This window comes from Acomys russatus, chromosome 4 (assembly GCF_903995435.1).
Source record: "Acomys russatus chromosome 4, mAcoRus1.1, whole genome shotgun sequence".
In the NCBI taxonomy this organism is placed as follows: Eukaryota; Metazoa; Chordata; class Mammalia; order Rodentia; family Muridae; genus Acomys; species Acomys russatus.
The window spans coordinates 1,655,077-1,725,318 of record NC_067140.1 but is presented as its reverse complement, the minus strand read 5'-3'; the positions used below and the strand labels follow the sequence as shown (position 1 = coordinate 1,725,318).

Below are 70,242 nucleotides of genomic sequence, written 5' to 3'. Positions count from 1 at the left end.
CTGAGATAGTTGGCAGTTTGTGAGTTCAAGACCAGCCTGGTCTACATAACAAGTTCCAGGACAACCAGTGTCTTGAAGGCTAACCAGCACTGTCATTGGCTGCCATGGCTCACCTTCCTGATTTGGCAGTTTGTCCGCTTCCCTGGTGCGCCCTGGCTTGCCTTCCTCACCAGCACAGTTAAGATTCGGTGCAAGAGACACAGACCTCTCTACTAACTGCACACCGTCAAATTGTTTGAACGTTTCAAAGCTTTGAAAATCTAAGGCTTGGATTGCTTACCCAGAACTGGGTTCAAGGCCAGCCCCCTCTTTTGTGTCTGGAGTGGATACAGAGTAAATGGACAGTGGAAGGGGGATGCTGAGCATGTTCCGGAGTTTATCACTCCCTTACACTCCTCGTGCCTTTGTTATCTCTCTTCTGGCTTATTATCATCACTGCAGCCTCCGCCTTGCCAGAGGCTTCTCCATCCCTCGATCCTTCATTTATCTTCTTCTCCCGGAAGCAGTTACTGCCCTCCTGGAGCAGATCATGCATTCTATTTTCCTAGTGTAGACTTTTCTAATATCTCCCCCATCAGAACTGTCCAGGCCACTGTAAAAGCAATAGAAAAAAACAAAAAACAAAAAACAAAAAAGTAGACAACCAACTCATATTTGGCTGCCCATGGGCCAAGGACAAAGTGTTACTCCCAAAGACGAGAGGAGAAAGACTCCTGACCCAAATCATCACCACCAAATTAATTTAAGCACGCAATTAATTAGAGGAAGTGTTTTTTAAATTCATACATATGGGCTGCCTCTCCCTAAGACAGGGTTTAAGAGGTCTGTCTTGGATATGAGGAAGACAGGCTTTTATAGCTCAGGGGTAGAGAGTTTTCTAATGGAAGATTTGGCAGGCAAAACAGGTGGGGTCATGAGAGCAGCATATAAGCGCAAGACAGTTATAACAACAGTCATCACAAGTTGGTCAGAGGTGGTCATGTAGCCTTTAGAAAAAACAGAAAGTTACAAGACGGTTATGAACAGCTTTTTGAAGCAAAGACATGATTTCCATTCCTGGAACAGGCGCCATATTGAGTTAAGCCGTTTTGTAAAGGATTGGACACAGCCCAATCCTTGAGACACAGAGGTTTAACCATAAGCAGGAACGAACCTGGTTTGTCTTTACAATAAGATGGCTTTTAAGCCTAAGATGGAGACAGGCTGGCTCATCAAAAGATGCTGGGGAGGGCAATGGACAACTTGAGAGTTCCTGTCCTAAAGCAAGTTGCCTGGTTTGTCTGGTTGTTTTGAGGCAGTAACTCGGATGCCCCAGGCTGACCTCAAATTCCTGAGCCTCAAGCTTCCCCAGTGCTGGGTGTGTCCCACCATGTCCAGCAAAACAAGCATTTTAAAATAAGTTTTATGGCATTTGAAAAAAACTCAAGGAATGCCTGTTAATTAAATACCAACTAGAGAGAGGTTTGCCATGTTTAGAGTTCTCTCTGCTGAGTATCACCCAGCAGAGCTGAGATCTTAGCTGTTCTCAGCGGTGGTGCTGTGGTAATTCTGGGTTCCTTCCGGTTTGGCCTGGTGTAGTGATGCCCTTTGTCCTCTCTTGGTTGGATGTGGCCACAGCATTGTTGTTGCTAGTGAGCTGTGAGTTGTTGCCAAGCTCAGACCGCGCTACCACCTGTCCAACTCTCTCTAGAGCTTTCCTCCTTCTGTCTCAGCATCAGCAAAACAGAAAGGACCTTGTGGTCAGGTTTTCACAGTGTGACGATGTGGAGCAGTGACCTGAGCCGAGCTGCGGCGTTTATGGAATGGGACAGGACATAAAGGTCTGTGAAAAGTGAATTCACATTTATTTTATTTGCTTGTTTGTTTGTGTGCACACCTGTGCTATATTCAAGCATGGAATTCAGCTCTGTGACCTACTGTGTGGGTCCTGGGGATGCAACTCATGTCATCAGGTGTGGCGAGCACCCTGGGACTAAGGTGTTAGTGACTCTTACAGATAAACTAAACACATTTCACATTATGGCCTGGCCATGAGTCTTTGATGGAGAGATGGAATGTGACAGTTAAAAGCCGTGTGTGCTTGGATGTCAAGTTGATAAGAAGCCAACTTGTAATGGTTAGTTTTGACGGCCAGTTTAGCTGAATTAGGAAGAGATAGAACATTAATGAGGAATATCGGGGGGGGGGTGTATAAGTGTGTTTCCAGAGAGGCTTAACTGAGGAAGAAAGGCCCACCTTGAACGTGGATGGTGCCATTCCATGGGCTGGGGTCCCCAACCAAAAGTGAGGTGGCAAGTGGCAGGGTGGCAAATGTCTGTGTTCACCTCACACTGCTTGCAGACTACGGATGCAGTTTGAGGAGCTGCCTCACGCTCCTGCCCCTGTCTTCCTCCCCAGGGACTGTCTCTTCAAACAGTGAGCCGAAATAAGCCCTTTCTCCCTTAAGCCACTTCTTACCCAGGACTTTGTCACGGCAAAGGTGACTAACACTGGGATGGACAGGTGAGTTCACTGACTCACTTGCCCTAATGCTTTCACAGCACAGATGTCTGCCCTCACTATGTCACACCGCCTATGTACACATAATTTTATTTGATCCTTAGACCCCATCAATGCTATAAAGACATGTTAAGGAACGAATGAGATTAAAAGCTTGGGAGCCAGAGAAGTGGCTCAGAGGTTAAGAGCACAGTCTGTTCTTTCAAAAGTTCTGAGTTCAATTCCCAGCACCCACATGGTGGCTCACCACCATCTATAATGAGATCTGGTGCCCTCTTCTGGCATGCAGGTCTACATGCAGAGCGCTCAGGCATAACATAAATAAATGAATCTTTAAAAAAATAAATAAATAAATAAAATCTTGTATTGCCCCCTCATATGTAGTAGACCCAGCTTCGCTGGCTGCGTACACAGTCGTGTATACACACTTATCTATGTGTCCATTTCATCAGGTGTGACAAAGAACACAGAGATGCCATGAAGTACAGGAGGGATTTGAGTTTGCACTTCCCTGATGGCTAAAGAAGTTGGTCGTTGTCTTTTCATGTAATTATTGGTCATTTTTGCTCTTTCTGAGTTCTTTCTATATTCTGGGTACTGGTCCTCTGTCGGATGAGTAGCTTGTGGACATCACTGGCAATCATTGAGGAAAGTAAGATGCTGGAGAGGGAGAAAGGGAAAGAGCTCTTACATCCCACTTCGGGGTGGAGCCACCCAGAAATACGTATGGAATTTCCCTCAAACAATTAAAACCAGAACTGCCACAATGTAGCTCTCCTAGTCCCGGGCACACGCCGGAAGGAAGCTAAGGCAGCAGGTGTTATGGCTACCTGCATATCAGTGATTATCACAGCACACTCACAGCAGCCAAGCCACGAAGACAGCCTGAGTGTCCACCGGTGTGTGAAGGGATGAACACAATGCGGAATAGCAGGTACGGTGACTCGTACTGACAACTGCAACAGTCAGGAGGCTGAAGCAGGAGGATTGCCACAAGTTCAAGGCAACTTGGATTACATCGTAGCCCAGGGTAGCCTGGGCTGTAGAGTGATACCTGTGTCAGAAGCTTAACACAAGAAAGTGGGAAGGGAGCTGCAGAGATGGCTCAGAGGTTAAGAGCACAGTCTGTTCTTCCAAAGGTCCTGAGTTCAAATGCCAGCAGCCATATGGCACAACCATCTATACTGAGATCTGGTGCTCTCAGCTGGCCTGTAGGCACACATGCGGGCAGAACACTGTATACATAATAAACAAATAAATCTTTTTTTAAGTGGGAAGGAAGAAAATGTGGAATACATATACGATGAAATGCTATTCAATCATAAGGAATGAAATCATTTCATTTGAAGGAAAATGGGCAGAAGTGGAGATTATCTTGTTAAGTGAGATAAGCCAGGTTCAGAAAAACAAACATCATGCTTTCTCTCATATGTGGAATTTAGAGAAGAAAATAAAAATGGCACAACTATTGAACGGGAACTATTAGGGAAGCTAAAAGCGACTGGAGGAAACGTATGAGAAAGTGATGGGGATGAACATGATCAAAATATACTGGATGCCAGATGGAAATGTCATAATAAAACCTACTTTACACAATCAATATACCCCCAATAATATATATAGTCAATAAAGCACCTGAGAGCGTGTGCACAGGTTACACACAAACAGTGTGATACTATATGTGAGAGAACTGAGGGAACACGTATTTTGGCATTTCAAGGGATTTCAGAACCCAACCATATTTACATCATGTCTAGATTATCTATAACTCCTAATACAGTGTAAATCTCATATATGTAGTTCTCGAATGTACTGTTTAGAAACAACTAGAAAAGGCAGCCTGCACCGGTAATGATACATTTTCTCATGACATTTTTGCCATGCAGTGGGTGAACTCCACAGATGAGATCCTGGGGGGCGGAATTAGATGTACCCTCTTACCACATGCCTTCTGCTGGCTTTTGGTTACGAATACAAAGAAGCAAACACAGAAGTCAGCCGAAGCTGCTTTAATGACGCTCAGGGAAGTGCTGAGGTGGGGAGGTCCACCTTCGTTTTTGTGGTTGTGGCCCTTAGAGTGCTATTTGAAATTCTGTGAAAACTCTGGCACGTTCTTGGCCCTCACGCAGCACAGTCGGCCACTCCAGCACAAGATGTAGATCGTTTCGCTCTTGGAGCACTCGTTGCGGCAGACACCCAGGGACTTCCAGCACTTTTCCCTGCTACCTGTTCCAGAGGAGAAGCAAGGACACCTGCATCAGTCGTGAGGTCCCAGGCAGAGGCCAGAGGCCCAGGCAATAAAAGGGACCTTATACCATCTCACACCCTCTACGGACACTCCATACCGATCCCAGCCCTTCATAAATGCTCCCTCTTGGGAGCTGTAGTGAGCCACCAGGCTTAACTAGCACAGTGAGTTATAAGGTTAACAATATGAACCATCAGAATCTATAGACCTGGACTTAAAAATCTGTGTCCCAAGCTTGAGCTAGTGGCTTTCCTTCTTAAGAATCTGTTTGCTCTTTTCTTCAAGATGTAGCTGTCTCAGAGAGCTGTGGTGACAAATGGCGTAGACAGTGTAGCTCAGTCGGTGCTTGCCTAGCATGCCTAAAGCCCTAAGCTCCAGCCCTAGCATAGCATAGACTATGCATGGTAGCCCACATCTACCATGAGTTAGGGGCAGGTGAACCAAGAGTTCAAGAGCATCCTCAGCAACACATGGTGAGTTCGAGACCAGCTTCAGCTAAGTGAGACCTTGTCTCAAAAAAAAAAAAAAAAAAAAAAAAAGCAAAATTAAAATGCAAATAAAATTAATTTTAATTTTATACAAATTAGTTAATTTGTATAAAAACACTAATATTAAATAAATCCAGCTATGAAAAAAAAGAACCTCACCAGAGACTGAGCAGCCCAAGTTACTTTACGAGGGGTAAAAACTGAACTAAAAGGAACACATTAGGAAATAATGAAACCGAATGGCTTAAGAGAAATGCAAAGTAGGACTGGAGAGATGGCTCAGTGGTTAAGAGCATGACCTGTTCTTCCAAAGGACCCGGGTTCAATTCCCAGCAACCACATGGTGGCTCACAACCATCTATAATGTCATCTGATGCCCTCTTCTGGAGTGCAGGCATTCATGCAGGCAGAGTATTGTATAGACAATAATAAATAAATAAATCTTTTTTAAAAATCCTGGCCCAGTTACTATATCTCCAATACAATCCATCCACTCAGGAAACAGTACATTAGAGGACTGGAAAGACAGGAAGAGGAGGCAGAGGACACCAGCTGCTAAATAGTGTCTTCCAGACATGACTGGGATGCTATGCCCATGAAACCCTAACGAGACGGATACGTAAATAAGCCCTACATGACTACACCAGTAGATAGACATGGGTGCAGAGGGGAAATCTCACAGGGTTCCACCCACCAGATGAAGATCTACAGGCAACCAATGGATGCTGAGAGGGGGAGAAGCAGTTTTCTCCAGAAATTAGCTCCCTGAAGAGTTTCTCCAAGTGGTCAGGCCTAAACACACATACATATGAGCATCACTGTATTAATGAATTCAGTAGACTACATACATATATGCGTACAAATACACACACGCACACACATACACACACATGCTCACAAGAAGTCAGGTTATACTAAAACTTGTTGACAATAATGCTTCATGGCAGAATAAAGATTGGTGTCATGTACTTAAACTACTCATGTCTTCCAAGGACGAAGGACAATGGGACTGTTAACATCTGAAACTGGACAAATACTGGACAAATATTGCCTCCATGTGTAACAGGGAAAGAGCTTCAGACTAGCAAATTAGACACAGAATGAAATGTTAAATACACAGGGCTAAGGCTGGAGATGTGGCTCAGCGGTTGGGAGAACTGACTGTTCTTCCAGAGGACCCGGGTTCAATTCCCAGCACCCACATGGCAGCTCACAACTGTCTGTAACTCCAAAATCTGACACCCGTAGACATACAATGCCCATCAAAATAAAAATAAATAAAGTTTTTAAAATACACAGGGCTATAGAACTCTAACTAAATGACAGCTTGAAATCAAGCCACCAGGACTCAGTGACAGAGTGTCTTGTCCAGCATGAACCACAAAAATGTGAAAATAAAATGACTGCATAAAAGACTCGGTGGCCACACATCCTGATAAAAGTCTACATGGCACAATATAAAGATGGAAGTGTCCTGGGAATGTGTGCAGAAATTTTCAGTGGTTTGAGAACATGTTACTGTAGAGGCATTTGCGGTAAGAGACAGTGAAAGGATGAGAAGGGGTTAGGCCGTCATTCCTAGCAGGCCAGGTGTGGACTCAGTGGCAGAGCTCTTCCCTAACACCCGTGCGGCCCTGCGTTCCATCCCCACCACTGCAAAAAGAAAAAATAATAATAAAGCAATTCAGAGTAGGCTGTGACTTTAAATCAGAAGCACCATTACGAATTCGTGGGTGCTTTTTTTTTTTTTTTTTTTTTTAAGATTTTTCCCCAGCTCTGGTTACTGCAAAGCTTAGAACCACTGGCCAGCCAATAGGAATTAGAAATTGGAATTGTGGAGACCATTTATGGTCAAGAAACTACAAAACAAGCCTGAAGCATCCTATCACATAAGAGACTTGAGGAAGCTCTCAAAGACAAGACAGACTGTATCACAAACGTCAGCACCTCAGATCGAAGACTTCCAGGCCTGAAGACTAGGACCTCGTACTGCAGGAGGGATGATGGTAGCGATAGATTTAACGTGTGGCTCAGAACAGTCAGTCTAATCTCTGTGAGTTCAAGGCCAGCCTGGTCTATAAAGTGAGTTCCTGGACAGCCAGTGTTGTTACACAGAGAAACTCTGTCTCAAAAAAAAAAGCCAAACAACAACAACAACAAAAGAAAACAAACATTTAAAAAGCACAAAAACAGTCTAAAATAAATCATATTTAACTGAGTGACAGTGTACCCACTGTCTCCTGCATCCAGCTGTTATTGAGGGAAGAGGAAAGGGGAGGATGAAGGTAGAGGCCCTGGAGGCCTCACTCTTTCTCCAAGCTAGAGCTGTATAGCAAATCACAAGGTGCAATTGGCTGCCAGATTCTATGCAATCCCTGCACCCCTAACTCCCAACTCTCCTCCCAGCAGGATGGAAGTTTCTGGTCCTCTCTGACGAATTACAGAAAACAAAGACGCTGCCCTCACTGCACACCAAAATTTCAGTGTGCCCTATCTTGACCTTTCTACCAAATTTGGCACATAAAAATAGGAAATTAGGACATTGAAACACAAAGAAGTAAGTCGCCTTGCAGGTTTTAATCCAAGATCTGAGGCTCTTCCCGCTGCCTCATTCCCATCCGACCATGCACCCAGACCTGCTCTCCCACTCGGCCCCTGCTCTGAAGGGGTCTAGGTTACCTGGAACGACCTGGGACTGAAGTAGCAGCAGAGCCATAATCAACACTGCAGTCTTCATGGCTTTAGGAAATCCAGGTATTGACCTGTGTCTAGCAAAGTACAAGGACCAGTGAGAGCTCTGGATCCCTGCGCCTTGTAATCGGCTGGGACACGTGTCCTCAGAGGCCCACGGGGACAGTCTGACTGCCCCCCCACCTCCCCACCCCCACCCCACCATCTCTAGGCCTCTACACCCACAGCACTGACCATACGCTCCTAAGCTGGCACTCCCTTATCTGCTCAAGGACCAGCAAGACTGACTCCTACAATGGCCGGGCATATCACTGTAAGTATATGTCAGTCTTTGTCAAAAAGCCAACATGGAACTCTCTGCTCTGGAGGCAAAGGTACGTATGAGCCCCCACGCATGACTGAGAAACCATTCGCAGCTGATGCCTGCTGCAGGAGAGAGAGTCAGTTTTTTTTAAAGACTGTGGCCCCTAGTTTGTGCTCCACTGAATGACCCCGAATCCATGAGTCTACAGGCAGCACAAATTGGACTGTTTGAGTTATGTTTAAGAAGGTGGGGGTGGGGTGGGGGGGATGGCTCAGTGGTTAAAATCACTGGCTGCTTTTCCAGAGGAATCCACTTAGGTTCCCAGAATCTACATGATAGCTCATAACTGTCATCAATTCCAGTTCCAGAGGGTCCAATGCCTTCTTCAGGCCTCTGTGGTACATGTGGTGCACAGATGTACATGCAGACAGAACACGCACACCCACACAATAATTTTTTTTAATAAAGACAGACATGGAGTTGGGAGGAAGGTAGGGGGTGGAAGATGAAGCTGAGAAAAGTTAGGGGAGCCGGGCTGTGGTGGCGCACACCTTTAATCCTAGCACTTGGGAGGCAGAGGCAGGCAGATCGCTGTGAGTTCGAGGCCAGCCTGGTCTACAAAGAGAGTCCAAGACAGCCAAGGCTACACAGAGGAACCCTGTCTCAGAAAAAAAAAAAATAAGAAAGAAAGAAAATAAAAGTTAGGAGAAGGAATAGGAGGTAGATATGCCCAAAATACATTGTATGAATAGATAAAATGTTCAAAGAATTGATTAAAATATTATATGTAAAATGTTACTCCATTTAAAAACACTCAACATTTACCATGCTCCACAAAGTCCTACAGTGATAGTTCATCCAGTAACACGCTTGCCACACAAGCTTGAGGTCCCAAGTATGACCACCAGAATTATATAAAAGAGGCAGAAGCAGGGTGTGGTGGCCCGCACCTTTAATCCTAGCTCTCAGGAGGCAGAAGCAGGTGGATCCTTATGAGTTTGAGGGTCTACGTATGGAGTTCTAGGACAGCCAGGGCTACATAGAACATAGCTGCCTAAACAAAATAAATAAATAAAAGTGGGCCTGGTGATAACACATTTATAATCCCTGGACTGGGAAAATGGAGACTCAGGAGCACTGATGTGCACTGGCTGGCCAGCCTGGTTTAATCAGCTCGCCCCGGGCCAATGAGAGGCCCTGTCTCAAAACACAAGGTCATGGCTATTGAGAAATGACACCCCAGCTTGACCTCTGCCTCCACACATACAACCACATATATCCAAACACAAGCTGTCATGACTCTTACATAGCTTAGATGAGCTACTTTAAAAATAATTTTTTAAAACAAATGTTAGATGGGCGTGGTGGCACAGGCCTTTAATCCCCAAATTTGAGAGGCAGAGCCAGGTGGATCTACACAGCAAGTTCTAAGACAGCCAAGACTTTAAAAAGAGATCTTGTCTCAAACAAACTAAGAAAGGCTGTTTTATTTTTTTAATTATATGTGCACGTATTCTTTTGTGTCAGCATATGCAGGTGAACGCAGGCAGTTGCCCCTGGAGGCATTAGATACAGTGGAGCTGGAGTTACAGGCAGTTGGCGGGCACCATGTGGGTACTGGACACTGACCCAGGTCCTCCGGATGAGCAGTATACACTCTTAACTGATAAGCCATCACCCAAACCCAGATTCGCTCCTTTCTTCCGTTGCACTTTTCCAGTTTGGGAACTAAGGAAGAGAGGACATCGCCCCCACTTTCAGAAGTGTGTATCTGTCAGGATAGTCTCTGTCAAAGAAAAGTGCTCCTGCGGCCTAAAATGTTCACCTTTAGGAAGAATTTTGGCATTGAAGCCAAGAAACACAGAGTTGAAATTAGTCAGCCCACTGCCCCAGCTGTTCCGCTTGGTTGTGTGACTTAGAATGAACCATATTCTCTCTAGGATTCAGTCTTACCAGTGAGCAGATGGGAGCCCAGGGCCTAGAACAAACAGTCAACCCAACCCACACTGGCTCCCAGGCGGGTCACTGGAGATACACAGAAAATGAACGGCTACGCAAGTCTAAAGTTTTGTCACCAACGCAGACCAAACTAATTAGGCTTACCCCTAGAGCCCCAGGGCCGTGATCGTGAATCTGCCATCTCTTTACAATCTCCTTACTTTGGCTGCCGCATCCCAGTTGCCATGGAGATCCGGGTAAAGGTTTTTGAGAAAGGTACCCTAGCCTGGGTATCTATCTGGGCAAACCACAGACCGTTCTTTATTACCACAGCTCATGGCAGCCTCGGCTCACTCCTCGGAGCTGACTTCACAGAATTTTAATTCTGTCTACAAGGTGTGTGTGTGTGTGTGTGTGTGTGTGTGTGTGTGTGTCTGATCTTGGTTTTCAACTTGACACACTTGGGACAAGAGGACCCCAGTGAGGACCTGCCTCCGTCAGACAGCCTGTGGGTCTCAGCGTTGGTTCCCGCTCCCAGGTCCCGGCCTTGAACTCCTGCCTTGGCTTCCCTCAGTAATGGGCAGCAATCTGAAAGCCAAACAAAGCCTTCCCAAGTTGCTTTTGGTCGTGGTTTCTCATAGCGAGAGAAAAGCTAACTAGAACAAAGTGGTCTTGAGTTTGCTCTGCCCTAGACCCCAGAAGAGGTCCTTGGCTCTCGTGCTCCCACAGAGAAAAATTCAGATGGGATCCAGCAGGATGGAAAGTAGGCAGGGCTTTCATTAACTCAGCCAAGAAAACCACAATGCACTCTTTAGAACCAGAGCCAGCTGAGCCGGGCAGGCATGGGGCTTATGTCTCTCTTCTCTCTGCCCCCTCTCCCCTGTGCCTCCTCCAGGGCAGACACTTCCAGGAAATGGGTGTGCTCTTCTTGGCACACCCTATGTTACCCAGACTAGTCAGTCTGTCTGTTATAAGTAAACATGCATGATTTGATAACAGATACAAGTTTTTAAGTGGCCTCTAATATTGCAAAGCTCACCAGAGGAAAGGGTGGGTATGCACCTCCCCGGTGAGGCATGCCTGGAGCTGGGGTGAGTGAGCTAGACAGAGTCCACCACCATTGACTGTTCTTCACGTCTTGTTTGGGGCCTTGAGCTGGACCTGGCAGAGAGACCACCATGACCTGTCCTTACATTCTGTTGTGTTGACCACCACCACCTGTCTTTTTGGCCCAACTGAAGTAACAGGGGTGGCAGCAGGGTACTGTTAGTCTCTTCTGATACTAACTTCCTGCCTAACCAGCATCTTCCCATCCTGGGTCCCTGAAATAATCAGGAGTAACTTGTAAGGTTCTAGAACCTTCTTAGTCTTACTCCTTCCTGCTGGGCAGACTTGACTGGTGCACAGATATTTTTAAGTTCTTTTACAAGGTTGTTCTTTGTCTTTCAAAAGCCTAAGAATTACAGAATGTTCCATTCCAGCGAGCCCCAAGCAGCACAACGGCTTCCAATGACCTTGGATGTCAACTATCTCATGAGAAACGGCAAGGGGGCAGCGCAAGCTAAGCATCTTTGTACAGTCATCCTGAGATTGCAGCTTGGGAAGCAAGTGGCATTGGCTCTCCTGGAGAGCTGGGGCAGATAGCAAGTGGCTACATTCTCCTTCAGGGCCAAGGGAAGAAGGAGAAGAAAGACTCCAGTGGTGCAGGCTGGACAGGAAACTCACTGCTGAGTCCGGGAATGGCAGCTGAGCCCAGAGTGCCTCTTTATTCTGTGCCTGGATTCGTCCAGACAATGAGCTACCACGGCCTCCTGCACTATTCCTCAGGAATGGGGATGGATAACAAACAGCAAACAAGCTGGGGGAGGGGGGCGCATGCCTTTAATCCCAGCAGAGGCAGAGGCAGAAGCAGGTGGATCACTGTGAGTTCGGGCAAGCCTGGTCTACAAAGTGAGTCTAGGACAGCCAAGGCTACACAGTGAAACCTTGTCTCGAAAAACCAAAAACGAAAGAAAGAAAGAAAGAAAGAAAGAAAGAAAGAAAGAAAGAAAGAAAGAAAGGGAAAAAAAGAAACAGCAAACAGTCCTTCCTCCCTTCAGGGTGATCATCCTTTTCAGCCAGGAACAAGGGAAAAATATGAGAGAGGGAACACTGGGCTTTGGTGGGCCACCTTCCGACATTTTCAAATTTTAAGTTGCCTAGCGATCTTTATTTCACAATAAAACCAAGTTGTCCCTCATTTCACTTCCTATGGATTTTGAATCAGTTAAGCACACGGTTTTTGAAATTTTTCTTAAAGCCTGTCTGTTTTTATGTGTATGGATGTTTTGCTGGAATGTGTGTCTGGGCAACACGTGCACGGCAGTCTGTGTCCCGGGAAGGTTGAATGTCCAGGAAAGGGGTGTGCAGCACCCCGCAAGGGCTGAATGTCCAGGAAAGGGGTGTGCAGCACCCCGCAAGGGCTGAATGTCCAGGAAAGGGGTGTGCACTTCTTGGAAGCCCACATTACCCAGAAGTCCTTATGCTGTAGATATATTTACACAATGCAAGAATATAGACAAGGTTTAAGCGGCTCCTAAAATTGCAAAGTTCCCTAGGGGGAAAGGTAACTGTCCTTGGGTCATGCTCCCCTGGTGAAGTGATCCCTGGAGCTGGTTTCAGCTGAATCAGACAGAGTTCACCACCATCTACTGGGCCTGTTTGTGAGTAAGGGGGTTGACCTGGCCTAGCCAGGGAGACTGCCACCACCATTAGGACTTCATGTCCTCAGTTTTTTGGGGGGATGAAGCTATTAGTCAGTCCCCTGGCACCATCCCCCTGCTTAACACTGGGTTGTTCAGAGCTTGCAAGGGGCTAGCTTTATAATATCACACATTAGCAGTCGATGACTCATATGCCAATATTTATTCAAGATTTTTATGATGCTACAGAAATGCTCTCTTCTAGCCACGTATTTGTCTGGAGTTAGAGACGAAGGCCACTGGGATGGGGCAGGCAACACTTAACTTTTTATTTCTTTATAGGTAATCTTGGTGGTCACAGGCATGCAAGTGAATGCAGCAAGATATTGGCTTATAGAATTGCTTACCCAGAAGGAAGGAAGAACAAGAGCCTGGCTATTCCCACTGCTCGGTCATCATGAGCAGCCAAAGACGCTTATGTTATCTAGACTTCACATCCCTGTGACACAATACCGGAGAGACACGGCTTAGAGGGAGAAGATGCTTCTTTTGGTTCAACACCTCAGCAGTTTTCATCAGTTGTTTCTGAGCCATGGTGAGATGGAGTGTCATGGCAAGGGGCAATAGCAAAGCTGCTCACGTTGTAGCTGCCAGGAAGCAGAGCGAAAGAGAACACCAAATGAGCTGACTTTGCCCTTTGGGCCCTGGCCTATGGAGTGGTGCTACCTATACTCAGGGCGTGTCCACCCTCTGTAGTCCTCTCTGGGTGTACCCTCAACAGACACATTCAGAGGTGTGCTCCGCTAGTCACTGAGACACTCCTCAATCCAGTCAAGTTGATGGTGAGTGTGACCGTCACAGATGTAGCGTGGCCTTGTAATAATAAACTTGAAACGATGGTCTGTTTGTTCCCTGGGGCTGCCTGCCAGTCAACATACCACAATGGAGCACTTTGTTAAAACAGATTTCCTCTTTCCCCACTGCCCTGCAGGCTACAAGTTCAAAATCAAAATGGTGCTAATGCTGGGTCCTCCAGAGACATAGAGGGCATGTGTGCTCTGTGCTGCTCTCCTGGCTCCTTGCTGCTGCTGACCCTTGGCATTCCTCAGCTTACAAAGGCACAGTTTCAACCCTGCCTCCATCGTCACATAGCATTCTTGTATTTCTGTCTAAATTGCCTTCTCCTTGTAAGGACAGCAGGCAAGCACATTTGCATAATTTGGGTGTTGCCAAGCACCCTGCCAAAAGGATGCAGCAGCCTGCTGTTTATAATAAAAGTATTGCTCTCTAGTCTAAAACAAATGTCTCTGGGGTTGGGACTGGGGAGATAGCCTGGGGATTAGGAGCATGTGCTGATCTTTCAGAGGACTCAGGCTCAGCTCCCAGCACCCATGCCAGGCAAATCACAACCTTCAGGAAGTCCAGCTCCAGGGGATCCAAGCCCTCACCTGGCCTCCTCAGGCACTATACTCGTGTGCACAAAGCCATGCTCACACATATACACATAAGCTTAATGGGACAAATCAAATCTTTTTCTAAACTTCTGGGATCATTGATAAAATAATACTCCTGCTAATTTCATAGCAGAAAGTGGTACCACCTTGTCACTTAAATGTGTTTTCTTTGATTCTTGGTCAGGCAGAAAGTAGCCTTTCTCCCTGTCAGTGAATAGGCCATGGTGTCCGAGGTGTGCCTGGAGGTGTTCACGTGTCCGAGGTGTGCCTGGAGGTGTTCACACAGCAGCTTCTTCTGCCCCCTTACCAGGTCCTTCGTTCCTTGTAACTGAGAGGACCCACCATACTTATACCCAGCTGGGACTTTTTTTTTTTTAAAGGAACAATGGCACATGAATATGCAAGATGTGGCCCAGGAGGGGAGTGTGGCTTTCAAGGTGCCACCATGTAGCTGGGCACTGAGTATTGAAGGAAGCTCTGTGGTCTAAGGGTTGCAGAGACTGGCTGACTGACCCCAAGAGTCTGTGGGTGAAAATGCAACTGCCCTGCCCTGAGTGGGAGCTGAAATCCTTGGGTTGCTACATCCGCTCGCTTTCTGTGTCACGGCCACACCTACAGAACCCTATAAACCGGCGGGTTAATGGACCCCCATGGTTATCTGCTCCAAGTCCTTCGTGAAACACATTGAAACCCAGAAAAAAAGTACATCTTCTAGGGATGTGGCACTGGCCTGCTATGCATGAAGCCCTGGGTTTAACACCGCGGGGAAGGAGACGACGAAGACGAGAAAGGAGGAGGAAGGGGAGGAAAAGGATGAAAGACTCTTCCAATAGCTCATAAGAACGGGAGAGATGGAGTCTCTCTTCCTGCTGCCTGCAGATCCAGATGTAGACCTCTCAGCTCCTTCTCCAGCACCATGTCTGTCTGCGTGCCGCCATGCTTCCCGCCATGACGACATTAGACTAAACCTCTGAAACTTCAGCTTGACACAAGCTAGAGTCACCTCTGCAGAGGATCCTTACTTGAGAACATGCCTCCACCAGAATGCCTGTTGGCAACTCGGTAGGATACTTTCTTGAATGATGATTGGTATAGAAGAGCCCCGCCCACGGTGGGCAGGGGCTCCTTAAGTATAGAAAATGACAAACTGAGCAAGCCTGGAGAAGCAAGCCAGCAAGCAGCACTCCTCCCTCACCTCTGCTGCAGTTTCCTGCCTCCAGGTCCCTGCTCTGATTTCCCTCACTGATGGAGTGTGATCAGAGAGTTGTAAAACAAAATAAACTGAATGGGAGAGATGGCTCAGCAGCTAAGGATGCCTATAGCTGATGCCAAGGGACTGGGTTCAGTTGCCAGCACCCATATGGAGGGTAAAGGCATTACAGCCATCCACAGCCCCAAGGGACTTTTCAGGCCTCCAAGTACACCTGCACTCACATGTGCGCGCGCGCGCACACACACACACACACACACATTCACTTAAAAATAAAACATTTTTTTTTTAATTAAATTAGTAGGAGAGCCGAGAATATGACTCAGTTGCCTGAGTAACTGCTTAGAACACTCAAGGCCCTGAGTTCAGCCACCAGTGAGCCCTTTATAAAACCAGCCATGACAGCACACGCTGACAGAAGCAGGAAGATCAGAAGTTCAAGGTCACCTTCAGCTACATAGAGAGATCATAGCCAGCCTCGGCTACATGAGGCATGTCTCCAAAAAAAAAGGTGTGAGGGGAGCTGAGAGAGCGTGATGGGGAGAGACATAATATTCATCAGATGTTCCAAGGGTTCGTTTTAAAATACTTTCCAAAATGAAGACTAGGTTTGTAGAAGGGGTATCGCTAGTCACTGAGCACGTTCAATACCAAACTTCTACCCGTACCCAGACATCCTTAAGGAGGAATGCCAGGCGGGCTTGGAGGAATGCCAGGGCGGGGCATGGTGGCACACGCCTTTAATCCCAGCACTCGGGAGGCAGAGGCAGGTGGATCACTGTGAGTTCGAGGCCAGCCTGGTCTACAAAGTGAGTCCAGGACAGCCCAGGCTACACAGAGAAACCCTGTCTCGAAAAAAAAAAAAAAAAAAAAAAGAGGAATGCCTGGGCCACCTGTCCCACACACTCTAACATTCCCCTTTGTGAGATTTTGTAGCGTGTCCTGGCAGGTCCTGCCTAGGATGACATCCTCCTACTTCTCAGGTCCTTCCCTTTTTACATTTTAATGATCTTTGGGGACTGCAGCCATTGTGCTCTGTCATTGTCACTGGTAAGAGGTGGTAAGGACAAGGTGCAGGTTTCCGCTGTTTCTCGCAGTTCCCTGTTTAGTAACAGTTCTCCTTCCCCACTTCCAGCCTGCTGACCAAAGTAACCCCAGAGGCCAAGCCCACCACTAACTGCTTCTCTGTGACCGCCACCAACAGTTATCGGTAGCCGGGGCGGGGCTGGCGGGGTGAGGGGGAGGGATAGGGGTGAGGGGCGGAGCTGAGAATGTCTGTACCTCTTCCCTTCGCAGTCCTGGGGTGGCCTCAGTTCTTGGCCCATCACCCACGGAAATGAGCTAATGCTTTTTCAGCTCCTCGAACAATTAAGTTGAGGCTAGTTTTTACCAATGATTTCGTTATTCCGTGATGCTGAGAGTGGCTGTTCTCTTCACAGGGCCACCATGGTAGAGCTGTAGGACTGGCCACTGGGTCCCTTCCCAGACCGTCTCTTACTCTCTTCCTTGTAAAACTGAATCACTGAACACCCAGGACCCCGTGCTCTCGTTTACCTTTGTGTAAATCCTGGGCAGCCCACTGTCCCAATATTCTCTGTCCCCACAGTTGGTTTGGTCACTATCTTATCTTGTAAGCTTTGGTTTCCTTGACCTCTATCTACACCAGGAGGGTCCAGTCAGGAAGTAGAATTCACGGAAATAATAGAGACCGAGGACAGTTAATGGAGGGAATTGCTTACTTTGGCTGCAAAGTTGAGAAACAAGGACCCTGAAGAATGTACTACCAACTGCAGAAGCAGCCACCTCGCTCCCGCCAAGGAAGCTGAAGAAACGGGAGCGATCAGACCAGGGCTCCGGAACCTCTGTTCTTGTATCCCTGAGGAAAGGCCGAGACAACCCTCTGCTAGCTTAGTATAGGTCAGGTGCTCTGAGAATTCTCGCATGCCGTTTTCCTCCCAGTTTATTGTTCCCCTAATATTGTATTAACTCTTGAACTGACCTTGCCCTGACTGGAACCCCGTTTCCTCTTCTCTGCCAGTCTTTGTTGTTTTATTCAGCCTACCCACTGACTTGTGCTCGGTGGCATTTATGTATATGGCGCCCCCTTGTGGTCCCTTGGATAACACGGCGCAGAGCTGGTGGGAAAGGGTTGTACTGTGTGGCCTTGGACCTTGGCTGTCCTCACCCTCTTGATCCAAAAGACAAAGGGATGCTGTGGAGTCGGTGGGTGTGGCTCCACACTGTAGACCGAGGTTTCAGGCTGTTCCCGTGGGCTGCTCCTGGAGATCCGAGGGACTTCCACCAGAGAGACCCGGCCTCCGCAGCTCGCCACTAACTTTGCTGCCGCTTTGGAGTTGAAAGCTTTGCCTTGGGTCTTCTCCCACCATGAAGCTCCTGCTGCTGACTTTGGCCGCGCTGCTGCTCTTGTCCCAGCTCACTCCAGGTAATGCAGCTCTCCTCAGGGGGCAAGGAGCCACCATTCCCAACGCCATGATAGAGGCGTCTTGCCAGGTGCTGGACCTTAGGTACCAGCAGCAACATTTGGAGTGTCTCATTAATCACCCACGCCATGCTGAGCTCTAGCAAGCCGTGGGAAGGGCCAGTGGGGGGGGGGGAGGTAGGAGAAGGCAACAGCAGATCTCTTACCAAATAGTCCCCAAAAAGTTCTAGGCTTAGTAAAAGCCACACCCACCTTAATGGGAGAGAGAAGGTTGTGTTTACAGCTCCTCTCTCGGTACCATACTTTGTGCTAGAGCTAGAACTATGAAGGCAAATGGCATGGCCCTTGGACACAATTAAAAAACGTAATACCCAGAGCTGTGACAAAGGGAACTGGGTACACATGCGTAGGGCCCGGCTAGCCTGAGGTCAGCAGAGTCCTGAGAAGTAACTTGAAATTAGGCATGGGAGGGGAAGAGGTGGACGGGGGAAGGTGTCCCAGGAAGTTTAAGCATCAATAAACACCCCCATTCCAGAGAAGGCATGCCACCTACAGGGACCCAGTCCAGACTGCAGGGGTGGGTGATAGGAGCCACAGGTGAGGCTGTCTTGTGGGCCTGGGATGGCAGGTAAGGGCCACGAGACAGCTTAGTCAGAGGAGGTCAGCCTACCCTTCCCAGCAACCCCATACCAGCTACCTGCCCCCTCCGACTCACCTACTGGAACGTCTAGCCACCCCAATACTGTCGAACTTTACAGAGTCAGCACATGCTATTTTCCTAAACAAGCTAGCCTCAGTTCCCTCCTGTGACCCCAAAACACCCTTCATCTAAGGGAGAAAGAAAGGCCAAGAGCCCAGGTTGGCAAGTGGCTCACCCCTGTCTGACTCTGACTCCTGGACAACCCTCACCACTGTGTGGAGGATCAGTTTATCATTTCTCCAGTGGCCGTGACGACATCATGTGTGCAGTAACAGCAGGCTGAGGGAACAACAGAGAGAGACCTAACATTCTGGGCTGCGGCTCGGTTGATGCATGCTTCCCTAGCACAAAGAAAGCCTTGGCTTTGACACCCAGCACCACATAAATTGGGTGTGGTGGCACAGGATTGGAATGCCAGGATAGGGGAGGTGGAGGCTGAAAGATCTGAAAGTCAACAGCCAGCTAGCAAGTCTGAGGTCAGCCTGGGATAAGCGAGGCCCTGCCTGAAAGAGGGCCCAAGCAGTTAGTTTCTTTCTTTCTTTTTTAAAGATTTATTTATTTAAAATTATGTATACAGTGCTCTGCCTGCATGTACACCTGCAGCCAGAAGAGGGCATCAGATCACATTATAAATGGTTGTGAGCCACCATGTGGTTGCTGGGAATTGAACTCATGACCTCTGGAAGAGCAGCCTGTGCTCTTAACCGCTGAGCCATCTCTCCAGCCCCTGGAGCAGTTAGTTTCTTATAGTCTGTGATTCACCCGAACAGGTGTCGACCTTGCTTTCTCCTGGAGGACCCAAAGGAGTTAAAACAGTAAATGAGTCACTGCGTGTCCAATGTTAAGCACAGTGATGCCCAGGAAATGGGTCGCTGTGGCCTGGGGGAGCTTAAGATGGTGTCGGTAGGAGCCCTTGGTGGCTTTCCGAACAGTCCTTCCAGGGCTGCTCACACCCTCCCTCGCTACTTTGGCAGTGGGCGTGCCGTTTACAATTCTCTCCGCCCCTCACTTTCCCCAAGCTCTACTACACCAGGGGAGGAGGGGGGAGGGGCTTCTCGGACTGCCGCCATGCCACAGAAGAGCTGGTTTGGCTACAGGGAGAGAGGTTTGGCTACTTCCTGCTGCTGTTCCCCTTCGCCCTGAGGGTTTGATGAGGTGCAAAAGCTAAGCTTTCCCCTAAGTCCCAGCTGACAGCTGCTTGACGTGATGAGGGCTGAGGGGCTTCAGAACCGTCTTGGGTGGTCCTCACAGAACCTCCCTCCTGCGTGCGACATTAGCTCTGCTCATCTCCACTCTCCGAATGTCTGGGTAGCCAGCAGGCCTCTGCGTGTCTCCAGGATGTTGATGACATCAGTCTGGCAGGGCTAGTGGGGTTTCTCAGGCAGTGCCTGATGACGATGATGATGATGATGATGATGATGACGAGGACGACAATGACAACGGTGATAGAAGTGAATGTAAACTCCTCAGCTCCCAGGAAGTTATTACAAGAGCTTCTCCTGCACTTCTATTACTCATAGTGGCAAGAGGGTTGAGTGGAAGCCATCAGTCCTGGTCATCCTCAGCCTTCACCTCCTTCAGCCTACAGTGAAGTGGTTCTGTCTAAACCCACCAGGCTTTAGCTAGTCCCTGACTTGACTTGGTAAGTTCTGATTCTTGACATGATGATCTTGCTATGACTAGAAACAGCTGTTATCTCTTTTAAACTCGATGACAACAGTCATCCGAACTGTTGCTCACCAGTGCCCGAAAGGCTGGAAGTTCTACTCAGTTCCAGTTTTTGACAGTCAAAAGGTCTCATGATGAAAAGGGCATGAAACGTACATCCCTTAAAAATGCTGAAAATGACTCGGTGGTAAAGGCGCTGGCTGCCGAGCCTCACAACCTGAGCTTGAGCACCAAGACCCTCACGGTAGGAACAGACTGGCTCCTGCAAGTTGGCCTTGGTGTGCACAAGCAATAAATAAGTCCATAGAGGTAATTATAAAATGCTCAAGGGCTGGGGGGCTGCTTCACCTCCTGTGCAAGCAAGAGGACCTGAATTTGGCTCCTCGGCCCCCACATAAAAGGCCAGACGCAGCTGCGTGTAACCCCAGTGTTGGAGGTGGTAACAGATCCAGGAACTCACTAGCCAGCGAAGGGAGCCAAAACAGTGAATAGTCAACTCGGTGAGAGGCCCTGTCTTAATACAAGAAGGCGTGGAGTGATAGAAAACACCAAATGTTCCCTAGCCTCTGCATCCGTGCAACAGACAGACAGACAGATAGACAGACAGACATACACAGAGAGAGAGACAGAGACAGAGACAGAGATGGAGAGAGACAGACAGACAGAGAGAGACAGATGGAGACAGAGAGTGGTTTATTCATGAACCACTCATTGCCAAGGTTACATGCTTAGACACTTTTTGTTTGTGATGTACTTTTGAGACAGGATCTTACTGTGTAGCCCTGACTGACAAACATCCTGTTTTTAAACTGTGCCTTTTAATATTTCTCTGATCTTCATCCATCTGTCTTTAAAAGTTGTCTTGAAATAACTGGTCACTGACCTGGATCCTCCCACAGTGAGGATTTTGCCAATTGCATACTCAGGGTAGAATTCACAGTATTCCTCTGATGTGTAGCCCTGGATGGCCAGAAACTCACTTATGTAGACCAGGCTTCCCTCAAACTCACAGAGACCCTCCTGCCTCTGCCTCCTGAGTACCACCAGTGGCTACTGTTATTAAACTCAAATTGTTGCCTCCTTGGTGAGGGGAGTCTATTTGATTCCTAAACTTTATTTTAAGTAACCCAGTAGCTGTGGTAGTCTCCTTGTGTGCTGCCCAGCCATCTTTATAAAGACTATCAGCCCAGTCCGGCAGTCTTGCTACATTAAGCAAGACACCCTGCTGTAAAGGATACTGCACACCCAAGGGACTGTGGGCTTGGCTACAGTTCACCCAACGAAGAAACAGACAGTTCTAGACACAATAGGGTTTTTTGTTTTGCTTTGCTTTTTATTTTGGTTTTGGTTTTTTGAGACAGGGTTTGAGACAGCCTTGGCTGTCTTGGACTCCCTTTGTAGACCAGGCTGGCCTCGAACTCACAACGATCCACCTGCCTCTGCCTCCCGAGTGCTGGGATTAAAGGCGTGTGCCACCACACCCGTCTCAGACACAATAGTTCTAAACCAGTAAATTGAGATCCCTTTGAGTATTGTATATCAGATTACAAATAATTACAATTAGTAACATTAGCAAAAGTACAGTTATGAAGTAGCAACAAAAAAATTTTATGCTTGGGGGGGTGGTCACCACAACATGAGGAACTGTATTAAGGGGTTGAAGCATTAGGGAGGTTGAGAGCCACTAAATCTCGAGGAAGAAGGGCTGGGTGGGGCTTAGGTATAGCATAGATAATGCTTGGGAGACTCCCAAGCAAGGCTGGGCCACAAGTCAGCGTGTAAAAGGCTCAGACTGAGAAGGTTCAAGGCTGAACTTCTGAGTAAAGCACAGCACACAGAGGAGGGAGGAAGCCGGGTGTGGTGGCACAAACCTAGAGACCCCAACCCTTGGGAGGAGCAGGAGTTCAAGGCCATCCTCAGCTACAGAATGACCCCTCCCCCTAAGAGCCAGGGTGGGGGAAGGGGGGGCAAGAGTGAGAATTCTGTATAAAACATCTCATCTGCCCTTCGCACCTGCTGGAAATCAAAGCTGCTTTTGTTTGGGGAAACCTGATTCCTTGTGGGAAGAATTGGGACCATTCACCCTTGGGGATAGATTTCAGATACAAAGTGTCCATCACGATTCTGGTTTGAGAAAACCAGGTTTCCCAGCGTTTTGTCCCTTCGTTCATGAACAGATCGCTCAGAGGCGTTCACTCCGCTGTGACAGGAAGTGGTAGACCACTCTTTTCCTCCATCAATCTTGAGTTGGCTCCAGGCTTGACAAGAGACATCTGTATCTTCTCGGTCTGCGTTCTGGTCCTAACAGGCCAGTTCGCAGAGACTATTGGAACCTTAAGATAGTGAGCATCCTGGTTCCCTCCAGCATCCCTTACACCCACGTGTGCTGGCAACTCACTGGGCACTGCATCCCTTTAACTGTCTGGTGATCATTGCTTTTACACTGGGAATTGTACCCAGGGCCTCATGCACACTGAACAGTGCTGCCCCTCTGAACAGCATCTCCAAGCTTGACTACTGTCTTTTTTTTTTTTTTTTTTTTTTTTTTTTTTAAGCATGCTCTTTTAATTAATATTTTTAACGATTTATTTATTTATTTATTACATATACAGTGTTTTGCCTGCGTGTACACCGGCACACCAGAAGAGGGCACTAGATCTCATTATAGATGGTTGTGAGCCACCATGTGGTTGCTGGGAATTGAACTCAGGACCTCTGAAAGAACAGCCAGTGCTCTTAAACTCTGAGCCATCTCTCTAGGCCCACTCTTTTAATTAATTTTGAAAATCAGAGTGCAAAACAATGGGTTCATTCATGACATCTGTACACGTATATCATTGCACTTTGCTTGTATCCATGCATTGCGCAAACACTTCCTGAGGAGATGTTTTTTGTTCTTTTGTTTTTGTTTTTTAATGTCTACTTATTCCACATGGAGCACCAGCAAGAGACCAAAGCAAGGGTTCCACCCAGGCCTAGCAGTTGAGTGGGCTTACGTTATTGGCGCATGAGTAAGGGGTTATACACAGGGGCACAGGTGACCCCAACCCCACAATGGGCGCACCACCAATGCCTCATGCCAGCACGGATAACGGCATCTCTTTAGCTGCGGAGATGGAGGCCTTCTCCTCAGTTAGCCTTCCTGCATGTGGCTGGAACAGACCTGCACACAGCTGGGAGAGTGTGCTAGTGGAAGGGAGCATCTAATGACAGCCTCAAACCCTCTGTCTGTGAGGGACCCTCGGGAGGCCCAGCCTGGACAGTCTCTTGCAAGTAGTCTCGGCTGCTCTAACTAACATGGTAATGGTGGGACTGGAGACACGGCTCAGTGGTTAAGAGAACTTGCTGCTCCTCCAAAGACCTGGCTTGGCTTCCCAGTACCCACAAGGCATTGCTCAACCTTTGGTTACTCTAACTCCAGGGCATTTAATGTCCTCTTCTGGCTTCTATGGTACTGAGCACATGTGGTTCACATACATGCAAGCAAAACTCTCATACACATAGACTGAAAATAATAAGTCACATAACATGTCGATGGCATAGGTTCACAGTGACAACCTGAATTCCACGTGCCCAGTTCCTGGGAGGGCCTGTGACTCTGTCTGTTTCTGCTGCCTGACAGATGGAATGCTATGATTGGCAGGCATGTCACACGCTGGTCCTTGCTGTAGGGTTATGGGTCCGTGACCTGAAGAGACCCAGAGACGCTTCCTGGAAAAACAAAAAGCCAATCCCTCTACACCAGAAAGGGGGTGGGGGGCTTTGGATGTGGCTCTCTTCAATGCTAGCACTACTGGAACAGTGCACCCCAAAGATTTATAATTTTCTCAGTAATGTCTTGGGCTGAATCCCTGGGGCAGGAGCTTGCCCTCCTGGAAGAGGTTTCCAGGACAACACATTCACACATTGTTGTCTTCGTCCTTGTTGGTTGCCTCCCTGGGAGAGTTCCCATGCCCCCACACCGTCTGACTGCTTATCTCAGGACACATGGGGGCGCCTGGGCTGTTGTTGCATCTTTTCTATGATACAGGAAAGGGAGAAAGGGGGTGTCTTTGTTGCCCCAGTTCAGCCAAACTATAAAGAAATCTATTTTCCTTAAGGAATGGCTGCTATCCTTAGAGAACAGCGTTCCGTAGCACACACATACACTTATACACACATACATGCACTCACACACAGCACACTCACACACTTATACACACAGGCGTGCACTCACACACATATGTCACACACTACACACTCACACACCACACACATCCATCCATCCACCCTCTCTGGTCCCTCACCCCCACTCCTGCTCTTCAAATATCCCCCCTTCTGCTCACATATGTAAATGCATGTATCGCAGCATGTATGTCCACATGTGTGGACATCACAGAACAAGTTTTGGGCGTTGTATTAGGGAACTGAGGTTCCTGGCTGCTGGCCATGTTGTCACACTTGAGATTTCCCAGGTGCTATTTCTTCACATCTGCTCATTGTCTCTGTCCCCTTATTCCTTTGACACGTCAGCTGCTGACGTGTTGGTCTGCTATTGTCATCCCGCACTCACTGATGCATTGTTCTTCCTCTGAATAGAGTCTGTTTTGTGTCTCCAAGTTCATTTATCTTTTCTAAGAGGCTTTTTAATTTTATTTACTTATTCAGTCTCATATAGCCCAGGCTGACTTTGAACTCATTATGTAGCTGAAACTTGCCTCCAGTCCTCTCGTCCCCACCTCCTGGGTGCTGCAATTATACCTGTGTACTGCACTGACTGGACAAATTTTTTAAAAGATGTATTTATTTTTACTTTATGGGCATATTACCTGTGTGTATGTCTGCATGCTGTGTGCATACCCGGTATCTACAGCAACCAGGGGGAGGCTGCAAGATCCCCTGGAACTGAAGTTACAGCTTATTGTGAGCTGCCATGTGGGTGCTGGAAACTGAGCCGGACAGAAGAGCAAGTGCTCTTCACCTCTGAGCCGCCTTCTCTCCAGCCCCCTAAATGCTACAGGTTTCTAAAGGCTTTCTGCTCTGGCGGGTGAGCACATGGAACAGCGGAACAGCGCTGGGCCTGAGGGCAGTTCTGCCTAGCGCTCTCCGGTGAGTCTTTGCCAGGCTTTAGTAGTTTCCTCACATGTGTGTTCAGAGAAGTGTTCAAAGATGAGAGGGATGCCCTTTGGAGGCCTCCACGGTGTGGCCATTTGGTTTTTCTCTCTCCTCTTTCTCCTCTCCTCTCCGTCCCATGCTGATTAAAGTAGTTGCTGTTAGTCTTGTAAATTTATTTTTTAATACTTTTTAAGCTAGCCTACAAAATAGTGGATCTCAGTGTGACGCTTTCATGCACGTAGATCGTGTTTTGTGTCTCTCCTCCCACTTGGTTGTCTGCGTCCATGTAATATGGCTCCTAGCTCCATCCATTCTCCTGCAAATGTCATGATTTCATTCTTCTTACAGCTGAATATAATCCCCTGTGGATATGGACTTCACTGGCTCTATTCATCTGGTGATGGACATCTAGACTGATTCCATATCTTGGCTATTGTGAATGATGCATCAACAGACACAGATGTGCAGGCATCTCTGACAGCGGAGATTGCCGTGATGGCCCTGAGTATATTCGGGAATGGTATATATGGGTCATATGGTCCTTCGGTCTGCTGAGGAGTCGCTGTACTGACTTCCATAGCGGCTGCACAGGTTTACTCTCCCACCAGCAGTGAACAAGGCCTCCCTTTTCCTCACATCCTGGAGGACATCTGTTGTCATTTCTTTCCTTGGTGAAAATTGGGAATGCTGCTCTCCTTCTGTGAGGGAGCACCCAGAGAGGGCAAGGCTGATGCTGACAGCGTAGAAGCTGGCACTCGAAGCCTCTTCTGCAGAGGCTTCTCTTGCCCTTCTCTGGCGCTTGCTCCATGTCTCAGCCTTGTCCAAAGGACACCTGTGATTCATCTGGAAGTTAAAGACTTCATTCATCTGAGGGACACTGAGGCATCTGCAGGCAAAGCTGGTGCCTTGTGGAGAAGTGGGTGTGGGGCCTTTGCTTTGTCTCAGGCAGGGAGTGAGGTCACTCCTGGTCAGCCCCTCATGGGGCGCCTGTTCCCCTTCTTTGCGTCCAGTTGTTTGGTGCAGCCTCGTCCTATTGTGACTAACAGAACTGTTATTTCTTTCCTGGTTTGGGGTTTGTGATTTTGTTTTTGACAGAATGTTATGTAACTCAGGCTGGCTACCATAGTCCTGTAAAGGCAGATTTTCAAAATCCCATCATTTGTCATTTAGTCTAAATTTATGGTCAAAGAAAGGTAGAAAAAAATGGGGTTGGGAAAAACTTCAGTAGGTGGAAGGGGTCAAATGGAAAGCAGAGAGCCTTTCACACATCGACCAGCTCCTCCAGACCAGAGCCATCTCCTCCTAGGACTGATTCCACTCCCTCTCTCTCTCTCTCTCTCTCTCTCTCTCTCTCTCTCACTCTTCTGTGTCAGGTGATGCTCAAAAATGCTGGAATCTCCATGGCAAGTGCCGCCATCGATGCTCCCGCAAGGAGAGCGTCTACGTCTACTGCACCAACGGGAAGATGTGCTGTGTGAAGCCCAAGTACCAGCCCAAGCCCAAGTCCTGGATGTTCTAGGTGCCTGGAAACCTGAAGCCCAGATGGCGACACAGCTGGCAAAGCGTCCTAGGCTGACCCCATGGATTCTTCAGCTCAGTCAATAAATGCACCTGCCTGACTCCTGTGTCCTGGCCCCTGTGTCCTGACCCCTGTGTTGCCCACGCATCTACGTTAGCAATTTTCAGGTTTAAGAAGTCAAAGCTATAATAATCCTCATCGTCGTCATTGTTATTATATGACGTCTCTGTCTCTCGTGGGTGAATAGTGGGATTGTTCTCGAATCCATGACGCATATGATAACACAACTGTTGGACAGCCAACAGAGGCGTGCTTGTGTACATATGTGTTCTAGAATTGTTCAGGTAGACCGCTCAAGGTAATAATCATTTGCAGAGGTTGATTTGACCAGTTCTTAGTCATGCCAGTGCCCTCATACAAATGACATTTGCTATTATTAACCTCTGTAACCTCAAAATCATTATTTTTAAATTCCAACACCTTTTTTGCACAAGACATAAGTGTACTGTATTGCCTCGATTTGCAGAAGTGTGTTAACTGCATAATAGAAGAGACTGTGCCATTCTGAAAGACAGATGGTATTTCTGTCTACACAGTATTTTAGATGTTGTCTTAGGGTTGCTATTGCTGCAATGAAAACACCATGATAAAGAGCAAGTTGGGGAGGAAGGGTTTATTCTGCTTCTGCTTCCACAGCACAGCTCATCACCAAAGGAAATCAGGACAGGAACCTGGAGGCAGGAACTGATGCAGAGGCCATGGAGGCAAGATGCTCACCGGCCTCCTCCTCATGTTTTGCTCAGTCTGCTTTCTTACAGAACCCAGAACCACCAGCCCAGGGACAGCCCCACCCAAAAGGGCTGGGCTCTCACCCATCAAACCCTAATTAAGAAAATGCCCTACAGGTTCACCTTCAGCCCAATCTTATGGAGGCGTTTTCTCAATTGAGGCTCCCCCGCTCCCAGGTGACTCTACCTTGTATCACTGACATAAAACTATCCAGTACAGGTGCCATTTATGACACATGCACAACTTAAAAATTATAAGATGTAAGGATACAGCTCAGCGGCAGAGCACTTACCTAACATGCGTAAGGCCCTCTGTTCATTCCCCAGGATCACATAAAAATTATGTATGTGTATGTATATACACATATAAGACAGTCACAAAGGAAGGAAACGTGATCAATAATATTAAGTAAGTAAGAAAGTAAGCAACAGAAGTGAATTCCAGGCACACTTTTTGGAATTAGCTGTCAACTTCAAAGGGACTATCATAAATATGTTCAGGAAATAAGAATAAAAGATTGATAAAATGGGTGAAAGGACAGAGAATCTAAACTAAAGCATCAAATCAGGCCCAGTGTACATGCCTGTAATCTTGGCAGCTGGGAAGTATTAGCAGGAGGGTCACGAGTTCAAGGTCAGCTCTGACCTCTACACACACAGGCAGTGCACCTGCACACACATGTGTGCTCATGCACGGGCGCGCACACACACAAACACAGAAAATGAAAATCAAAGAACAAATCAATTCCCATGGCCCATGCAGCCGGTGCTGGAACCCTGACTGGGGTGTGAAGAGAGTGGAGGAAGAACAGACACACAGACACATACAGAAAAGCTGGGCGCCCTGGTGAGCCATGTGCTCTAAAGGAGCTACATTTGCCGCCAGCCTTGCTGGTGCGTCCAGCACAGGGGGAGGATCTTGCTAGTCAGGAGGCCTCTCCAGCCCAGCAGTCTCAGGCTCCCCAGCAGGAGGAAGCTGCAGCGGATAGATTTTGTACACACTGATCAATTGTAAACACGTGTACTTGGACCAGAGGAAGGAAGCTTTGCCAATTTTGAGCCTTGGCGGTGCCCATGCCAGCAAGACACATTCACTCAGGACTTCCTGGGATCCCTACAATCAATAGCAAGAGAACTTATTCTATGCATGAGGGTTGAACCACTCTTCAGTGGTCAGTTTGGTCACTGAAAAAAAAATTAAGGGAGAAAAGAATTCTTAATCCTAGAATCAAATGAAAACGTGACATAGCAGAACCTTTACAGGACAGCTAAGATAGTTCTGAGAGAGGAGCTCTTCATTTGGAAAACATACATTTAAGAATCAGAGTGGTGCCGGGCGGTGGTGGCGCTTGGGAGGCCCAGCACTTGGGAGGCAGAGGCAGGCGGATCGCTGTGAGTTCAAGGCCAGCCTGGTCTACAAAGCGAGTCCAGGACAGCCAAGGCTAACACAAAGAGACCTTGTCTTGAAAAACAAAAAAAAAAAAAAAAAAAAAAAAAGAATCAGAGTGGTTTCAAATAAATACCTTAATGATGTGCCTCAGGGTCATAAAAATACAAGAATGGGCCAAAACTCAAAGTTAGTAGATGGGGAAAAAAAATAAGAACGAAGATAAAAGAACAAGACAAAGACTTAATCACACAGAGCTGGTTCTTTGAAAAAAAAAATAAAGAGGAGGGCTGGGGGCGAGGATGACTCATTTGCTACACAAGTGTGGGAGCCCAAGTTCAAATCCCCAGAACCCATGGAAACGCTGGACGTGGAGCAAGAGCCTCTGTGATCCCAGCACTCTACAGAGAGATGGGAGGCAGGCGGGAGGGTCTCCAGAAGTGCATGGGCCACCTAGTCCTGTGTGCGCAGTTGAAAAATAACCCAGATCCTGTCTCAGGCAAGGTGAAAGGTGAGGTGCCACACACACACCACGGAATTGTCAGATGCACACGCACACGCACACACGAAAAGAAAAGATAAACAAGGTTGACAAATTGTCAGCCAAACTACCCAAGAGGAAAAACAGAAGGCTCTGGCTAGAGGACCACTGAGATGGCTCGGCGGGTGGAGGTGCTCGCCACAGAAGCGTGGTGACTGACTCAATGCCTGGAGCCCACATAAAGGCAGAAGAAGAGCCGGGTGTGGTGGCATGCACCTGTAATCCCAGCACTGAGAGGCAGAGGCAGGCAGATCTCTGTGAATTCGAGACCAGCCTGGTCCACAAAGCGAGTCTAGGACAGCCTGTCTTGAAAAACCTTTTTTAAAGGTTGAAAGAGAGAAACAACTCCACAGCGTGGTCCTATGACCTCCACAACCACACTGAGGCTCACAGGCATCTTGAACACACAACAATAAGTAATGTTTTAAATTAAGAACACGATTGGAGATTAAAATAAAGACAGCAGAGCAGATAATAATGAAGTCTAGAGTGTCATGTGTGGTGGTGCATGTCTTTAATCCTAGCACTTGGAGGCAGAGGCAGGCAGATCTCTGTGAGTTCGAGGCCAGCCTAGTCTACAAACGGAGTCCAGGACAGCCAGGGCTCAGTTACACAGAGAAACCTGTCTTTAAAAAATAAATAAATAAAAAGAAGAGGAGGAAGAGGAAGAGGATAAGAAATTGTTTGAGTATCCAGGGAGATGTCTTAGCAGCTAAGGGCCCTTGTTGCCAAATTTGGTCATCTGAGTTCAATCCTCAGGCCCCACCTGGTGGTAGAAAGAGAACCAGCTTTCTCTAGTTTTTTCCTCTGGCTCCACAGATGTGTCATGGCATACATGCTGAGCATGTGTGCACACAGGGAGTGGTGACAGTGCAGGAGGGTAAAATTTAATAATTTGAAATGTTATATACCAGTAAAATTTAAAGTTGAGAGAAAACTAATAAATTTCTAGGCACATATTGTTTGTTTAAAAAAATTAAGTCAAGAGGAAATAAACTAAATCGATCTATAAGCAGCAAGGAGGGGCTAAACAGTGGCTCAATGGTGAATATTTTCCCAGCATTACACAGTCCTAGATCTGACCCCCGGAAACACAGAAAGGAGGGGGAGAAAGCAGCAGCAGGGGGCAGCGAGAGCTAGAGAGATGGCTAGCACTTGCTGTTCTTGCAAAGGACCCAGGTTCAGTTCCCAGCACCCACATGGTGGCTCATATCTGATTCCACCTCCAGGTCTGATGCCCTCTTCCAGCCTCTGCAGGAGGCAGGTACAGATGTGGCGAAAACCTTCCTGGAGGTCAAATAAAAATAAGTGAATCTTTTTTTAGAACAGTGAATAGTAGTAATAAAGACTCTCCCAGTGGCTGGAGAGACGACACCAGCATTTGACAGCAGACAGCCGAGAGCACTCGCTGCTCTTGCAAAGCGCCTGAGTTTTGGGTCCCAGCACCCCTGTGGCAGCTCACAGAGGGCCTGTGAGTTCAGTTCAGGGAACACAAAGCCATTCTTCTCGGTCTGTAGGTGCACAGATACTCATGCAAGCAAACACTCAGATATATAAATAATAAAAAATAATAGATATTTTAAAAAGAATCTCCCAGAACAAAGTATAGTGGTCCCTTGATTTTGCACACTATTTTTGTTCCTGGAAAATTCAGTTGGCAAGAAATACTTGCATCTGTATCTCTCACCCACAAGTCTTTGAAATAAGGGACTATTTCATTCTCCTGGACAGTCACACACATTGCTTACCAATCCTTTCCACGCCAGTAGGGAGTCAACCGTCCGAAATGTGCCTAGTAGATTCCCCAAAGCACCACGAGGGGGCAGTATCTGCCTGTGAGACTCACTGATCTGGCCATTGACTGAAGTCTAAAGCTCAGGTTTGTCTCAAGTGGAGCTGCCCAGGCTGGCCTAGAACCGGTGACCCTTCGTCTTCAGCTGTCCAGGTGTTGAGCTTACGGAGTGCATGCTGCAATGAGCTTAAAGTGTCTTTGCCATACTACTGGAATTATAAAAAGTGAAAGATTTTATAATAACTTTGGAAGGTATTTTAGATCTAAACATCTTTTTTTGAAAAAAAAATTTACAGTTGGCCATGGTGGTACGGTCCTTTATCCCAGCACTTGGGTGGGGGGGTGCGGGGGCGGGGCGGGGCAGAGACAGGTGGGTCTCTGTGAGTTCAAGACCAGCCTGGTCTACAAAGTGAGTACAGGACAGCCAAGGCTAACACAGAGAAAACCCTGTCTAAAACATAAAAAGAGATATAATATGTAAGCACACCTAGAAATATTCTAGAGTGACAAAGGCACAAGGACACCAAGTAAGTACCCACAGCTTGACTCCGTTTTGTTTTTAAACCACATTTTACACATTTTTATTTGCTTTGATTTTCTGCACAACAAACATAGTGTGGGTTTCATTCTCTCACGTGGGCTATTTCGTAACTTCTCTCAGTGAGCTTGTTCTGTTTTACAGTTAGGATCAAATGCTGTTTCTGGGGCACTACGGTGAGCTAGAGAGATGGTGCAGCGGTTGGCAGCACGTGCTGCTCACTCTCAGCACCCACATCAGGCAGCTCACACTGCATGGAACTCCAGCTCCAGAGAATCCAATGTCTTTGATCTCCAAAGGTTTTCACACATTCGTGTACACATAACCACATACGCACACTTACACACACATTTTTTTAAAATAACTTTGAAATGAAACATTTTAAAAGGTTTAGAAAACCATATAATCTGTTGCCACGGCTTCATACATTGGAAGGCCAGTGGCTTTCTCTGATATGACCCATTAAGAGAGGTCCAGTGTCACTTCTGGAATATTCTGGCCTAGAACACGTGTGGTGTCTAATCCAGTCATAAGCAAACACCAGCAACTCAAACTAAGGGGCACCCTATAAAACAACCTGTTGCGGAGCTGGAGAGACGGCTCAGCAGTTAAGAGCAGTGGCTGCTCTTCCAGAGGTCCTGAGTTCAATTCCCAGCAACCACAGGGTACCTCACAACCATCTATGATGGGATCTGATGCCCTCTTCTGGTATTCATGAAGACAGAACTTTCACATAGATTAAAATATAAATCTTGAAGGAAAAAAAACCTGCTATATGAGTGACAAATCAGTGACTCAAAAACACAGTGAACCCTCTTCCTCCTGTGCCCAGGCCGGCGTTGACCTTTCTGTGTAGCTGATCCTGGCCACCGGTTGCCACTTTGCACAGTGCTGGTGATCAAACCCAGAGCTTCATGCACCGTCGGCAAGACTATCTCCACTGGCCCTGGCACTGCTAGTCTCGGTTCAAAGAGAGCAAACAATCACTACAACTGAGAGCTGGTGTTTTCTATGTAGATAAGCTCTGAGGATTAAACAAGGAGATTTTTTTTTTTCATTGTTAACAGCTGGCTTTAATCATATACTGTGTGGTTACATTTTTTAAAAAGTACCTTTGCGTTAGGAAAACAAAAAGGTCAAACAAACAAACAACAAACTACCACACCTGAAACTTAAGAGGGTCTCACAAAAGATGCATTGTCTCAACTGAGGTTCTCTGCTCTAAGATGACTTTAACTTGTTTCAGGTTGACATAAAACTGTCATAAAGCACAACTGATGCCTTGTCAGCTTGACACACAAATCACTGTTAAGCCACAACCTTCCCATTCTTGTCTGTCCACAAGACTACACATTAATATTGACATCACAATATAAATTATTACAGAAAAGTCCTACAAATTCAAACACTAAAAATTCATTTTCTTGGGCTGGAGAGATGGCTCAGAGGTTAAGAGCACTGGCTGTTCTTCCAGAGGTCTTGAGTTCAGTTCCCAGTAACCACATGGTGGCTCACAGCCATCTATAATGAGATCTGGTGCCCTCTTCTGGCAGCAGGCACACGTGCAGGCAGAACATTGTATACATAATAAATAAATAAATCTTTTTTTTTTTAATTGGTCCCTTTAAAAAAAAAAAAAAAAAAGCAAGTATCTTTTAAAATCCAAAGTCTCACAACTGTGGGCTTCAATAAAAAAAATTAATTACTTTCTTCAGAATGAAAGAGCCAAGGAATACTCACAATCTAAACAAAACAAAACCAAACTCCAGCTGTATAAATAACTTAGTATCTAATATCTGGACTCAACTCACAGTTGTCTGGCCTCCTCCAAAGGGCTTGTGTCACTTCTCTGGCACACACAGCTTGTCCTCTAGGCCCCCAGCCAGCTCCACGCCACCACTGCCGCTGTTCCTCAAGCAGGTGGTCATCCTATGGTGCTGGCATCTCCAAAATGCTGGGGTCTCTTGCTGCAACTGGGCAGCACCTTCACCAATAGCTTCTCCTGGGCTCTCTTCGGGGACTCTACCACACAGTGCAAAGCCTCATCTTCTCTCCATGATCCCCCCAAAGCCTTCAAAGCCAGTACCACCTGGGTGACCCTTACACTACCAAGCTCAGCTACCAGCAGGAGGTACAACGCTGGCGGCCTCTGGACCACAGCTTTAGTGGGTTGACTCTCAGGAAACACTTTCCAGAAGATTTCACCTTAGTGGTACTTAATCATAGCTTCATCCCAGGAGATTCTTCAGGCCCGACTGACCAGCATCCCAGTGTCCCAGCAAAGTACAAGTTTTACTTTAGTGATTTTGGTTTTGTGTTAATCACGGCTAATTCTTCACACAAAAGGCCTGGGAGAGTCTTTGCTTCCCTCTGAAACGCGGCAAGCCGGGCCTCCGTCCTCTGCGCTGCTCTCAGCGTTCCTTTCCTCCAGGCTCCCACAGAATGGCCCACTGAGCTCTCAGCACTCAAAGGCTTTTCTAGCCCAGAGTTCCAAAGTCCGTCCCCAATCCTCGCCAAAACAACATAGCCAGGTCTGTCACAGCAATACCCCTGTGGTTACCCCTGGTAACAACCTGCCTTAGGTAGGGTTTCTACGGCTGTGATGATTCACCATGACCAAAAGCAGGTCGTGGAGGAAGGGAACTTGTGTCAAGTTGACATAAAACTACTCAACACAGCATCTAAAGAAACCATGGGAACTCTTCGTGGTGTTCCTGAGGTTTACCTGTGAGAGAACTCCTCAGAGAAGGTGGCCAGGCCATGCCTTTTGCTTAGTATCAGTGACAGATCGCAGTGGCTTGTATTACTGGGCACTTTCAAAGCGCTGAGCCATCTTCTCTGACCCTTGCGCCCTCCACAAGCCACCTCATTGAAGGCTTGACAGCCAAGACACCTGACAATCAGGTTCAGGAAGTGACTGGCTCTGGGTCGCACAGCCTGTGGCATAGCCAGGGTGAGAGCCCAAGTCTATCTGACCCCCACTCACAGAGGTCATCACCCATTCAACATAGGAGGCAGCTCTGGCGGAGCGCTGGCCTCGCGGAGCGTTGGCTGCTCTGTTCTTTCAGACACACTCGGGGAGTGAGGTCAGGGCACAGGGCTAAACTTAGTTAGGCCAAGTCCAGCTACTGTTTTAAGCCCATGACTAACCACCTGTTCTAGTGTTGTTTCTGTCGCTGTGGCAGATGCTCTCACAGCGGGAAGCAGCTCGGGGAAGGAAGGGTTTACAAGGCTTACGGTTCCAGGCTGCAGCCTCACACTGAGAAGTCGAGGCAGGAACTCAAGCAGCTGGTCACACGGTGTCCACAAATCGAGGGCACAGGTGACTGCACCCACACTGCCAGATTACTTGCTGCATCTCCTCAACTAGTTTTCTTCACCCTTACGTTCACGGTGAAGCCTCCTCACCTAAGACTCTCCCACAAGCTAACCTGGTCTAGGTAATTTGTCACTGACAGTCTCTTTCCAGATGATTCTATGTGGTGGCAAGCTGACATTTCAATCTATCACAGCAACCCTTTGGGGTATCTTTTTGTTGTATTGTTTTGTTTTGTTTTTTCGAGACAGGGTCTCTGTGTGTGTGTAGCCTTGCCTGTCCTAGACTCACTTTGTAGACCAGGCTGGCCTCGAACTCACAGCGATCCATCTGCCTCTGCTTCCTGAGTGCTGGGATTAAAGGCATGCGCCACCACTCCTGGCTTCCCTTTGGGGTTTCTTAAATGCAGAGGTTTCATCTCAGTGAGAACTCAGTCTACCAGGGCCCCATCGCCTCATGTTGCCTGAGCCATGTGGGACAGGCAATGAAAAGGACCCGACACTGCCTGGAACCCACTAAGGACAGGCTGGTATGGTCTCCCTCTGACTCTGCATGGCTGTCTCAGGCTAATGGCACCTCTGCGTCACTGCTGTGGCCCAGCTGCCCTCCTGGAGTTCTTAGTGCTCCTGTTTCTAAGCTCTTCTGCCTTGACTCCACCAGTGTGCCATGCCCTTGAGCAACCTGCCAACCCTCAGTTTCCCCTGTAGACCACACAGGAACAGAGGAGGGAGCCAGGTCACCGACCTCCATGAAGTTCACTCTGTGACAGAAATGAGTCAGTATTGGAGAGCTGTTCCTGAGCTCCATGGGCATGTCTGTCTGTCTGTCTGTCTGTCTTCCTCTCCAGGGGCCAGAAGCTAAAGGTGTCACACTAGGCAGGACAGGTGTCCTCCAGGATTGGCCCTCCTTCACACCAGCACCCTTCACTGACACGGACTTCTCTCGGTCTGACCACTAAGAATCCACTCATGGCTCTCACCCACCTCGCTGGACCACCGCCACCCAGAACAGCTCCCTACTCTGCAATCTCAGGAATAATGGACACGAACCTCTGCTCTCAACACTGTGTTAAGTCGTTGTACACCACTGTGCCTCCCTCCATGGCCTCAATCCCAGAGAGAAGATGGCAGACAGGGAGCTCCCTAACCCCCTTTCTCAAACGCTCAGCTCTCCTCAGGAACTGAAAGGTGGAATTCTTCTTTTCCAGACATCGTAGGCAGGAACTGCCCGTGAGACAGTGCGGTGGCACAGCGGATGCAAGCAGAAGTGAGTCAGGAAGGTTCCGGAGAAAGAGTTACACTGCCAATGCTACTGCCAACGTTACTGATACTGATAGATCCCGGTGCTGTGTTATTGTTAAGAGCTGTGACTGTTATTACTTCTGATTACCAGCCCACCCTCCACCAACCAACCATTCCCTCATGGCTTCTCTAAACAGGGCATGAGAGCCTCAAGTCTTCTTGGTGGTCATATAGTTAACAGAGGTGGGGGGGGGGTGCGCGCGCGCACATACTCCTGGGGATTGTACATACATCTGCATGTACGCTAGACAAGCACTCCACCACAAAACCAAATGCCCACACCTCCAGGTTTCCTTTATAGTGAGGAGGGATCCCTGCAAGGTAAACATCCTGTTTCCCATCCTAACACACCTCTAACAGGCAGAGAGGAACTGAACCCTGAGCCTCTCTCTGTACCTGTCTGACTGTGCCGGGGTTGCTTCCCCCACCTCCCTGCATCATTGGCCCTCATCCCAGAAGGGATGGACTTTCCCCTGTGCTCTCTTCCTATTCACATGAAAACTGCTTAATCTGGTTCTTAGGACCCCACTTACCTGGGAGGATTCAGGAAGTATTGGATAGGAAATGAGGAAGGAGAAAGCCTTCCCCGCCCAGCCAGGTTGCCTTGCCTTCCAAGCCAAACTCCCCACCTCATCTGGAATGGCAGATGCATGTTGCTGACCGTGTTATCCTTAACCCTTATTAGTTCATCGTGAGCTCCACCTTGCTTTTGGCATTCTTCAAAGTCCTAACCATCCAATCTCATTATCATTTTTCCGGAGTTATAAGCCCGGAACATTTAGAATGACCATTAACGCCCACTCTCGCTGGCACCTCTTCCTCCAACCATCCCTCCCATATCCATGACATCATACCCCTCCCTGTCGGGAAATGAACTCAATCATGCAAGCAGAACACAGAGATAGCTGACGGCATGGATTTTATTGGGGAGCAAGGGTGCCAGCCCCAGGGTGAGCTACTCTTCGTCAATCTTGGGCCGTGGTGGAGGCTTTAATGAGTAGGAAAGGCAGCACAGGGAGGCATCCGGACACAGGTGCATGAAGGACTCCTGCCTCGTGCAGTAAGTTCGGCAGGCCCCTTGGCCATTCCAGCACCGCTTGAATTCCGTGCTTCCTGTGTGGAAGAAGAGCACAGATCACAGAGCAGTCTGTGGGTCACAGGTTAGACTGCTGGTCACAAGTTGAACTACAGATTAGGCCACGCTGGTAATAGGTTAGCTCTTTGGCCATTTGTTTCACCACACCATAAATGAGAGGACTGGGTTATAGCACAAGTTACAGATCTCATTTTAGATGAGGCCATGTGTCACAGACTAGGCCACTGGTTAAGAGAATAATTTATTGTCCAAGTCAAACTACCCACCAGGTACACGCTTAACACTTTTCTTAACTACACTATATGATTGCAGTTGGTCTTATTGCAATCCCTCTTATACAGGTGGAGAAATGGAGCCTTTCAGGGGTTAATAACCTTAATGAATTATTATAGTTATGCTGGTGCTCACACACACACACACACACACACACACACACACACACACACACACACGGGTGATTACCTGGTGGCACATGACCCAGAACCAGAAGGACCACAATGAGCAGAAGCCACTGTGCCATGGCCACTGCGCTCCTGGGGAGGCCACTGGGCAGAAGTCAGGAAAGGAACCCAGCATGTAGCCTTGCTCAATGCCCAGCTTTTATGGGCTGCAGAGCCATGGGCAGCAAGCCCAGGTGGGAGGATGAGGTCATGTGGCTCCAAAGTTGTTTAGCTCTCTTTAATAGCTAGCTCTACGTGTACTAGTCAGCCACATCCTCCAGAGGCTGTGCAAGGCAGGCCCTGGGGGTGAGAGAGAGAGAGAGAGAGAGAGAGAGAGAGAGAGAGAGAGAGAGAGAGAGATGGAGGGAGGACATGAATCCTCTGAGTCTGTGAGAGTAAGAAGGTGCTTGAGAAAGGCCTACTTCTATCCAGTGTCTTCCCACACAACGGCCAATGCCGACTGTCAACTTGACAGCATCTGGGATCACCTAGGAGGCCACCATGTAGGTACGTCTGTGAGCCATTTCCAGGCTGGGTTAATGGAGATGGGGAGACACACCTTAAAGGTGGACAACCATTCCATGGGCCAGAATAACCCTGGGCTGGCGAGAAAAAGAGAAAAGGAGCTGAGCGCAGCTATTTTTCTCTCTCTTTCTCTCCCTGTCCCGCCCCCCCACACACACACACAAAGCTGCAACATGACCAGCTGCCTCACACTCCTGCTGCCTACACTGATGGACTGCGCACCCTCAAACCACGAGCCAAGTAGACCCTTCCTCCCTTAAGTAGCTTTTGTCAGGTATATTCTGTCACAACAATAACAAAAGTCATCGACCCGTGCCCTAGTCACTGTGAGAGCTTTAAAAAGTCACCTAACTGCAGAGAGACCCAAGCTGCCATCTACAAAATGAAGGCAAGAGTCCTTTTCTCTCTCTTTTAAAATTAATTTATTAAGCCGGGCGTGGTGGCGCACGCCTTTAATCCCAGCACTCGGGAGGCAGAGGCAGGTGGATCGCTGTGAGTTCGAGGCCAGCCTGGTCTACAAAGCAAGTCCAGGATGGCCAAGGCTACACAGAGAAACCCTGTCTCGAAAAACCAAAAAAAAAAAAAATAAAATAAAATTAATTTATTTTTATTAGGTTTATTCATGTTATTTTATGTGTTTTTTCTTTCTGCATGAGTGTGTGTGTGCACCAGGTGTGTTCGTGGTGCCCTCAGAGGTCAGAAGGTGAAACAGATCTTCTGGAACTGGAGGTAGGGATGGTTGTGAACCACCATATGGTCTCTAGGAACGGCCTGGGTCCTCTGCAAGAGCAGCCAGTGCTTTTTAACCACTGAGCTGTCTTTCCAGTGCCTGGGCCTACTCTGAAACTGAAAGAACACTTTCCTCACAGAAACCAATAACCACCTTTGGAGCAACTAAATAAGACAAGGTTCTCAGAGGGTGGTCCCTGTGGCAGCAAACCCTTATTTCTACCTGAGAGAAATGCAAACTCCCCAGCCCTACCCCAAATTTCTGAACCAAAGAGCCTTGGAAGTCTTCCACTAAGACATCAACCACTACAGGCCACGCCCCCAAGAGGACACATGCACCGGGCTGGCACATAAGCAGCTAGGTTACATCATGAAAGATGAGTAGGGAATGGTTATCCCTGACATGGGGAGCAGAATGGGCCTGAAAGGGCAGGTCACAGCATCAAGGCCTACTTAGAAGAGGCTGAAATGACTACTGACCATAATGTCTTAAATGCCAAGTTCACACTTCTATGTCACAGACTGAAAAATCTCCATTTGTTTGTATGTTTTAGCGAGGTTACCTCCAGTTACTTTTTCCTTGGGAGTTAAGACAGGACCATGCTATGCAGCTAGGCTGGCCTACAACTTACCATGTAGCCCAGGTTGGCCTGGACCTCAAAATCCTCCTGCCTCAACCCTCAAGTGCTAGAATTCATATGTGCACCCCACCACATCTAGCAGATTACATTTTTTAAATCAAGAAACTGAAACCCAAAGAAGGGAGTTGACTTGCCTAGGGTCACATGGTGACTGAGTCACAGGACTAGCTCTGGAAGGCAGGTCACCACACTCCCAGACAGTAGAGGGTGCTTGTCCATCCAGCACGGCTCATCCTGCAGGAGAATGTGGAGGCTGGCGCAGCCAAGCCTTATGTAAGAAACATGAGCATATTTCTGTCTTTCCCCGGTGCTGGGATTTACTGAAAAAACAATCAATCCACAAGCTATGTCCATCTCATTAGCTGCAATTTACCAGGCAGTCCTAACTTGATAATTGGTCCTTGGCAGTCTCAGAGTCTTTTATTCCGATCTTAATTATTAATATTACCTTTCACACGGTTTTATGCATGTATCTGTCTATACAGGTCCGTGTGTGTGTGCACATGTGCGTGCAAGCACAGGTGCTCATGCATATGCATAGCATACAATATCTACAACAAGGGGTTAAAGCCACCACACAGTTCAAATGATAGTACTGGAGGCAGAAGGCACACAGGACTGTAGGCGTCACTGCCAGTGGTTAGACAGGATATGAACACCACAAGTGGAGAAGAGCTCCTGGAAGCTCACAGAACCTGAACACAGGCTTGAGCCCTGAGCCAGAGAGGTGGGCAGGACCAGATAAGTATATGGGTGGATGAATCGTAATTCAAGCAGGCCGGGGCAAATAGTAGAGACTTTGCTGCGCTGAAGCCCTGAATAACTGGGAGATCTGTTTGTCCCTTGACCACATAGCTGGTGATCACATGACAGGTCTGTGGGGGCACTGCCATGGCTGCATTACTTGTCCTTTTTATGGGGTCCAGGTGAGGGTGCTGTGCCCTTTATTGATCTGATGTCCCGCGAGGCCCCCCTGTCTGTTTTTCGGCTGCAGTTTTCACACACCAATGACCCTAAATGTTCCCAGTCTGACTTGATAAGCCAATAGAGGGTGCTTTTTCCCTTCTAAAACTAAGTTGTCTTTTGCTCTCTGCCTCATGGGTGGTGCTGGACGGGACGTAGTGTCCACTTGCCACTCTGCATGTACAGTCAAAATCTCATGCTTTGTAAAATGGGATCACCCAAGGCCAGGCACACTCTGGAAGCCACTGCTGAAACCTGGGGCTGAGAACAGCTTGATCTGCAGGCTCCGGAAGGAAGTCAGACTAGAGGGAGGTTGCCATTGTCCCAAGCTCTGTGGGGGCTGAGCCAGCCTACTCTGCAGCCTACCCTGGATCTGTTCCAAACCGGGAGCCCCTCAGCCATGACCGGGAGCCCCGCCCACAAGTACCACCTGGCCTCGGTGCCCTCCACTCCCACCACAGCACAAACATCTGAACCTCTCAAAAGCTAAAGGGGCTCCCCGCTCAAAGAGCTTGAATTCTGGCCTTGCAGCCAGCTCCTTCCTCCTTTACCAACATGAGTATCTTTCCTGCGTCTACACGCCTACAACAGTTTAAATGGATAAATAACTGATGGGTAGACAGGGCCAGTGCGGTGGCTCAGTAAGTAAAGGCACTTGCTGCCAAGCCTGACAACCTAAATTTAACCCTCCAAACCCACAGGGTGGAAAAGGAACAACTCCTGCTAGTCGGTGGTGTGGTGGTGATGGTGGTGGCGGCAGGTTCGCGCCTTTAATCCCAGCACTCAGAAAACAGAGGCAAGTGGGTGACTGTGAGTTCGAGGCCAGCCTGGTCTACAAAGCGAGTCCAGGACAGCCAAGGCTACATAGAGAAACCCTGTCCCGAAAAAAAAACAAAACAAAACAAAACAAAACAAAACAAAAACAAAAAACAAAACAGAAAAGGACCAATTCCTGCAAGTTGTTCTCTGACCTAGGTGCTAAGGCAATGCTCTCCCAACAAATAAATGGATTTTTTACGTATTCGTTTTTTTAAGGGGACAGTAAACTAAAGGTCAGAGACTTTAGTCCCTACTAATCATGAGCAAATGGATGAGTGAATTTATGATATCAGAACCAGACATTCTGAACCCTTTACTACAGACTACACACGCTCTCTCTTCTTCCAAGCCCTTTTACAAAATGAACCCTTCACCCAGAGCTTTCTCAAAGTGTGTTGCGTGAGTTATCTGCATCTCTTGGGTATTTGTTTAAAACGCAGACTCCTTAGCCCAGAGCCCAGTCCTGCAGAATCGCCTCTCTTGGAAGGTGGAACCCGGGACTCTGAACGCTAAGTTCCCCCAGAGCCTTCCGTCCAGGGCTGAAGGTGGTGTGGTCAAAGGTGGACACAGCGACCAAGGAATAAACTCCGGCTCCAGCACCCAATTCCTACACGTCCACTCCCACCTCACAGAGAGGATTGGAGGAGAAGGTCTTACAGGGCGGAGACCCGGGCTGCCTTGACAGGGCGGGGCAGCACGGGGCCGGGTGGGGCTGGAACGGGGCGGGACCGGCCAGAGGGGCTGCACGCTGAGGCCGGGGGACAGCGGAGTACGCAACAACTGGGGCGGCGGGGACTTGGAGCTCCGGAGCATCAAGGTAAATTTGCCTGTCCGGACAGAGTTCTCCCCACCCCTGCAAGCCGTGTGGTCATAGGACCGGGAGACTGGGAGCCTCGAACCCGCGTACCAGAGGGTGCGGGGCGGCGTGGGGGGGGGGGGGAGTGGGGGCAAGGGTGAGAGAGCCTGGCACAAGGGAAGCCACCGCCACTACCACCACCACCCCGCGCGCCCCAGGACTAGGGACTCACATCCAGGATCATGAGTCGGGAAAGTTCCAACCCGGAGTCCCCGAAAGGGTTCTTGGGTCCCGAGCCTTGTGTACTCCGCTCCTGCACCCAGTTCTGTCACCAAACCTGTTGCTGGATCCCTCGCGGCCCCCCCGCCCCCCCCCCAACAACAGCTGGAGGCCATGGCGCCAGCGACTCCTGAATTTTTCACACAGGGGCGGGCCGGGCACGCCGTTCCCATGGCACCAAGGCACTCGGGTTACAGGCAGAGAGATCCAGGGAGCCCCTCGCCCTTGTGGGGCACTAACACGTCCTCTACAGGCTGCGGGAATAAAACTCCCCCGAGGCCTCAACTCTCCTCAGTGTCCCCAAACCCAGAACACCTTAAGGAGACTAGTGGGGAAGGGGCGGGGGGGGGGGGGGGTTGGGGCAGTCCGATGCTTTCTGTAGGGAGAGTCTCAAATACTGAAAGGTAGGGACTGGTCTGAGTAGGCAGGATTTGTGAGCTATGCTTTAGATGTCCCAACTTGCTGTAGCCCTCCCTCCTTGCCTGTCTGTGTCATGGGAAGGGGGGTCATCCTCGGAACTTGGGAATCTGCTTCTGGGTGCGGGCATCACAGCCTGTGCCCTCGGCTCTTCTAGGCGGACCCCGGTGGATTCTAGGCCTGAAACCAGCAACCCAACCCCAAGAAGCTGAAAAGCCTCTCCTCAGTTGAACCAGAGAGGACTCTGGAGGAAATCGTTTCCAGTTTCCACAGTTTATCAGGACACAGAGAAGGGACTCCGGGCTCCAGACTTACTTCTTTTGGAAAGAAAGAGCCAAGGAAGGAAGAGATCTCCCTGAGGATGACCCTTAACTCCCAGCAGGAAGCAAAGACCACGCTGCGCCGTCGAGCCAGCACTCCACTGCCCTTGTCGGCCAGGGGCCACCAGCCTGGCCGCCTGTGCACAGCACCCCCTGTTCAATCCCAGCATCCACGACTGGGTCAGTCAGCCTCCCTCAACCCTCCCGTTCGGAAACCCTGCCCTGCCCAGGATGGGTGGTCCTCTGAATCCAGTGACTCTGAAGGCTCATGGGAGGCCCTCTACCGGGTGGTGCTGCTTGGAGACTCCGGTGTTGGCAAGACCAGCCTGGCCAGCCTCTTCGCAGGGAAACAAGAACCACGGGACCTTCATGAACAGCTGGGAGGTAGGAGCCCTGTGGGACACGCTGGGTGTGGCCACAGGACTGGAAAGGCTGTGACTAGGGGCACAGGATTACAGGTCACACTGTTCAGCTCAAAGGGGCATCATTCATTCACACACACGCTACGAAGTAAACAATGCTGACCTAGGGCTGTGCAGGACACAGCCTGGACAGGGCCTAGAGGAGGGAAATTGGATAAAAGGTACATGATTTAAGGGGAGAAAAATCTGAAGCTATGGGTGTCAGGAAAAGATGGGCTTCCACCCAGCTCGGAAACTCCCCGCCCCGAATCCTCCTGACTCTCAGCCTCCCTCCCCTCCCATCCCTGAGCCACCAAGGCCAAAACAAAACTAACATTCTTCTCAAATGGAGGCGTCCAGGCCTCCAGTTCTGAGCTCTGGATTGCTCAGCACACAGGGTGAGGTGCCACAGGACCACATCAGATGCACAGGAGTAAGAACTAAAGATAGGCCTCTACGGGACTGGCTTTGAAGACACAGGGTACACAGGGAGAGAAGATGGGGACCATCTGGCCAGGCCCGTTCTCCAGTCTTGACTTTCCTGGGAGTGACGCACATTATGCAGACCTGTGTGTTACAGATGGGGACATTGAGGCTCAAAATAACACCATCTGCCTAAGCACACACTAAGCTAGAGTCAGAGCAGCGTGGGGAGGATTCCCGGGCTACCCCAGCAACCCACATTCATTCACCTGACAAGACCCAGTTTGCAGCACCTGCCTGCCACCTGCCAAGTGCTATGCTTACAGCTGGTGAGACATGGACGCCTCGTGGGGCTTTTGACCACCAGGAAAGACAGGATCTCCTACCCCAAAGAGATGTGAAGAAGTGACTGACAAGAAAGGGGAGGTAAGGGGAAACTGCTCCACACTCAGACTCGCCCCTCCCACTTGATTGCAGATGTGTACGAGAGAACACTCTCAGTGGATGGAGAGGACACCACACTGGTGGTTATGGACACCTGGGAGGCTGAGAAACTGGTATGGCACTGTAAGCATGGTTAGGGTGATGGGTGCTAAAACTGATAATATAAGATGCCTGGCTCCTCCTGGGGCATGCGGAGCAGGGAGCCTCAGCACCCCTCCCCAAACCTGTAGCTTTTTCAAAGGCAGAAGAACCTCACAGCCCTAACCTCTGCCCTCACTGTCCCCTTCCAGCAGATATCCCAGAATGCACTTCTCCCTTTGCATGCTTCCTCATCCTTATGACCATGCCCACATTTTAAAGAAAGAAAGAAAACAAACAAACAAAAAACACTACAATGAAACAAGAAAACAAACAAAACCACCAGTGGTACCATCTTTCCCTTAAACTTAAACCCCATAAAGGAAGTTTAGAGCATAGTGTTGGGCCAGGCCTATTGGCTCACATCTTTTTTTTTTTCTTTTTTTAATTATAATATAGTGTTCAGCCTACATGTAGGCCTGCATGCCAGAAGAGGGCACTAGATCTCATTATAGATGGTTGTGAACCATCATGTGGTTGCTGGGAATTGAACTCGGGTCCTTTAGAAGAGCAGCCAGTGCTCTTAACCTCTGAGCCATCTCTCCAGCCCCTGCTCATGTCTTTCATTCCAGCACTTGGGAGGCAGAGGCAGGTGGATCTCTGTGAGTTTGAGGCCAGCCTGGGCAACATAGTGAGTTCCAGGGCAAATGGGGCTGTGTAGAAAGACCCTGTTTCAAAACAATAAGTGGGCAGTGTTTAGTGGCTAAAGTGCTGCTGATAGAACCAAAGAATCAAATAAAGGGGCTATGTGGACAGTTCCTTTTTATTCTTTTAGATAGGTCCTCATGATGTATACCTTTTTTTTTTTTTTTTTAATTCTGTGGTTGGGGGAGGTTCAAGCACATGCAGAAGGCAGAAGAGAATCTGCTGGAATCAGATTCTCAGGCATGGTAGCAGGCACTTTTCCTTACTGAGCCATCTCACCAGCCCTGGCATTAAATTCTTGATCCTCCTGCCTCAGCTTCCCCAGTGCTGCAATTACATGCGTGCATCCCCATGTCTGGATTGGCCAATTCCTTTCAGCAAGTATAAAAGGAGGTCCAGATGGGAGTATGCCTAAGGATGATCATAAAACAGCAACTGGAGTTTATGGTGCACCCTTTCCCCTGATGCTGGAAAGCAATGGGCACACGTTATGATGTGCAGTTGATGCTGGAAAGCAATGGGCACACGTTATGATGTGCAGTCGATGCTGGAAAGCAATGGGCACACGTTATGATGTGCAGTCGATGCTGGAAAGCAATGGGCACACGTTATGATGTGCAGTTGATGCTGGAAAGCAATGGGCACACATTATGATGTGCAGTTGATGCTGGAAAGCAATGGGTACACGTTATGATGTGCAGTTGATGCTGGAAAGCAATGGGCACACGTTATGATGTGCAGTTAAAGCTACACAACTGCTTTTCCACTTCCCTTTCTGTCAGTGAGGAAACAGATGCTCGGAGGGTTGTGTCCAAAGCTCTTCAAGAGCAGGCAAGTCATGGCCAGATCTGTAAATTCCATAGCTTATACTGGGACTATGTCCCATCTTCCCTGGGAGCATCACTTTCTGAACCTTCAGCTTAAGCCTCATGTTGGTGTTCTTAGTCACAGGGGGTGGGTCGGAGAAGGAGAGACTGCAGAGTATATTACAGCTTCCTCAGCAGCAGGGTGGAACAGGCTCTGATGGACTGAACTCGGAACCACCTTGCAGAAGGCTCTTTATTGATAAACAAAAGGCACTTTTAGCCAGTAAACTTCAAGCACCAAAACCTCTTATCTGATCTAGAGGTGGTCTTGTAGGATCCACCAGCTAAGCAATTCTCAACCGGACGAGACTTCCCGGTTTGCCTAGTATGTCTCGGGAATAAATCACACAAAGGCTCTGAGAATCCTTCAGGAAAAGCAACTCCTCCATAAAGCTCAGATAACAACCACTATTTACTTCAAAGCCTAGGTGCCATCACTCCAGAATTCAGGCCAGATACAATGGCTCTCTCTCTGGTAAATTCCCCGGTCTCACATCTTCACTCATTCACTCATTAGGAACAGTTGCCGGGCATCTGCAGTGAGGCAGGAGTGAATGAGTCAGCCCGCAAGATGACGAAGCCTAGCAAATGAGCCTGTCCCAAGCCTGACAACCAGAGATTTACCCCGCACATGCACTGTAGAAGGAGAAAATCGACTCCTGAAAGCTGTCCTCTGACCTCACCACTGCACCTAGGTTTAGGGGTTGTTTTGGTTTTGTTGATTTTTTTTTTTTTTTTTTTTTTTTTTTTTTGTAATGTAGATTCTGGGAATCAAATTCAACCAAACTCAGACCATCATGTCTGTGCAATTTACCCGGTGAGCTCTCCTCTAGGCCCCGACTCTACACCTTCTGATTCTGCTCAAAGGTCATTTGGCCTGAGAAATGATGGATGCAGCTGTTGAGCATACATTTCCCCACCCCCACAGAGACCTAGCTTGTCTGTTCATCTATACACTTGCCAGCATCGTCCTCCCTTTCTATACACGCAGACTTTCCCTCCCTAGCCGTAAGACTGGCTGCTCCCTTCCCCTGGATCGCCTCCGCCCCTGCTGGGGCTATTTCTCCTGTCAAACCCTGCCCCATGGGCTCACAGGGGGCCTCCCAAAGGCCTCAGGCTTTACCTCACACCTCTCACTGCCTCTCCCTCCTCTGCTGCTGTTGCAGTCCCTCCTGATGGCCCTCCCCACCCCATGCAGAACATGAGCCTTGAAAACTGGAACTAGACCTCAGTAAAGCCCTGAAATCTACACTCCAGGAGGGCTGTCTCTGTTGTTCTGGTTCTTTCCTTTACTTTGTCAAACAACTAGAAAGAGCTCTGCTTCTTAAGTGCTCCTTTCCACACCCATCCCTTTCTGTCCTCACCCCCCCACACACACACACACACAGACACAGGTGACCTTTTAGCTCTCTCCAAAACTGTGCTGAGAAAGGCCTCCAGTGAGGCCAGTTCTCTCTCTGTCTCTCTCTCTGACACAGACACACACACAATTTATCTTATTACCACCTTTTTTTTTTTTAATTTTCTTTCTTCTTTCTTCTTCGTCTTCTTCTTCTACTTTTTTGTTTTGTTTTGTTTTTGTTTTTCGAGACAGGGTCTCTCTGTGTAGCCCTGGCTGTCCTGGACTCACTTTGTAGACCAAGCAGGCCTCGAACTCACAGCGATCCACCTACCTCTGCCTCCGAGTGCTGGGATTAAAGGCGTGCGCCACCACGCCCTGCTTTTTACCACTTTTGTAGCTTTGTATGAGTGTGTATTGTGCGGTGATGTGTGTGTATAAGTGGGGGTGTGAGGACAACCCTCGGCGATGGTGTCCCCTCCCCGCCGCGGTGTGAGAACACCCCTCAGAGATGGTGTCCCCTCCCCGCTGCGGTGTGAGAACAACCCTCAGCGATGGTGTCCCCTCCCCGCTGCGGTGTGAGAACAACCCTCGGCGATGGTGTCCCCTCCCCGCCGCGGTGTGAGAACACCCCTCGGAGATGGTGTCCCCTCCCCGCCGCGGTGTGAGAACACCCCTCGGAGATGGTGTCCCCTCCCCGCTGCGGTGTGAGAACAACCCTCAGCGATGGCGTCCCCTCCCCGCTGCGGTGTGAGAACAACCCTCGGCGATGGTGTCCCCCTCCCTGCCGCGGTGTGAGAACAACCCTCGGCGATGGTGTCCCCTCCCCCCGCGCTGGGGTCCAGGCTTTCATGGCCAGCACTTTTACCCACTGAGCCGTCTCAATGGCCCTCTCTTCCTTTTTCCTTTTAATTCTGGAGTGCAGAAACACTAAAGAACTGTGTCCCCGACTCTCCTCACAAACTAGATAGAGCAAAATGAGCCAGGCCTTATGGGGGACACATAGAGACCCAGCACCCCAGGAGCTGAGGCAGGAGAATTGCTTCAAGATCAAAACCACTCTGGGCTACAGTGTTTGACCTTGTCAGAAAGAAGAAAAGGAGGAAGAGATGGGGAAGAGGAAGGAGGAAGAGAAAGAAGAGGGAGTGGGACAGACAACGCTAGACCCTTCTTTACAGGAAAGAGCCCCCACTCAATTTCTGCCTCAAATCCCCAACTTGAAGCAGTCAGTGGGAAAGAGGGGGGGGGGGGACAAGGGACCATCTGTCAGTTTTTTCCCAAGAAAGAAACTGAGGCTCCGGGAACCAATGATTTTCCCAAGGGCGTTATGATAGAATTCGTCCCCCCAAAACTATCCAGAGTAGAACCTCTACCTGCTCTGCCCTTTAGACCAAAAAAGCCTCTTTCTCAGCCAGGGCTAGACAGCCTCTGAGGATGGGCCTGGGATCCCTCTCTACCCGCCCCCCCAGGGTGAAAGCTGGAGCCAGGAGTCGTGCCTGCAGGCGGGCAGCGCCTACGTCATCGTGTACTCCATCGCAGATCGCAGCAGCTTCGAGAGCGCCTCAGAGCTCCGGATCCAGCTGAGGCGCACGCATCAGGCTGACCACGTGCCCATCATCCTGGTGGGCAACAAGGCCGACCTGGCCCGCTGCCGGGAAGTCTCCGTGGAAGGTGGGTCCCTTGCCCGATCCCCGCCTCTCCTTCAGCCTTACTGCCTCTCCTTCAATGCTCATCCCAGAGAAAGTCTGTGCCCTGCAGCCTAGCCTAATCCTGCAACTGCCTACCTACCTGGCCTTTCCTCTCTCACCTGCAAGCCCCTCCTCTTCACCCCGCACCCCAAGCCTCTGTCCTCTCCTGGCACCCCCACTTTGTCCATGCCAGTCCCTATATTTCTCTAACCCTATTCAGTCACTCCTCCTTGACTGCTGACAGAGATTTCCAGAACCACAGCTTACCTTGTGACCTTTGCTTAAAATCCTTGCCCCGCAGTTCCCCAAGCTGATAATCAGACTCTACCCACACCCTATGTCCACCAGCTTCTCTCAAAGCCTGAAAATGGCCACTAGTGGCTCCAGTGTAAACAGGGGAGACTATAAATTCAAGTTTTGTATGAAGCACTTAGTGTGTTGGCCAGGACCTACAAACCAAAACGTTTAAAGTTAGGTATAAATTATATTTACAGTGGTAGAGGAATATTTTAATAAGTTTTATATGTCTAGTGGGGCCCGTAAAGATCTTAACTGGCCATAGTCATGAGATCAAATCTTCCCACCTTTATTCTTCCTGAGTATCAGTCCCTCGACTGAGCTGATGTCTCAAACCTCAGTATGATTTGCTCCTGGGTCCCCTGACACCTGCACTAAGTAGGCACCTGGGAAATTGTTTCCTGAGAGTCTGAACCGACCTCTTTCAACCTTTATCTTTGCCTTCTGGCTTTGTCTTCGCCCCACTCAGAGGGCCGCGCCTGCGCAGTGGTGTTTGACTGCAAGTTCATCGAGACTTCAGCCACTCTGCAACACAATGTGACAGAGCTCTTCGAGGGCGTGGTGCGCCAACTGCGCCTGCGCCGCCAGGACAGCGCGGCCAGGGAGCCACCTTCCCCACGACGACGGGCCAGCTTGGGCCAGCGTGCCCGCCGCTTCCTGGCACGCCTGACGGCACGCAGCGCACAACGCCGGGCACTCAAGGCCCGCTCCAAGTCCTGCCACAACCTGGCTGTGCTATGAGACCAGCGCTTCTCTGGGGTGACAGGACACTATGGTGCCACCAAGGACCAAAGGTGCATCTCCTGGAGTCCTCGTAGTGGACCTTACCGCTTGCCAGGATGGCCAGAGCACTGTCAGGAGCCAGAGCATCTCTAGGAGCCGAGGCTTTGAGGGCCTTTCCTGCCTAGGGAAGTGATGAACAGATTAAACTGGGCACAAGCAGGGGTTTTCTGGGTTTTTTTGTTTTGGGGTGGGTGTCTTTTTGTTTAAAAAAAAAAAGCCGGGCAGTGGTGGTGCACGCCTTTAATCCCAGCACTCTGGAGGCAGAGGCAGGTGGATTGCTGTGAGTTTGAGGCCAGCCTGATGTACAAAGTGAGTCTAGGACAGCCAAGCCTACACAGAGAAACCCTGTCTCGAAAAACAAAACAAAGCAAAACAAAATCTTTCTGGTCCCTGGGCTGTGGCCAGTTCTCAGAATGTTCCACCATAAGCCAGTCCGGGACGGCGTGTCTGATGCACGGGCCGCCCTCTCTGAACTTTTCCGGGCAACTCCACCTCCTCAAACGTCTGACTTAACTGTTGACTGGTTTGACCTGCTGGCCTAGATGTCTTGGACAATCAATAATAAAGTCGGTGAATTAATTATATGCTCAGGCCCTCCTCCCAACTGCTAGGTTTGGCCGACCCCAGGCCTTTGAGACAGACACACTGTGGACCACATACACACAATAATTCGGAATGATCTGCTATTTTCTCCTTAATTCATTTTTTAGATTCTAGAACCACGTGTTGTCTGTCTGGACTCATCCTGGCACTGTAATCGCTGCTGATTGTGTGAGCTGACTGTGCCAAACTGTCACCCTGTCACACGTGCTAGGAAGCTCTCCCATGGAGCTGCACACCTAGCCCCTGTTATCTGTGTGTGTGTGTGTTCTGTCTGCACAACACCTAAGACTGTGACCCCTAACCTCCTCTGGCTGCTTAGGAAAAGGAGGTTCTGGGAGGGAAGGCAGGAGCCCACAATCACAGGCACTCTGAGAGAGGCCATGGAGATTCCAGGGCCTATGAGCCCCTTGTCACAGTTCTCTTTAGGAGGGGGTGGGGCGAACAGCTCAGCTAAGGAGAGGTCCCGAGTCCCATTCCCAAAACTCAAGCAAAGAGCCAACCTGCTGCTACAACCGTGTAATCCCAGCACCTAGGAGACAGGGACTGGGGGTCCCTGGAACTCACCCTGGTGAGCTCCAGGCCAGTCAGGGGCTTTGTCTTTGGGGGCTGGGGAGGTGATGGGTAGCTGACTCTGGTCTACACATACACACACACACACACACACACACACACACACACACACAGTGACAGGAGGTAGAGGTGTGACTGAGGGGCGGAGCTTCCTAACATATGTGCATCATAGGTTTGATTCTAGCACTGGGTAAAGAAGAAGAAGAGGAGGAGGAGGAAAAAAGAATTCTATGAGGGAGATGGAGTAGTGGCGCATGCCCAGAACCCCAGAACTCAGGAGGTTGAGTCAGAAGATGCCAGAGTTCAAGGCCAATCTAGCCTATCAGGAAAGCGGGGTGGAAGTTAGGTGCATGGCCATAATCCTAACACTCAGGGAATGCAGAGGCAAGAGGAGCCGCTGGAACCTCAGAGCCAGCATGGTCTACACAGCAAGTCCTAGGCCAGCAAGGTCTACGCAGCCACATGCTATCTTACAACTAATGGGAGGACACACATTTTCTAACCCGATTTTGCATATAATTTAAGGGCGGGCATGAATTCCATGGAACACAGTCCATTAGTCCCAGGATAGACACTAATTTAGTCCAGTGCATTCATTTTCCAAATGTGGAATGCGAAGTCTTGAGAGAAACCAAGAGCACTCCAGGGTCACCCGTCAGTGAGCTCCAGGCCCCCTGGCCCCAGCTCCCTCCTCCAACCTCCCTTGGCTGTGAGGGAGAATGCAGTGAGGCTTCCCCCGTGGCTGGGGACCCAGCTGGGTGTAGGGTCAGGTCAGGAGTTTCCATCTCGGGAGGATGGGGGAAGAGGACTGTCATTACTTTGAGAAGAGAACAAGATGCAAACTGTTTGGACCATCCTGCCTCAGACGCCTGACATCGCTGCCTCCAACCAACTGCCCTCCTGCCCTGCCCCAGACTCCTGGACCTCACACAGGAGTCACCTGTGGCCCCGGCCAGAGGAGGCGGTGCAGGAAAAATAAATAAATAAATAAAACGTGCCCTGGGGTGCCCAGTTCCCCTAGGCTCACCAACTCACTGGTCACCAGTTATGCCCAGGAAGTGGAGGAGGGTCTCCCCGCCCCCAAAGTTGTCTCCGGCCTGTGGTGGAGAGTGGGGGTGGGAGACTGTAACTGTGGAAAGTTGGCAGAGGCTGCCGGCAGCAGCCGGGAGAGTGGAAAAAATGATATCAAACCCGGAAAAAATGCAGGCCGGATGGAAGGCCGGGTGCGAGGGCGGGAGGAGGGGAAGACAGCTGCCTGGACCGAGAACCGCGAGAACCGAGAACCGAAGGGGAAGGCGGACCAGAGTTTCCCAGGGGGCCTCGGGAACCGTGGGCAAGCGCTGTCCTTCCCTCCGTTCTTGCACCACGGGTTTTATTGAGGGTTTACTACCAGCCAAGACAGAGAGCCAGGCCCTGAGGAGACGCCGCTGGCTGCCTGGGCCTCACCCCCTACCCCCACCCCCACCCACCCCCGGTGGCAGGAAGATACCAGAGAACAGCCAAGGGGATGAAGGGGTCACAGGGATAAGGGGCCATCGGGGAGGGCTCCTCGATTCACCCATGAGGAAAGTGAAGCCAAGAAAGAGGAGAGACCTTCCACCAAGCCACTCAGAATGGAAAGGAAGCCAGGATGGGGACAGGGCATGTGGAGAGCTGGGAACCTCCCTCTCCCTCTTCTGTGACATTCCCCCCCCCATTATAAAATCATGCATGACAGGTGCCCACCCCAGACTCGATGCAAGGATTAGATGTTTTGTTTTGTTTGTTTTGAGACAGGGTTTCTCTGTGTAGCCTGGCTGTCCTGGACTAACTCTGTAGACCAGGCTGGCTTCGAACTCACAGAGAGCCACCTGCCTCTGCCTCCCTGAGTGCTGGGATTGAAGGCGAGAGCCACCACTGCCTGAAGAATTAGATGTTTTGAGAAGTATAAAATGGGGTTGGGGAGATGGCTCAGGGCTACAGAGGCTCAAGGACCCAGGTTCCAGCAGAACCCATGCAAAACAGCAGACACCAGAGACAGAGACGAGCAGATTGCTGACCCTGCTAGCCCGCCATCCTAGGCTGCTTTGTGAGCTGTAGGTTCCAATGACAGACCCTCAAAACTACAAGGTAAACAGAGGTGGAACACACCTTTAGTCCCAGCACTTGAGAGGCAGAGGGTGGTGGCTCTATCTCAGGTCTAGGTCAGACTGGTCTACATAGCAAGTTCCGGGAGAGCCAGGACTACACAGAGAAATCCTGTCTTGAAAAACAAAACAAAAAAGGCGGAACGGACCAAAAGAGACTTAATACCCTATGAGCATATACAGGGGGAGGAGGTCCCCCTCAGTCACAGTCATAGGGGAGGGGAGTAAGGGGAAAATAGGAGGGAGGGAGGAATGGGAGGATACAAGGGATGGGATAACAATTGAGATGTAATATGAATAAATTAATAAAAAACATATATATAAATATATATATAAAGGTGAAACTAATGTCCGCTGAGACACAATACCTGTAGCCTCCTTGCATGTGTGTACTGCATTTTTAAGGCCTTGGAGAAGTCCAGTGTTGAGGATAAGCGACACTAAACTGTGAGGAATTGCCTGGAAGTTTCTGTCTGGATATGCCACTGGAGGACTTTAGGAAATGTTCCTTAGGCCTTAGTTTCCCCATTCTGAGCCTGAGCTGTATTTATGTGCTCCACATGTTGAGGTGCCTTTTATTCCCAGCCCAAGAGATGGAGGCTATTCTGGGTGTACAGCGCCAGAGGCTGTAACAGCGGCTGGCTCCTACAGATGCTCAGTGCGTGCTGACAGGATTACCCCACCAAGCTGTAAAGTGTCCTTCTTAGACAGCATGTAAGAAAACCACAGCGCAGAGCCGACCCTGACTCAGGAAGGCCCTCCCCACCAAAACAACCCAGATGTGTCAGGGTCGAGCCCTGTGCCTTGGTCCCTGTTTTCTCCTGTCATCACAGTTCCCACCCACTCCTCAGCAGCTCCATTTACAGACGAGCACGCTGAGGCTAAAAGAACCTAAGAAATGGGCCCAAGGCCAGTTCAACTCAGCCACTGTCAAGAGGCATCCTGGAAGGGCTGCCTTAATTATATGGTTGAAGAAACTAAAGACAGCGAGAGGACAGGATCCAAGTTCAAGATAATGCAAATATCACTTTTGCTATGTGCAAGGTGCTGCTTAACTTACTAAGTCCTCAAGATGGGTGGCGTGGTTACCACGCCAGGTGTGTTTGGATGGTTTCATTTGTTTTTTGTTTTTGTTTGTTTTGTTTTGTTTGTTTGTTTGTTCCAAAACAGGGTTTCTCTGTGTATCCTTGGCTGTCCTGGTCTCACTTTGTAGATCAGGCTGGCCTCAAACTCACAGACATCCTCCTGCCTCTGCCTCCCAAGTGCTGGGTTTATAGGTGTGGGCCACCTCCCCTGCCTACCATGCTAAGCTTTTGTTTTGTTTTTCGAGACAGGGTTTCTCTGTGTAGTCTTGCCTGTCCTGGACTTGCATTATAGACCAAGCTGGTCTCAAATTCACAGGGATCCACCTGCCTCTGCCTCCCAAGCGCTGGGATTAAAGGAGTACATCACCACATCCAGCATAACATGCTAGTTTTAAGGTGGAGAAATTGTAGCACGGAGAAGTTCGGTACCTAGCCAAGGTTGCGCAGTTAGCAAATAGCACCAAAATCCAAACTAGTGCAGTCTTGTCCCCCAGTGGCTAGGGCTCACCTACATCCCACCCACCGTTGGCTGAGGCACTGCTAGCCCTCAGCCTCAAACTGGGCCGCTGTCCCTCAAAAGGAAAGTACTGTTTTGGGAAAAAAATGATAAAGGCTAAGAAGATGAATGTCTCCCCAGGGGCACTAAGGCTCCTCAGAGTCCCCATTTTGCTGTGGAGGAGGGTCACGCACTGTGCTGGCCTGATCCAGGAGATAAAGGCCACCTGGCTCCTGAGACAACCCAGCCGCTGTGCAGAATACAGAGGCTGCCTGTTGGTAAACCGGTTGGGTTTCTCAGTGCAAACCATTAGGCTTCTGCCTGGAGCCCCCAAAGGGATCAAGTTCCTGTCCGTGGGTGGTGGGAACCACAGGGTCTCACAGGACCCAGCTTGCCTTCATCTGTGCTGTAAAGAAAGGTCAGGGCCACAGAGGGTATCACGGGCAGACATAGAAATGTGCTAGTGCCTGGCTCTGGAGGGTAAGGGAAGGGGAAAACAACTCCCAAGCAGCTCCTTCAGAGCGATTAAGTGTCTCTAGACTCGGGCCACTCATGTGACCTTAGACAAATCAAAATACACAGAAGGAAGAGATTCTGGTGGAATTTGTCACGTGGTGGATTCTGTCTCAAAAACTACTTGAACATTCAATTTTAACAGCTTGAAAAAATATACAAGTTCTATCTCAATTTAAGCCCTGTCCCCTTCAATTCAGGGTTCAGTTAAAAATAACACTAATGATGGGATGCAAGCTCTGGGTTCACCAAAGTGTGTGGTTTCCCTCACTTCCATCTGGTCCAAGTTCAAGGCGAGGGGCGTGTGTGCATGTGTGTGAGTGTGCATGTGCATGTGTGTGTGAGTGTGCATGTGTGTGTGTGTGTGTGTGTGTGTGTGTGTGTGTGAGTGACATTCCATGCTTTGTGGATGAGACCAGTTGGTAGAGAGTACAGGCTTTAGAACTAGAAGAAATCAACACTGATTCCATCTCGGAAGCTTGGTCTCTTGCATCCTGAGGCCTCACTCAGCCTGTCTTTTTTTTTTTTTTTTTTTAAGGTTTATTTATTTATTATTATGTATACAGTGCTTTGCCTGCATGTACACCTGCAGGCCAGAAGAGAGCATCAGATCATATTATAGATAGTTGTGAGCCACCATGTGGTTGCTGGAGAATTGAACTCAGGACCTCTGGAGGAACAGTCAGTGCTCTTAACCTCTGAGCTATTTCTCCAGCACCCTGTCTTTTTTTTTTTTTTTTTAAGCAATAATTCCAATCCATAAAAAATGAGTGGGGTGCCAGGTGTGGTGGTGCAAACCTTTAGTCCCAGTACTCAGGAAGCAGGGGCAGGAGGATCTCTGAGCTTGAGGCCAGCCTGGGCTACCTAGTGAGTTCCTGAACAGCCAGAACTACAGAAAGAGACCCTATCTCAAAAGACAAAAATTTCAAAAAAATGAAATGAGCTTTAAGCATTTGGAACCACTGGGTAAATTTCCTTCATCTCTCAGAACTGTTTTCTTTTCTGGAAAATGTGGGCACTGGCCTCCCCTCTCCCTCCCTCTTTTTAAGGTGGGGGTGAGGAGGCTTATTCAACTTTATGGGTAACACAGACATCGTGCTGGCTACTGTTTTTGTCAGTTTGACACAAACTACAGTCAGCTGGGAAGAGGACCCCTGGATGAGGAACTGCCTCCATCAGGCAATTTGCGTGTGTCCGTGGGGCGTTCGCTTTTGTTTGTTTGTTGGCTGGTTGGTTGGGTTTATTTATTTGCTTATTTAGAATTTCCTACAATACATTTTGATTTTTCCCTTATCCCAGCTCCTCCAGATCCCCTCTCCCCATCTACCCAACTTCATGCTCTTTCTCTCTCTCTCTCTTGAAAAAAAAAGGGACTAGTTGGGCAGTGGTGGTGGACACCTTTAATCCCAGCACTTGGGAGGCAGAAGCAGGCAGATCTCTCTGAGTTCAAGGCCAGCCTGGTCTACAGAGCGAGTTCCAGGACCGTGAGAGCTGTTACACAGAGAAATCCTCTCTCAAAAAAAAGCAAAAAGAAAAAAGAAAAAAAAAAAAAAAAGGGCAGGGGTGAGGGGAGCTGGAGGGTTGAGAGCACATGTTGCTTTAGCAGAGAACCCAAGTTTCACTCCTCACACCCACACAGTAACTTACAACCATCAGTAATTCCAGTCCCAGGGGAACCAATGTTCTCTTCCAGGCATGCATGTGGAGTACAGACATACATACATGCAGGCAAACCCTCAGACACATAAAATAATAATAAATAAATCTAAATTGTTTTCTAAACACACATATACACACATGCGTGCGCACACACATGTCTGCCGCGCACATACACACACACACACACACACAAGCGTGTGCACACACACAAGCTCACGTGCATGCGTGCGCGCGCGCGCGCGCGCACACACACACACACAGAGTCTGACTTGTGTTGGCTGACTATTTCTAAGCATGGAGACTGCCCTGGGGTATGATTGGGCTGCAGTGTCACTCCATTGAGGAAAACTGATTTTTCCTTTTCTAGTAGCTATTAATTAAAAGTAGCTTCCCGACTAGGGGTGAAGCTCTGTGCCACTTCTCCTCCACGCTGAGATTGCAGGTTGTGTGCAGGTTGGTGGGGCTGTTTAGAAGGTGTGGCCCTGTTGGAGGAAGTACATCACTGGGGCATGCTTTGAGAGTATATATCCTGCCCCACCTGCAGTCACTCTCTCTGAACCTCAGCTTGAGGTTCGGAATATGAGAGCTCTGCTTCCTGCTCCAGCCACCGTGGCTGCCTGACACCATGCTTCCCTGACATAACGGACCCACACTCATCTGAAACTGTAAGCCCAAATAAACCCTTCCTTCTCTACTGTGCCTTGGTCACGGTGTGTACCCACAGCTACAGAGAAGTAACTAATGCACCCACTTACAGGGAAGAAAGGACTGAGCAAAACACCCATGCACATAAAATAAAATAATACAAGTCCAACATCACAGATATTTCCATTTTCTAAACAAACAAACAAACAAACATAACAACAAAACCTACACACACACACACACACACACAAAATAGCCAGATCTTTTTCCGAAATATCTCAAAACTTTTAATGTATTTATTTTCCTTTATGTGCACAGGTGTTTTGCCTACATGTGTGTCTGTGCACCATGTGTAAGCTGCCATCAGGCTGCATACTGAATCAGGTCACATGAATCATGGGGCTCAACTCCATGGGGGGATTGAACACTGGTTCTCTAGAAGAGCATCCTGTGTTCTTAACCACTGAGCTATCTCTCCAACCTTCAGGGTTTTTTTTAAATTTTTGTTTTGTTTTGTTTTGTGTTTTGAGACAGAGTCTCGATGTGTATCTCCAGTTGGCCTGGAACTCACAATGTAGACCAGGCTAGACTTGAACTCACCAGAATCTTCCTGCCTCTGTCCTCTAAATGCTGGGATTAAAGATGTGTGTCACCATGTCTCTGTGGGCACCAGGCACATACACGGTGCACAGACATACATGCAGGCAAAACACCCATAGATGTAAAGTAAAATTAAAATTAAAATAAAAAAACAAAACTGGACAAGACATGTCTACCAGCCACCAGTTAAACACATCCTTCATCTCACATCTAACCAGAGGCTAGCATTTTACAACCTTTGATGAAAACCCAAACAGAGATGAGAAATGGATTCCCAGCTGCCCACCCCGCCCCCAAGTCTGCAAGGCCGCTCCTCACAAGTTAGGACAAAATTACAAGGAACAGTATGTTCTTTTTATTCACTCCTCACTCGCTCTCCTCTTCCTGCCACTTGGAATACCAAGGATGCCCTATGCCAGGAGGTATATATTTCAAACTGGACTTGGAATTACAGCAATAATACGTTTTCATTCAAAGGATAAATCAAAACAGCAGGGAACATATGGTATGAAATTTCAAAGATGCCTTTATCCACAAAGCTGCCTATAGTCATTCATGACGGGAACCCTTCAAAGAACATTTTCTACCTACATGTCCTGAGGTGGGCAATTTCAGGATGATTTGTCAGCCCTAAAAGGTGAGGACCCTGGTCTGCAACTCGGCAATTCTGCTGGGCTTTTATCGCAGCTGTAGTGTGACTACCACAATTCCAATTCCAAGCAACCTGTCCTTAGCCTGGTGTACCAAACAACTAGTGGAAAAGAACAAAGTCAGAAATCTCTCTTTGTCTCTTTCCCTCTGTCGCTCTCTCTGTCTCTCTCTGCGTCTCCCTGTCTCTCTCTGTCTCCCTGTCTCCCTCTCTCTGTCTCTCTGTGTGTGTGTCTGTGTCTCCTCCTCCTCCTTCTCTCCCTCCTTCCTTTCTCCTCTTTCTTTCTTTCTTTTTTTTTTTTTTTTTTCAAGAGAGGCTCTCTCTGTGTTAGCCTTGGCTGTCCTGGACTCACTTTGTAGACCAGGCTGGCCTTGAACTCACAGCGATCAGCCTGCCTCTGCCTCCCGAGTGCTGGGCTCTGCTGTTTTTGTTGTTGTTGTTGTTGTTTTTGTTTTTGTTTTTTTAATCAAGGGGGAAATTGTTTGCCAAGAGACTTTTATTTAGAGCTCACTGGGCAAAATGAATTTACTACCTCTAGCTGCAAGGGAAGCTGGAAAACCCTCTACAGGGCGGAAGGGAATGGGAATAAGGTTGTCACACCTGCTTTCGGGCCAATCCTGCCTCATCCCCACTGTCCCAAACAAGATGGTTTCTGTAAGGAAGCGAAGGCCAGATACCTCCTGTGGTAGCATCCACCACTAGCAGTGATGCTCATCCTTTCGCACACCTCCATATATCCTTTAGAAGATGTTTGGCTCCCCCCCCCCCCCCGCCATTTCTTTGACATTACCAGCAGGGCAGTGTTGTTCTCCTCTGTGGGTCAAGAAGAAATTCTGATTTACACCTAAGGGGAATCTACCCAGTTAGGTAGATGAGAAATGTGCAGAAAGGTTTTCTGGACGATGGCCTGGGGGGCAGCTGACTACAAAACGCTTGCTCTTAAGAATTTCAAGCTGGAATCAAATTGACAATAAAATTTTGTGGTAAGAATAAATACAACAGAAAATATATGGTAAAAAAATTTAAAAGGTGCTTTTATCATGAGGCTGCCTGCAGCTTCACAAAGAGCTACAACTGAAAGCCAGGGCCTCCTTTCCTCAACTGGTCCCTAGAGTATACAGATGTGATGCTGAGACCTGAACCCAGGGGTTAAGTCCACTTACTGCTCTTCTGGAGGACCCAAGCTTGGTTCCCAGCACCCATGTCAGGCAGCTAACAACCTCCTGTAATTCCAGTTTTAGGGGATCCAATGTGTAGGCAGCTGTACGTGCATACACATACCGATACCCCCCATATACATAATTAAAAATTAATATTTTTAAGGTGGGGAGAGAACTGGCTTCATAAAGTTGTCTTCTGGCCTCCACATGGGCATTGTGGCATGCTGGTTAAGTCTTCCATGTACCTAGTAATTACATACCTTCTTTTAAAATTCATGCGGTGACGTGTTGAAATCTCCAACTATAACTGTGGATATGTCTGTTTCTCCTTTCAGTTTGTCAGTGTTTTTCTTTACCGTGTTCTTTTTCATGACTGAGAAATATTTCACAGTATGGATGCACCATAACATACATCATTCACTGATGGACTTTCCAGGCTGGTGAAAATGTGTGGTGCCTGGCTGCGATTATTTTAGCATGCAGCTGTGGCCCACCTTACACAGCACCAGGTCCTTTCCCTTTATTTTTCCTTCCTTCCTTCCTTCTTTCTTTTCTTTTTTCCATCCTGTTGGAGAACAGGATAAGAGATGAGAGGTGGCTGGGAGGAAAGTGTCCCATTGCAACAACTGGGTAATGTCCCTCTCAGTGGCTGTGCCCCTTGGCTACCCAAAAGCCCAGTAAAGTTTCAAAAGGACAGCTTCTAAAAGCTGGCTTGCACTTTATTGGAACAATTGCACTCTGTTCTCTGCCTAGCTAAAGAAATGTTCTCCTACTTACCAGAGCCTCGGCCCAGAGCAGGAAGCCTGCAGTCACCCAGTTTGGCCAGTGAGGGCCTCTTACTTAGCCAAGCGCCAGACAAGAGATTAGGGGAGACTCTTGGCCTCTAAAACGTGGGATCTGCTCAGTTTTACAAAGGAATGCAAACTGTGTGCCACTGTGTTTTAACCTAAAAGTCTAACTTTAATTAGTTAAAAATTTAAAAAAGGAAACAGAAGTTGGTTGTGATGGTGCATGCCTTTAAACCCAGCACGCAGAAGACAGAAGCAAGTGGATCTCTCTGAGTTTGAGGTCAGCCCAGTCTACAAAGCTAGCTCCAAGACAGCCAGGACAGTTACCCAGAGAAACCCTTTATCAAAGAGAGAAGGAGAAAGGAGAAATGGCTCAGTGGTCAAGAGCATTTGCTGCTCTTGTGGAAGACCTGGGTTCAGTTCCCAGCGATCACATGACAGCTTACAAGCATCCTCAACTCCTGTTCTAGAGGATCTGGTACCTTCTTCTGGCCTCCATGGACATAGGTACCACGTACACAGGCAGTGCACGTACATACATGCAGGCAAAACACTCATACACATAAATTAAAATGATAAGTCTTTTAAAAATTAAATGGCCAGACATGATGGCATGCCTAAATCCAGCACTGAGATAGGAAGATGGAGAGTTTGAGGCCAGCCTGCACTACACAGGAAGTTCCAGCCTACTTAATCTCTCTAGTGAGACCCTGCCTCAAACATAGAGCCGAACGTGGTGGCACAATCGTGGAAGCCCGCCAGCAGGAGGCAGAAGGCTCCTGAGTTCGAAGGCTAGCTTGGCTGTATAGCAAGACCCTGTCTCACAACAAAAGTTTGACGCAGATGCCCTTGAGCCCTGAGATGTGCACAACACAGCTATTTCATCAACTCCTACAGCAGTAAGAGATATGGATTTTTACAGATGAGGAGAGTGAAGACTCCACCCTTGTGCAAAATCACAGGCAACATATAAAATGAAATACAAAATACAAAATGTCTGAGTTCTTGCCAGGTGTGGTGGTGCACACCTTTAATCCCAGCACTGGGGAGGCAGAGGCGGGTAGATCTTTGTGAGTTTGAGGCCAGCCTGGTCTACAGAGTTCCAGAACAGTTGGGGCTACATAGAGAAACCCTGTCTCAACTGCTCCCCCCAAAAAGAAATGTCTGAGTTCTAACTATCCCCGCCCCTGTCTCTGTCTGTCTGCCTCTCTCTCTCTCTCTCTCTCTCTCTCTCTCTCTCTCTCTCTCTTTGTGCGTGTGTGTGTGTGTGTGATATCTGTGTGTATGTATGTGGTATGTGTGTGTCATATGCATGTATTGTATATGTGATGTGTGCTTGTGTACGGTGTATGTGGTATATGCATGTGTGTGTGACGTGTGCATGTGTGTGGTGTGTGGCATAAATGCAGGCATACATGAGCATGTGTGCACAGGACTATGATGATCCATGTATCCTTCCGCTGTCACTCTCCACCTTTACTTTGTTTGTTTGTTTGTTTGTTTGACAGAGGGTATCTCTCCATGGCCCTGGCTGTCCTGGAACTCACTCTGTGGATCAGGCTGGCCTCAAACTCACAGAGATCCGCCTGCCTCTGCTTCTAGGGTGCTAGGATTAAAGGTGTGTGCCACCACACCTGGCTTCACCTTTACTTTTTGAGGCAGTCTTTCACTGAACCTGCAGGTGTTTTTTTTTTTTGTTTTTGTTTTTGTTTTTGTTTTTGTTTTTTTGTTTTTCTGACTTGTCCAGCCTATGAGCTTCAGGGTCTGTTCATCCCTGTGCCCTACCGCACAACTAGAGGTTCCGGGCCTGTGTCCTTGTGCCCAGCTTCTTATATACCTTCTGGAGATCTGAACTCAGTTCCTTGTACTTGTGTGGCAGATACTTTACCAACTAAGCTGTTTCCCCAGCCCCGCTTCTTGTGTGTGTGTGTGTGTGTGTGTGTGTGTGTGTGTGTGTGTGTGTGTGTGTGATGCTGTTGTTGTTGGTTGGTTCGTTGGTTGGTTAGTTGGATTTGATGAGTTCTTTTTTTTTTTTCTCCCATGAATGTACCTGTGTGTATAACCGTTCACAAATGTAGGGACAGATGTGTGTGTATGTTGGTGTGTCTGTGTGCACAAGCTTATGAAGGCTAGAGGTTGACTTCAGAGGTTGGCTTGTGCAATCTCTCTCCACTTTATATGCCGAGGCAGGGTCCTGTCTCCATCCCCCTGAGTGCTGGAATCCTGGTGTGTTGTCAATGATGAAGGTCCAAATCTGGTCCTCATGCGTGCACAGCAAGTGCTTTTCTGATACCCAGGCTAGCTAGCCTCAACTTGCTCTTCTTCTGCATCCTTCTCTCAAGTGCGGGGACCACCAGAGGCAGGCTGAATAGCTTACTCATGGATTAGAACACTGAGGCCCAGGGAGACGAAATGACTTCAAACTAAGTAGTGGATGAATAATAGCAGGTTGACCAAATAGCACCCCCTTCTTCCTGGGTGTGGGTCACTAGGGGGAGAAGAGTCTGGAGAGCGCCAACACAGCCAGAGGAGTCAAGAGCGTGGAAAATGTCTCTTCCAGCCAATTTTCCTGAGGAACCCTGGCTGAGGCTCAGTCTGGGAATGGAAAGTGTGCAGGGAGGAGGCGCAGCCGTGTCCAGTGTCCATCCGGGAGACTGTTTGTGAAGTCCTGCTATGAAAGGCAAGGGGCGGGGCCGGTGGGGCTCGCAGTGGGGAGGACAGATCCTGGAGGCTACAGATCTGGCATCTGCCCAGCAAGAAGCATCCAAACTCCTTGCTTCTTCCTTGGGTTCCTCTGCCATTTCATGCTGTGTTCTGCCTGTTTATTAAACTGTCAGCCATCTCTGGAAGCCAGCCTGGCAAACCCAGGGTGGGTGGGTGGGGCGGGACCAGAAAGAAGAACAGTGCATATGCTAGCATCTAGATCAAGGCTAGGCCTCAGAACCATCAGCTAAGCCAGATGCAACCTGATCTCTCTGACATCAGACAGTGCAGTGCCTGTGAATTCCCCACAACAGACATGAGCAAGGCTGTGTTAGCTTCATGCTAGGATGCAAGCAAGGGATCACACTACGGGCTGGGGATGTGGCTAAGCTGACCGAGTGCTCACCTAGCATTCATAAAGCCCTGGCTTTGATTCCCAACACCATATAAACTGGGTGTGACATACACCTGGACTGAGTAGGCTAAAACAGGAGGATCATGTTAGAGGCCAGCCATGTCTATATAAACAGAGGATACCTGAAAGAACACTTATATGCCTGATGACTATTAATGTCTCTATCCGGAGTGCCTATTGCCTCTCACCTGAAACACACTGAACACTCCAGACTCTGAGAGGACCCCACTCCCAGGCCTCCTCCCAGCCCCAGAGAGGGCACTACCTGACACGTCAGTGCCACTGGGCTAGTAAGGATCATCCTTAAGGGCCCTTAGAACAGCTGTCTCATTACTTTTGTAGCAACACTTTGGTTTCCAATTTGTTTCCCAATCAAAGGCAAGCTCGATTTACAACTGGAGGGACCTTGTACAGTCTTTGAAAATATCCAGATAAGGAAACCAAAGCACAGACAAAAGCCGGGGTTTACCCTGTTACACAGAACGCAGAACCCAGGTGTTAGTGCACCGGGCTCCCTAGTGCCTGACACCTCAGCTAAGCATCCCTGCATCAGGCCCCACACACACTCAGCTTTAGCTGAGGGCCAGCTTTAGTTGGTGGCAGGAGGAGGAGGAGGGGAGGAAGAATCTGTCTCAGGTTGGAACAGATAGCCAATCACTTGTTTCTTGTACCTGGGAGACATAGTCATGGCAACAGTCTCCTTGGTCCCTATAGCGTAGAAATAGTTGCCATAGTAACCACCGCCCAGCACTGGCAACTTCCTAAATGTAGGATCCTTAATAAAAATAATAATAATAATAAAAATAAAAAAAATAAACCCAGAAGCAAGTCAGCACAGCAGCACTGACCTAAAGCCAGTTGGTGGTAAATCCAGGCTCCCTACATCGTCACCCCAGGCTCTCACAGCTGCCTGACCTTCTGAGGCCAACACACCCTCCCCACCCTGCTGTTCTGCCTGCCTGGTGCTTCCCACACTCCTCAGGCCCCCAGTGGGGATCTTCTTCCCACGGCATCTCGCCCTTGGCTGCTGGTCAACCAGCTCATCCTCCTGGGAACAGGCTGACGTGGCTTATCAGAGGACTCATCACAGAAGTCTTCAGCACGACCTAGGTCTCCCTGAAGACTGAGAGGCCTACAGTTAGTTCCCTTTGCCCTCCAAAGGAAATGGCTTCCAATGCAGGAATTCCAAGCACTGTGCTCAGAACCAGGAAGTTATTTGGGGTGGTCAGGCACATACACTGTGGTTGGTGGAACTGGGGGCTGGGAGGACAGAAGCTGAGAGCCTACCCCCTTCTCCCCACTGAGCCTGATCTCCTGTTTGGGTTTGGGTTTTTTTTGTTGTTGTTGTTTTGGTTTGGTTTTTGGTTTCTCGAGACAGGGTTTCTCTGTGTAGCCTTGACTGTCCTGGACTCACTTTTGTAGACCAGGCTGGCCTCGGACTCACAGCGATCCGCCTGCCTCTGCCTCCCCAGAGCTGGGATTAAAGGCATGTGCCACCACCGCCCAGCTTCCTGTTTGGGTTTTTACCAAGTCCCTTCTATCTTGTGCTCCACCGTCTCTCCACCAGAAACCTATGGATGAGGACAGTGGAAGACCAGTTGCGGTCTCCCAAACTCTAGTATTATCAAATAAGAGCTGGCCTGTCATCCTGGGTTCATTTAAAAAACTGAAATGACGCCTAGTGCCACATGCGAACAATCTCATGAGTTTAAGGCCAGCCTGGGCTACATAGCAAGAGCCTGTCTTTAAAGTTAAAAATAACCAAATAGAGTGGGAGGGCACAGTAGCCATTATGAGCACTTACTGCTCTGTCGGAGGATCTGAGTTTGGTTCCTAAGATCACATGGCTCACAGCCGTCTGTAACTCTAGCTCCAGAGGATCCAGAGCCATCTTCTGGTTTCTACAGGCTATGTGCATGTGGTGCACAAATATGCACATAGGCACACACACTTACAGGTAAACTAAAAACAAAAAACAAAAAACCCAGGGCCCACATAGTCAACTAAGCAGGCCTCATAGAGGCTCACAGAGCCTGAGGCGGCCACCACAGCGCCTGCATGGGGCTGCGCTAGGTCCTCTGCATGTACGCTATGGCTGTGCAGCTTGGTGTTCTTGTGGGACTCCCAACAGCGGCAGTGGCGGTGTACCTCTGACTCCCTGGCTGGCTGTTGAGACCTTTGTCCTCCTACTGGGTTACCCCGAGGGTTTGTGCCTGGCCTTGTTGTGGCGTGTTAGGCCATGCTCAGTGGACATTCCTGAGAGGCCTGCTCTTTCCTGACAGTAAAAGGATGAGCAGTGGGTGAGGAGGAGGGTGACTGGAAGGAGTGGGAGAGGAGAGGAGAGACTGTGGTTAGAGTGTAATGTAGGAGAGAAGAATACATTAAAATAAATTAGTTAGTTTTAAATTACTTAATTAAAATCTTTTTCAGGCATGGTGGCACATCGCTTTAATCCTGGTAGTCAGAGGTAAAGACCAGTAGATTATGTGGTTTTGAGGCCAGCCTAGTCTATATCTTGAGTTCCGGGACAACCAGGCCTACATAGGTAGATTCCATCTCAAAAAGACAACAGGAAAAACAAATTTTTAAAAAGATCTATTATTTATTTATTATCATGTATACAGTGCTCTGCCTGCACGTACACCCGCGTGCCAGAAGAGGGCATCAGATCTCATTATAGATGGTTGTGAGCCACCATGTGGTTGCTGGAGAATTGAATTCAGGACCTCTAGGAGGAGCAGTCAGTGCCCTTAACCTCTGAGCCCTTTCTCCAGCCCCCAGAAAGAAAAAAAAATTTAATACTTGTGTTTAGAGCTGGAAAGATGGCTCAGCAATTAAGAACACGAGCTGCTCTTCCAGGAGACCCAGCACTCACGATGGACCACAGCTGTGGTAACGCCAGTTCCCGGGCATAGAACACCTTCTTCTGACCTCTTCAGGCACTAGGCACTCATGTGGTGCACATGCATACTTGAAGGCAAAAACACTCATATACATAAAATAAAATAAATAAATCTTTAAAATAAATTCAAATATTTAAAGAATAAGTAAATAAATAAAAAAACAACTTGAGGGAAGGCAGAAAGTGGTGGTGGCCGCCTTTAATCCCAGCACTTGGGAGGCAGAGGCAGGCGGATCGCTGTGAGTTCAAGGCCAGCCTGGTCTACAAAGGGAGACTAAGGCAGCCAAGGCCATCACAGAGAAACCTTGTCTCAAAAAACCAAAAACAAAATAAACAAACAAACAAAAACCAACTGGGGGAAAGATACAGTGAGATGGCTCAACGGCTGAAGCTGCTTGTCATGTACTACAAATACCTGTGTTCAAACTCCAAACCCTGTGTGTACTAGGGTTCTCTAGAGGAACAGAACTTACAGAATATATATTCTGTATGCATGCACACACACTCATATAAAGGAAAGTTATTAGAATCACCTTCAGGCTGTGGTCTAGCTAGCCCAGCAATGGCTGCCTAAAAACAGAAGACCCAAGAATCCAATAGTGTTCAGTCTACAAGGCTGGATGTCTCAGTTGGTTTTCAGAATATGCCAGAATACTGAAAAAGTAGGCTCTCATGCCAGTGAAGGATGGACTTGCCAGCAAGAGCTGCCAGCAGAAGGTGTGGCCAGTTTAAACTTTGTTCTTCTTCTTCTTTTTGTTTTTTGTTTTGTTTTGTTTTGTTTTTTGAGACAGGGTTTCTCTGTGTAGCCCTGGCTGTCCTGGACTCACTTTGTAGACCAGGCTGGCCTCGAACTCACAGAGATCTGCCCACCTCTGCCTCCCGAGTGCTGGGATTAAAGGCGTCCGCCACCACCACCCAGCTAAACTTTGTTCTTACCAGCTCAAAAGATCTGGATTAAAAATGGCTCTTGCCACTTCTTTTGTTTTGTTTTGGTTTTGATTATGGTGTTTTTTGGTTTTGGATGTTTTTTGGGGGGGGGGCGGTTGTTGTTTGTTGTTTTTTCAAGACAGGGTTTCTCTGTGTAGCCTGCTTTGTAGACCAGGCTGGTCTCAAACTCACAGAGATCCTCCTGCCTCTGCCTCCCAAGTGCTGGGATTAAAGGCGTGCGCCACCACGCCTGGCTTGGCTTTTCCCACTTCTAATGCTTTAATTAAGAAAAAAGTCTCTCACTGATGTACTCAGGGACTTGGGTTTTAATTAAGTTACAGATGTAGTCAGGTTGACAACGAAGAGTAGGTGTCACCCCGCGTAAAGGTAAAAAGAGAAAACTGACTCCAAAGACTTTTCCTGTGGCCTCCAGAGAGGCACCATGGTATGGTATACATCACACACACACACACACACACACACACACACACACACACACACACACACACACACACACACACACGCTAAAACCTCTGGGGATAAGAGAGATCAGGCTATAGAGAGAAACCAAAGGTGGCATAAAAAGATCAACTACCCGTCCAAGGGATGAGGACACTGTCCTGTGGACCTCAGAGAGTCACCAAAAGTCTCTTGCCACCTCTAACCTGTACGAATTCTGTACCCTGAGACACAGCTGTGTAAGATGAGGAACGGAGGGAGCGATACGGAGGCCGCAGTGCATTCTGGGAAATCGCCCATTCATCATTTCATTTAATAATTATTAGAGCTAGAGCAATATTTTAGTGGTTAAAAACCACGTGATACTTTTGCAGAGGCCTGAGGTCAGCTTCCAGCATGCCCACAGCAGCTCATAACCATCCATAGCTCCAGTTCCAGGGGGGAGTTGTTGCCCTCGTTCGACCTCTCCGGGCACCAGGCATGAACGTGCAAGGCAAGGTCAAGATTGCTGGGTCTTTCAAATTCTCAGAGAAATTAAATGTTCTCGTTTTCACCCAGATCTGGCTAGACAAACCAAAACACCCTGATGGTAACGGTGAGGCACACGCAGCCATCTTGGAGGCACACAGAATCACAGAAGGGTTTGTAACAGCACAGCAGGCACCCTGAGAGCGAACTCTGGGAGAGGAATTAAGAAGCTGTTGAAATACCCCAGAGGAGCTCATGGGGCTTGGATTCAGCAGCAGCACGGGGCTTGATCAGGCCCAGATTTCTCTGGCTAGACTCAGCCTAGCGTCTAGAGTCTTAGAGCTGGATTCTCCATGGCCAAGTGTGGCCACCCCACCCCTCCGAGGACAAATCTGTTAACTGGCCTAGACTGCCCCCTGCTGGCGGGAGAGGACACTAACCAAGGGGCGCCTCTGCCTCCCAGAGCCAGCCAGCCAGCCGTTTAGAAGGACTTCCCTCCCAGCCAGTTGATTGTCCAGTACGTCACCTCAGAAGCCCATAGCCCAGCCAGGTAGGATGACATGCACCTGCCGTTCCAACACCCAAGAGGGTGAAGCAAGAGATCAGGGCTTCAAGGCTAGCCAGAACCACACAGCAAGACCCCAGCCAGGCGGTGGTGGCGCTCACAGGGGCTGGTGCATCTCTGTGAGTTCAAGGCCAGCCTGGTCTACAGAGCAAGTTACAGGACAGGCAGGGTTACCCAGAGAAACCCTGTCTTGAAACAAAACAAAACAAGACCCTGGAGGGTGAAGAGAGTCTGCCGACACATTCCATACACACACACACACA

The 70,242-nt window shown here is 48.7% G+C and overlaps 4 protein-coding genes across 4 annotated transcripts; 2 read left to right on the top strand and 2 right to left on the bottom strand.

Moving 5' to 3' along the window:
- Positions 1 to 4,579: 4,579 nt before the first annotated feature.
- LOC127187532 (beta-defensin 36-like) lies at positions 4,580 to 7,972 on the bottom strand. Its single transcript, XM_051143534.1, has 2 exons — positions 7,915 to 7,972; positions 4,580 to 4,725 (listed from the first exon to the last, which is right to left on the bottom strand). The coding sequence occupies exons 1-2, from the start codon at positions 7,970 to 7,972 to the stop codon at positions 4,580 to 4,582; spliced, it is 204 nt and encodes a 67-aa protein (XP_050999491.1).
- Positions 7,973 to 17,893: 9,921 nt separating this feature from the next.
- Defb123 (defensin beta 123) lies at positions 17,894 to 27,028 on the top strand. Its single transcript, XM_051143532.1, has 2 exons — positions 17,894 to 17,956; positions 26,789 to 27,028. The coding sequence occupies exons 1-2, from the start codon at positions 17,899 to 17,901 to the stop codon at positions 26,932 to 26,934; spliced, it is 204 nt and encodes a 67-aa protein (XP_050999489.1). The 5' UTR covers positions 17,894 to 17,898; the 3' UTR covers positions 26,935 to 27,028.
- A 10,477-nt stretch (positions 27,029 to 37,505) lies between these two features.
- Positions 37,506 to 38,319, bottom strand: Defb124 (defensin beta 124). Its single transcript, XM_051143531.1, has 2 exons — positions 38,156 to 38,319; positions 37,506 to 37,710 (listed from the first exon to the last, which is right to left on the bottom strand). The coding sequence occupies exons 1-2, from the start codon at positions 38,211 to 38,213 to the stop codon at positions 37,553 to 37,555; spliced, it is 216 nt and encodes a 71-aa protein (XP_050999488.1). The 5' UTR covers positions 38,214 to 38,319; the 3' UTR covers positions 37,506 to 37,552.
- A 5,251-nt stretch (positions 38,320 to 43,570) lies between these two features.
- On the top strand, positions 43,571 to 50,788 carry Rem1 (RRAD and GEM like GTPase 1). The gene is made up of 4 exons (XM_051143512.1): positions 43,571 to 44,006; positions 44,924 to 45,003; positions 49,348 to 49,549; positions 50,333 to 50,788. Exons 1-4 carry the CDS (start codon positions 43,664 to 43,666, stop codon positions 50,602 to 50,604), a joined length of 897 nt encoding a protein of 298 aa, XP_050999469.1. The 5' UTR covers positions 43,571 to 43,663; the 3' UTR covers positions 50,605 to 50,788.
- Positions 50,789 to 70,242: the final 19,454 nt, after the last annotated feature.

Bases quoted from the DNA above. Each gene is read 5' to 3' on its own strand.
- LOC127187532 (XM_051143534.1), bottom strand. From the start codon at position 7,972: ATGAAGACTGCAGTGTTGATTATGGCTCTGCTGCTACTTCAGTCCCAG. The intron at 4,726-7,914 runs GTAACCTAGACC...CCTCTGGAACAG, and splicing joins TCAGTCCCAGGTCGTTCCAG to GTAGCAGGGAAAAGTGCTGG.
- Defb123 (XM_051143532.1), top strand. From the start codon at position 17,899: ATGAAGCTCCTGCTGCTGACTTTGGCCGCGCTGCTGCTCTTGTCCCAG. The intron at 17,957-26,788 runs GTAATGCAGCTC...CTTCTGTGTCAG, and splicing joins CTTGTCCCAGCTCACTCCAG to GTGATGCTCAAAAATGCTGG.
- Defb124 (XM_051143531.1), bottom strand. From the start codon at position 38,213: ATGGCACAGTGGCTTCTGCTCATTGTGGTCCTTCTGGTTCTGGGTCAT. The intron at 37,711-38,155 runs GTAATCACCCGT...TCTTCCACACAG, and splicing joins TCTGGGTCATGTGCCACCAG to GAAGCACGGAATTCAAGCGG.
- Rem1 (XM_051143512.1), top strand. From the start codon at position 43,664: ATGACCCTTAACTCCCAGCAGGAAGCAAAGACCACGCTGCGCCGTCGA. The intron at 44,007-44,923 runs GTAGGAGCCCTG...ACTTGATTGCAG, and splicing joins CCTTCATGAACAGCTGGGAG to ATGTGTACGAGAGAACACTC. The intron at 49,550-50,332 runs GTGGGTCCCTTG...CGCCCCACTCAG, and splicing joins CCGGGAAGTCTCCGTGGAAG to AGGGCCGCGCCTGCGCAGTG.